Raw genomic sequence first — 72089 nt, forward strand, 5'->3', positions numbered from 1 at the left:
TGTATTACTTTAAAATTCTAAGGAAAATGATGACAAAAAAATAAGAAGCCACAGTTTTTGCTCTGAACATTTATAAACAACTTTTTTTTTTTAATTTCAAACTTTAGAATTCTTCTTATTAAAGGAAGCTGGTACCATTTTCATCAATATGCTTTCTAGGTAATTCTTTTTTATGAATCTTATATCCAAAACATGTCTAATTTTACTAGAGAAATAGTTTTACATGAAACTATTACTTAAGTGAAATGTGAAAAATATAATTCTTCGCAGGACATTTGAATTTAAAATCCTTGGTTCAATCATATACTGATCCAATGACAGTGTCCTGAGCCAATTCATTATTTAGTTAAGATTTTTTGCTGGCCAGAGCCTCTGTCAGTGTCTTTGGTAACCTGAGGTTCTTAAAATAAGCCAGACTGAGAAAGAAAACTTTGCATTAGTTTTACAGTGTAGTGATCTAACTAGGTTTTAATTGGTTACTTCCCCAAGTTTTTCTTTTCTTGATGAAACTCATCTGGTGGGCAAACAATGAGTTCATCTTCTTCTCTGTTATACTTAGTATTAAAACTGACATGTACTAGTAGTACAATAAGCTTTTGTAAAATAAACGAACTAATTTCCACCCCTACCTCATAAAGTGTAAGATAAAGGAGAAAGGTAATCTTTCTGTGAAAACGCAACAAGCATTTTTAATCACATATGTATTGGATAGGTCAGGAGGAACATATAACCAAAAAAATGCTAAGAAAACAAGCCACAAATTATTGCAAGAATGGAGGTCACTCTAACGATATCAGTAAAAAACAAAACAAATAAAAATACCCCCACAATTTCATAATTAGATTTTAAATTTACATAGCATTGGAAGGGTACATACAGACAGTTTTTAACATTGTTGATAATATTTAATTCTTAATTTGGATGGTAGGCTCATATTTAGTTTGCTATTTTTCATAATTTATATATATGCTATGTAATTTATTTTGTATGTGCCAAATAGTACAGATACTAAACTGTTTAAAAGTTATAAAATATTCTATTTTTATGCATTAAAAGAATTAATTATACCAAAATCATATAAGCAATATATATCCATTTAGGCTTGGAATTTTTCTCATTAGGGATAAAATCATTGTCAGAAGGTGGCAGTATAGTACTTTCTGTCCTAAATGAAATAAAAGTTTTAAAAATTACCGAGGTATAGCCCTTTCCAGATGCAGGCCTCAGGGCCACATTCAGTCCTCAAACTCACTTCTCATTGCTGGGGAGGTCTCATTAGGAGATTAACTGTTTAAAATGCAATGCTAATATGAAAGTTTTAATTGGGAAATCCTGTGCATGTTAAATTAATCTTAGGTACTTTTATCTAGAATTCTTATTTCTTTTCTGTGTTTAGCATTTATGAATGTTGCATGCTCATACTCTGTAGAAAATAAATTGTATTTTATTGGAAGTCATTTTTATGGGAAAATAGTGCCTTTTAGTGTTTTACAGATATATATAAAGATACTTTCAAGTTTCTTTTGTAAACACTTAATGCATAGCTTCAGCATAAACAAGAAGTATATTTTTAGCCACTTATTATAAAACGATGTTAGACAAACATAAAAGCAGAATTGACTATGGGAAGAAAATACACATGGAAGAGAATGAAGTCAAATTTGGTTCTTTATTATTAATATGTAGGGGATAGGTGATATCTGGTGGTCACATTTATCAGAAAGAAAAATGACTTATACCTTTAGCTTAAGAATCAATATCACAAAGATATTAATGAAAAATAATCAGGAAAAAAGCAAGATTTTATAATGAGTAATATCATCTCATAATAATTATTAAAATGATTAATTTTTTTGAAAATATGTATGGGCACATAGACAAAAGTAGGGATTGCAATTTCTAACTTTTAATTAACATATCATCATTTTAATGTATTTAATTATCATGTATGTATTCACATTTGAATAACTCACTATCACTCTTTAATCAATATGCACATTAATTTTTAAAACTGCAAAAGCACATTTTGTTTTAAGATTTGGTCTCAAGGATATATAATTCATAATTAATAAGTTTAATTTTATTGACATTAAGAATATAAGACAGTTTGTAAAATAACTTAATGGCTCATATTTGTGTTTGTTAAAATTTGCAGTCACAGAGATTTTTATTTGAATTTTTCATAAAAGTCACAAATATTTTTTAAAATACAAATTGCATAGAGCATAAAATTGAATTTGCAAAGTATTTATACTGGTCAAAACCTTCATATTCTTGCATAATGGTTGTATAATAAATGGAAATTTATTTTTATTTATTTTGTTTATTTTGTTTTCATTTTATTTTTTATTTGAGTTCTATTAATGGGTCATTTTTATGGAGGTAGTCAGAGATGAGATATAGAACATGCCTTCTGAGAGTAATGCTTACAAAGTAAGTAGCCAACAGAATAAAACAAGTAATTATGTACCGGTCTTCATGGTACCTATAGGGCATGATAGGAGAAATAAGAGCAATAGAAAAATGAATCAGAAAAGGCACATATGTGCAGTATGAATCTTCAATTCCAACGTTAGTAAGGTCTCTCTAATTAATGCAAAATGAATCTCTTACGTAGCCACAAGTCTCCTTTACACCATTCTGAATCTGATTAATTTCTTAAACACTACTTATGCTTTGGGTTATAGTTATTCCTCTGGAGTCTGAGATCCAAAATAGTAAAATTAATTCCTGGGATCAATGATAGCATTTGAACTAGAGAAGACCAGCACCTCTGCTTTCATCTCTGCTCTGCTAGAGTCTCTTGTCTGATATGGAGCTCTGCATTTTCTCTAGCTAGCAGGACACACTGCATCAAACATAGTGACATTGATATGCCAGGTATAGCCTCGCATCTCGTGATATATGCCATAAAAGACAGCAGAGTCTGTCTTCCAAGAGGTTTTCTAAATTGGCCCATGAGATTCGCAAGTTTGAGATAGCCTTGTCTACGATAAACCAAAAAAACCTACAAAAAGCTGCTTCTAGTTTCTCAGTTACACACACCACCTGCCACCTGCCAGTAATTATTCAAGAGTTCTATAACTTATTTTTTCCACTCATTCAGATTTGTAAAATCATTTTACAGAAACACATGTAACTGCATCGCAGAACAATGGACAGTTTAAAAGCATATGCAGTGCCTATTTTCAGCAGCAATGTGATATGTAGTTTGTTTTATTTCCTTGAAATTTGGAATATTGGTATAAAGAAAATAGGAAGAAAATGTTCTCTTAGCAAACGTGAGCAATGTCAGAGGAAGATTTCATCTTTTGGTGATGAAAATATTATATTAATGCCTAATGTCATCTGTTCATGGGCTTACTGACTCAGAGCATTCCAAAGGCAATCATATATCTATAAAATGATGTAGAGCGCTAGACTTTGTCAACTATTTCAGTTGCCAGCTTTGAGGAAGCAGGGAGTCCTATGCTGCCTCTCCGAGAGCACAGCTGCAGCCACTGAGGAGCATAAATTGGTCCAGGTAAGGTCAATATTACTTAATCTCAAAATTTAGCATACAGCTGTATCTTAAGAATCATATTGATAATAAATGTTATGGACTGCATTTTAGTATCCTCCCCAATTCATACATTGAAATTTTAACTCCCCATGTAATGGTATCAGATGGTGAAGCCTTTGAGAGATAATTAGGTCATGAGGATGGGATCCTCATGAATGGGATTAGTGCCCTTATAAAAGGGATACCAGAGAGCTTTCTTACTCTCTTTTTGCCAAGTGTGCCTACAATGAGATGTCAGCAGTCTGCAAATGGATGAGAGCCCCTCACCAGAACCTGACTGTGTTGGCACCCTGACCTTATACTCCCAACTTCAAGAAAAGTGAGAAATAAATTTCTGTTGTTTATAATCCTCCTAATCTGTGGTGCTTTGTTATAGCAGCCCACACTAAGACAATAAAGTTTCCTCATAAATTTCGAGTTATAGGTCTAATATTATGCATAGATACATTGCTCAGAAATCATAAGAAAATTTTTAGTAATTGTGCAACATATTTGTGTTGTAATGTGGTTCAATCATATGTGATTTATATTCTTTTTTTTTGAGACAGAGTCTCACTCTGTTGCCCAGGGTAGAGTGCTGTGGCGTCAGCCTAGCTCACAGCAACCTCAAACTCCTGGACTCAAGCAATCCTCCTGCCTCAGCCTCCCAAGTAGCTGGGATTACAGGCATGTGCCACCATGCCCAGCTAATTTTTTTTCTATATATACATTTTTTTAGTTGTCCAGACAATTTCTTTCTATTTTTTTAGTAGAGACAGGGTCTCGCTCTTGCTCAGGCTGGATATGTGATTTATATGCTTTTATCTTCAAATGATTTTGAATTGTGAGCACAGAATTGGGTCACAATGAATTTTTAAAAAGCATTATCATACTTTTATTTTTGGAGGTGGGTTTTGGTTTATAGAAGCTAGCATGATGATGCTTTTCACCAATTGTCTTATTAGAATGGTTCATATAAGAGCCTCCATTTAAAGAGATTGTATTCATTAATGTTTGTTTTAAATAAACTCTCTTTGAAAGAGGTACAATTGACCCTTGAACAACACAGGTTTGAACTGTGTGGGTTCACTGATACCTGGATTTTTTTCAATAAATATATTGGAATTTTTTTTGAGATTTGCAACAAGTTGAAAAACTCACAGATGAACTACAGAGCCTAGAAATATTGAAAAAATTAAAGTTATGTATGTCAGAAATGCATAGAATACGTGTAGATACTAGTTTATTTATGTGTTAAACAACAGTATATATTGTCAGTAAGGTTTCCAGCCAGCAGTAGGCTATTAATAATTATGTTTTTGGCAAGGAAAAAGTTACACATGAATTTTTGACTGCACCGGAGTTTGGTGCCCCAAATGTCTGTGTTGTTGAATAGTCAACTGTACATTGTTACTTATTTAATAGGCATCCAAAGATGAAATTCAACCTTATATAATAAGTGACCTAGTATTATATGCACACATGAACTTTTCCTCTCTCAAGTACTAATTTTTTCATTGTTATACATAGAATAGAAAGGCTTCTAAGACATTAAAAGAAAAAGTAAAACCTACATCCTTTTTGAACATATTTTAGGTACATGATAATGTTTGTGTAAATACTCTTTAATTGCCATGATTTTTCAAAATTGCTTTAATATTAGGAAACATTTTTGCACTATTTGGAAATACATTCAAATCTTCTGAGAATTTTGGAATACTAACTTTGATTAAATTATTGTTCAGATCATTTTATGATCATGAAGTATCTTAATCCAAATTTTAAATTATGGAATGATATTTGGTTTTAGTTTTGTGTAAGGTTTCAATCTTATACAATATCAAGAGCACCAAGAAAGAAAGATGGAATTATTCTAAAATCAAGCAGAGTTATGAGTTCCAAACCAAGGCTTAATGATCCCTGTGGTAGGCTGGATAATGACCTTGTGAAGATCTCCAAGTCCTAACCCTCAGAGCCTGTGAATATGTTACTTGACATGGCAAAAGGGACTTTGATGTGATTAAACTAAAAACCTTGAGATGAGGAAATAATCCTGGATTATTCAGATAGGCTCAATGTATTTACAAGGATCCTTATAAGAGAGAGGCAAGAGGATCAGAGTCAGGGGGTGAGATGTAATGAGGGAAACAAAATTTTACGGTGATGCTACTAGAAACCAAAGAATGGAAGTGGCCTCTAGCAGTTAGGAAAGTTAAGGAAATGCATGCTTCCTAGGGCATCCAGAAGGAACACAACACTGCTTTTACCTTGATTTTAGCTCAATGAGATTCATCCCAGCCTTCAGACCCCTGTAACCATAAGATAGCAAGTTTGTGTTGCTTTAAGCCACTATATCTATGAGTTGTTATAGCAGCAATAGGAAAGTAATACAATCATCTTAAAATTCAATTTGCAAACAGTTCATAAATGATATTTAACCACATACTTATCTTTCCTCTTTTCTCTTCTGTACATATTTAATTCTAATACGAAGACCGAAGAACAGATTATTCTGCCATTGATATGCTTGACAGAGTCCTGAACATGGAACCATTCTAGCATGTTGCTTGTCCATAAGCCACAAAGGGATAGATTAATTAAAATGTCAATAGTCACTAATAACCATGTAAATATAATGTGATTTTACTTATAGTACATTTATAGGTGAAATTCCTCTATTTGTCCTTGGCATATTAAAGACACTGCATATTAACAGAACAGGGGCTGTGGCTAATTTTTTTAATCTGTAAAAATATTAATACATTAAGCCTTCCAAAAGGTAATGAGGTATAAACAAATCACCTAGTACTCTTAACTCTGTCTCTAAAAGGAAAGATCAGTAAGCTCTTCAAAGCTTGAAAACCTCTTCAAACATACAAAGTTAAGTACTAAGCCTCAGGCAATATTCCCTCACCTAGACTTCCTCCACATTTTGATTGTTTCAGTTGCTTCCCTTCATATGGAAGGTCCCTTTCTCTCTCTGTATCATGACTACAGAGGTTCTAGACTGCTTCTCTTATAAAGGCAGTCCACCAAAGTAAATTATAAATTAAGTAAAATAGTAAGGATTATCATGCAATTTATCTTGAGAGAACATATAACAGAAGTTACATAAATTAATTGAATAATATTGAGAATGAGGACATGTATTTAAAGTAAACTATTTATAAGATTGTCATTTTCAAAGGCATTCCCTAATATTTTGTAGTTTGTACATTTTGTTAATTTTTATTTTTATTTTCTTCCCATTTCTAACTTAGACATACAAAAATATTTTAGGAACATCATAAAATAAGATTAAACTAATTCACATATTGCTTAATTTGCCCTTTTGATAATTCCTACTCCAAACTTCATAGTTATAAATACTAAACAATATTGTAGGACTCAGCCTGGGGCTCTTCTGTCTCTATGAAAATGCCCCCAACCCCTGGAACGACAACAAAAAAATATATAAAATATACAAGTAAAAAGACAAATCTACTTTACATTTTCTGTGGTATATTTAAGTTCTTGAATTTATCCATGGGTGTATACCTACATGATGAGTGCGATGCGCACTGTCTGGGGAATGGACACGCTTGAAGCTCTGACTCGGGGGGATGGGCGGGACATGGGCAATATATATAACCTGAACTTTTGTACCCCCATAATAAGCTGAAATAAATAATATAAAAAAAATTTCTAAATCTATAGGTACCCCCATAATGTTCTACCCATAGTCTTCTATTCTCAATTGTCTTTGGGATAACATTACTATCATATTTTACTGTTTATTAAAATCAATAATTAAAAAAATACATGATCTGTTAGTTCACCTGAAAATTCTATCTTTGTTTCCAAATGATTGGTCTTATGTTCTCTATTTTTGTTAATAACATTTTATATTTTTACATTTGTCTTTACTGCGTACTAAAATCCACCTTATCCCTGAATATGCATGATTAATTACTTTTCTGCTCTTCACCAAAGTACTTTTGATATCTTCCCTCTTTCCTTATGTGTGCCCTACATAGTTTTATGAAGTCCCATAGCTTTACGTAAATTCTATATGCCGATGATACCTACATTTTATCTCAAGACCCTACTGTTCTGGTGGAATCATGTATCCAACTACTTGCTTGCCATTTCTTTTCTTTTCTTTTTCTTTTTTTCTGTTTTTGGAAAAGTAAACTCTACTTTTTTCTTCCATCACAACCTGGTTTCATTTATTATGGTAATAGGAAAACAAATAGTAAGAATAGGTTAAACAAAACTTTCTTCTTTTCAATTTTTTTTTCTTTTTAATCAAGGTTCCTTTTGGATTTTTGTTGAATATCCTAAAGTAAATATGATAAAAGAGAGAATTTGATTTTCCTCTCAAACCTGCTTCCTTCTTACTCCTCAACATCTTGGTAAATGTCACCATTATTCACTTGATTACTCAGGTCAAAATACTAAAATTTATTATTGAATCATCCCTTTTACAAACTCTACATCCTATATATGAGCAAGTCTTCTTGACTGAACCAAGTAACCTGGTTACTTCTCATCACCTCCCCACCATCCCCCTGGTTCAAGCCATTGTGGTCCCTCATCTAGACTATAATAACCTCCCCTCCTTTGCTCCCTTTTCCACATTGCTTCCTTACAATTACTAATGAACACAGCTGTCAGCATGATCTTTTACAAATTTAAATCTTATTATATCATATCCATGCTTATAAGTCTTCAATAAATTTTTATCATTCAAAATCAAATTCAAAATACCTAACCTGACCTAATGGGCCTATATGATTCGGCTCTGTGTACTTGTCCCACATCATTTCCTACTGGACTCTCTTTCACTTAGGTCTACTCTATCACATTCTATTCCTCATTTTCTCTTTAAGGCATTTGCTATTACTAACTCTTTTGCCAGGATCCCTCTTTCTCCTGAAGGTTGCATGACATTCCCTCCTACCTTTAGTTCTTTCGCTAATGAACATCTCATCAGAGAAGCCTTTCTCTACCACCCAATCTAAAAATATCTCCTTCACTTTTGCATAACTTACAGTGCATTGATCTAGCTTCACTGTAAGAATGTAAACACTATACACGCAGGAATTTTACATAGTTCACCTCTGCATTTCAGCACCTAGGACAGTGCATTTCTGTCCCAGGAAGGCATACAGTAATTAAAGATATACAACTGTTAGTTACCCATAATAATTAAAAACAAAAAATAAAAAGGCATATGTAATTAAATCATTAAGTAAATAATCAAATTTGTGTAATAATCCAAATAATATTGAGTTACAGTCTACCTTTATTCTAAGTTTCTTTCTGACTCAGAATGAGTCCTTTGAGTAGAATTGTGCAATAGAAGGTAGTGCCATGAACAGCACTACTCATTTGCTATGCTGGAAATATATCCCACTTTTCATAAATGCATTGATAGAAGAATTAGTATCATAAGAGCATGATGATTCGTAAGTGAACTGAAAAAATTGAAGGTCTAGAATTGCAAAGTTGATTATTAGACATAAATTTGCTATTAAGGGTCCAACCTGAACAGTAAATCATCTTTCCAACACTAGAGACATGAAATAAGAGAAAAGTACATACTCACACAAATGGATGTTATGTATTTTGGTAAATATGTATAACATTATAAGTTTAATGACTGTCTTAGATTAAGTCACAACACGATAAGCCTGACCATAGAAAAAATACCCATTTTTAATCATCAATATAAAAGATCTAGCAGATATTCTCTACTGTGGAAATAAAAACTTGTTTTACAGAAAACAGTTGGATTAGAAGGTCTTATTAGAGCTTGCATTTTTTTGAGTTATTTTTTGGCTTAGCTCTAATTCAGTTGAACTTCAAATTCTCAACTATTTATATTGATATTTTCAGTCACTTAATTAAAATAACAAGAGCAGAAAATTGCAATTAATGTCTCAAATCAATGAATGTTAAATGCTCCCAAAGTGAAAATATTCATAAATTCAAAACCTAGTTGGTTTTTGAATAATAAACCAACTTTATACAAAGAAGTTGGACATTAAAATTTTCATGACCATTGAAAATAGACTTGGCATATATATATTGTGACTATATAAAATGAATTCTTATTTATTTCTCAGCTATATTACTATGGCATATTAGGAAGATCTAAGGTTAAATCAGGCAAACATGTTTTACCATAAATTATTTATAGGTAGTTAGGGTAATTTCTGATTTAGATTATCCTTTTTGACAAGGAGTAGCCTGTAGTTCAGTCCAGAATAAATATCCATTTGATTTCTATGACTTTTTTCATGCCACTCATACCACTGTCTGTCATTCATGTATATTATCTTCCTACAAAATAACTAGTTTTGGAGTCATTTAATGATTTACATAAGCAAACCCTCTATGTAACAAGATGCATTTTATTGGGTATCAGGGTGGGGCACTTGGGGAAATGTATGTGAAAAAGCAAAACAAGATATTCTATATAAAAGGCAGAATGGGTTCTTAGAATCTCCAAAATTTGTCACAGATAGATATAGGAACATAATTGGTTCACAACACACACACACACACACACACACACACAGACACACACACACACACACACACAAATGTATGTATTTTTTTTTTTTTTACGAAACAAGTTCTCACTCTTCTTGCTCTGTCTCTGTTTCCCAGGCTGGAGTACAGTGGCACTATCATAGCTTACTGCAGCCTCAGTCTTGAACTCCTGGACTCAAGGAGTCCTCCCAACTCAGCCTCCCAATTAGCTGGGATTACAAGTGTGAGCTACCTCTCCTGATACAGCACATGCTTTCAAATGAATCAACATCTCTACCTTTTGCTGCACTGTATGAAAGGCAGTATATTATATTGATTAAAAGCCCTGAGTTTAAAGTCAGAACACCAGAGGTCAAATCCTGACTCTACCTAATAATATATAGGGCTAATTGATCCCTAATTGTTTCAGTTTCCTCATCAATAAAATGAGGATACTAACCATACCCACCTTATGAAGTCATTGTTGTTTAAATTACACTTTAAGTTAGTATATAAATATGTTAGAAAAATGCCTACTCTATAGTAGGCTCTTAATAGTTATCTGCACACTGTTTATATTTCTTCCAGTATATTAAAATAAATATTTTCACTCTAAAAAATGATCATAAAGTTTGCTATTACCATGTTTTTTTCTTGTCTATATTTTCCCTATTTTATACTCTAAATTATCATCCCGAAACTAGAGCTGCATAAGGAATCCCAGATTAAACTTCCAAGGCTGTTACTCAGAGGAATAGGATTTTCACTGAAATCTTTCTTGAGGGATCTTTCACAAGGAAGGAGACATAATAACAAAAATCACCACACAGTATTTACTAAGTGTTGAACTGGATATGTGACTGTGCTAACACTTGCATATGGTCCTCTCCAAAGACGTCCATTTCTCAAAGCCTAAGTGTTTGCAACTCAAGACACATGTACGTAGACCACACATGTTGGATCAAGGGAAGTACAGAGAAAAAGACTCTAATTTAAAATATAAATATTATTTTCCCAGCAATATGAAATAAGGTACAAAATAGGACTTGATTAAATTCAGAGAAGTATAAGATATATTGTAAAGTTTATAGTCTGAAGTCAAATATTATCTGCTTTAATCCTCCTTGAAAATATTATATTCCAAATACCAGTTAGCTTCCTTACCAGTTCTTTCCAAAGTTTCACATCAATTATTTCTAGTTAGTTTCTGATTATTCATTTTTCCCATGATTTACAAATGCATATTTGCTGAAACATCAAATGCATATTTTTCTGAAACATCAAATGCATATTTTCTGAAACATATCTGGATTATTCTAGACTTTGGTCTATATCTCAAGGTGGAAATGTAGATATTCTTTTACATTTTCCCCTTTTTTATGTGACCATATTATTATATAAAATCCTCCAGTAGTTTTAAATGACTCAGCATTGCTGCATTGTTATTTTGTATTGAGTCAAATTAATCATACTTGAACAACTTTTAAAAACTATGTCTCAAGAGGTGTCAAACTATTAAATATTTTTCTATTATAAGGACTGAGAATTGTTCACTGCAAAGAATAAAGTACCACTTTTGCATATATTATACAAACATTTTATGCTTCATGAAACCACAATAAATTTTCTTGCTGATTACTTGTGTAATCTAAGGATTTCCTGCTGTTTTATGGAGAGTCTTATTAATTTCATTCGAGTAGTAAAATTAGCACCTGTAGAGAACTCTTTATGATTTCTTAACTTTTATCATATTAGTAATAACCTACTTCATTTATCATGCAACAGCTGCTTTTCTCTTTTTATCTATTTAGCTTTGGCGTTCTTTGCATTTAATTTTTTACTAAAAAACACGATTGAATTTAGCAAGAAACCTTAGCCTTCAACTACATCAGATATAAATAAACCAGGCTGTGATGTAAACTCTGATTCCAGCCTTAAAAAGAAGGAATTCTACCTTTCTTTTGATGGATAGCAGACTTGGATACAGTTTGATACAATTATGGGATAATTTATGTAATAGTGTACTGTTGGCCTGAACAAGTTAAGAAACCCTCTTTCTGCCATTATGTAAAAGAAACTGAGGCAATAAAAACATTATTGAGTGTCTCTATTTCACATTCAATGTATTTATATTTGTTAGGCTACACACATTTTTGAAATGAGCCAAAATATTCTTTAAACATCTTTGTTCCTTCTGTGCTACATTTCAACCAAGGAATGGCAGCAGCAGAGGCAGCAGGATGTACTCAGTGCCGCAGCCTTAGTCTAGGGGGTCATCAAAGGAAGGTTCGGGCATAACTGAATTTGGGTAGAGATGGTTTACAGAGTAAAGCAAAAAACACATTCTTACTAAATTTCTATTGCCAGATCTTATGCTGGATGATTTCTATGAGATTGTTCATTCATCCTTATCCTGAGTATCATGGAGTTTAAGAGACATTCCTTAGTTTGCTCAGTAGTCATCTTCAAAGGCAGGATTAAAATCCAAGGTAGACTGAAGCCTAAGCTCATGGTTTCTCATACAACTGCATATTGTTTCTAGAGAAGGAAAAAAATCATCTCAGAAAAAGCTAATAGGGAATTGCATTTTATGTAATCTCCCAAACAAAAATTAGGCTTGTTTGTCTTTTCCCTCCCTTTCTTTCCTTTCTTTTTACCTTTATTTATTTATTTATTTATTTTTTTGAGTTTTCAATTGATTTCAAACTGCCTCATTTCTTTTTATTGGAATGATAAAGTGGCATGCATTAATATATACCATATGCCTAAAAGTTTTGTTAAAGAAAAAATTATTCTGACGCTTGTTAAAATGGTGCAAGAGACTTTATTCAAGACTATTGTGATAGATGTCAAATCTATTGCAACATGGGAGTGAGTTTAGGCTCAATTCCAAATACAGCAAGGACAAGTGGAGAGCTATAAAAAAGAAGCAGAGTGTGTGGTATGGGGGGATTGGTAGATGGAAAATTACTAGGAAGAGACATGAAGGGCAGAGAGATTCTTGCTAAACCTGTTTACCAGGATTCTTGCTAAAGACAGGCCAGAGTGATCATTTATCAAGCGTGAGGAATGAGGAGTTTGATCCAATATAGAGAGTGATCAGGTATCAAGGGCAGAGAAGTCTCTCTAACTTAGCAGGATTCTTGTTAGAACTGTGCTGTGCAGGCCAAGCAATGACAGAGGCCAAGGTCAAGACTAGTTGAAAAGAGGACTCAGGAGTCTGACTAAAGTTTGGTCAGGATGTCTTTTGTTCCTTTGGGTAGACACCCAGTAATGGGATTGCTGGGTCAAATGGTAGTTCTACTTTTAGCTCTTTGAGGTATCTCCATATTACGTTTCACAGAGGTTGTACTAGTTTGCAGTCCCACTAGAAGTGTATGAGTGTTCCTATCTCTGCACATCCACACCAAGATTATTGCTTTGGGAATTTTTTATGCCGAATTAAAAAAAATAACAATTAAAAAAAATCTGGTCAGGGAGAGAGTCTTTGTCAACGTCTCCTTTTGTTCAAAGAAAGTAGAGACACTCCATTTTTCATTTGATTGCCTTTTGTTCGTTAAGGGTCAGCTGAACCTACTGAGCCAGCTGGGAAGATTGCTAGATGATGGGCTAAAAGAATCCTGAGTAGCCCCCACAGCGGTAGTTCTAGGCAAGAAGTTGCCTATTATTCATCTTCATCTTGCAGGGCTTCTTTACATCTGTGTGGAAGGTCAGTTACAGACAAGCTGGCATCCCAGTAAGGATCTGGACAGTCAGGTTTTAGTTCTCAGTGACACCATATCGGGAAAGTGGGGAAACATTTGAAAATATTAATTTGGAGAGTTGCAGCAAGATATTGGAGAAAGTTAGAAGAGTTCAGAATTTGGTAAGAACTGACAAAACATGCAAGATGGCAGGATCCGGTCCAATTTACAGATAGATAACAAAACCTCAAAGACAATGAATAGCACCAAAATCTAATAACCCACGAGTGTGCTACAGTTTTCCATTGAAACATAAAATCTGTCTCTATAGTCGCCCCTGCTTTTTGATAATATCATTTACAAAATAAGTATGATCTTGTTAGATGTGGTCTGATTATTTACATAAGTGCAGCAAAAAGGGTGATTGAGCACATAAGCCATTTTAAGTTTGCTTTGCTTGAACTTTTCATAAGGAACCTTAGCTTTCGCTGTTTTCAAATATTTGTTGGTCATTTTTATTTCTTTTATTTTAGATATTAACTCTTACCAAATATATAATTTGCAAATCTTTTCTTCCAATCCATAGGCTGTTTCTTCATTCTATTGATTGTTTTCTTTGCTGTGTGGAGCTTTTTAGTTTGATGCAGTTCCATTTGTCCATTTTTGCTTTTGTTATCTGAGCGTTTGTTGTGCAGATATACTCATACTTTCAAATGAAGCTGCAAAGTCAAGCAATATGAAACTGAAGAAATTCATTATGCTTACTGACATAATGTCTGTGGAAATCTTGGCATCTATTATTGTTTGTCTCTATGTTGCGGCGTAAGCTGCCACTGAGAATGTGGGAGGAGTTCAAAATTGGGGTATAGGTAAAGGAACTGTCCTAAGATAGGAAGAGTGACATCTTCCACTGAAACTAGAGAAATGGAATAAAACAGATGAATCTACACTAGAACTGGTTTCATGGCTTCTGTTTACACTGAGGCGTGAAAAAGAGTTGAAAAAAGAACATTTGAGGAGAGTAGTGAATGTTTGAAATTCCAGTTGAGAAAGGAAGATTATGATTGAGGTAACAATAGAACTGACTCAGTGATTGTTAGTTGAGCTTAATAGTGGTGACAAAAGATCAAAGGACCTTCCTAAGAAAAGGAAGATCAAGAGCCTATATTCAGGAAACAACCTACCTAAGGTTAGTCAGGTTGAGAGGAAGGTTAAGGCCTTCTTGGTCAGTACAGGGAGGAGCTTTGTTCTTTCACACTAGGTATTGGCTTCAGCTGGAAAGACATGAAAGCTAGAGGTGATTCTTTGGCTATGGACTGGGATGATGAACAGGCAGCCTCATGGCATGAGAGTAGGTTGATGCTGATTGCCAGCTGGAACCTCAGTTGGGATGTCAGCTGGAACATTTCATCTACATGTAGGCTAATTTGGGTTTCCTTACAACACAGTGGGTGTATTCCAAGTGAAATTTCAATAGAAAACAGCCAGATAAGTTGACATTCTGATTCTCCAAGATTGAATAATAAACTAAAAGGAAGAGGGGAGTTGTAACTGGCTCCCCACTGAACAAATTTCAATCACCCCTATTTAATACTCTCCCTTAACTACCTACCTGGCCTCTGAGTTGTTTCCCAAAAATGATAGATTTTCTGCAAGACAGAGGAGTTGAGACTCTGAAGGCCACTAGGCATACTTCCTGACTCCAGGACTCTCCATCCCCATCAATCTGCTCCAAGACATATCATATATATAGTATAGAAGTAAATAAACAGCCCATGATTACCATTAGTTGGAGACAGGGATTTGAGACAACTTCTCCTGTTCTCCCAACAAGATGTTTGTCATATTAAAAAATTCCTTTCTTCCTTGGCAATTCTTGTTGTCTTAATAATTGAATCTTTATGTGAGGAAGAACTAGACCTAGACTGAGGAGCTCTTGTGGTTTCAACAACATGAGTGGGAGCGTCCATAGAAGTAAGATAGATGGGTCTGGCATTAATATGATCTAATCAAGGAAAACATGCAGAGTCATTTTCACCATGTTTTATTGGTTCAGACAATTTCAAGCTCTGCTTAGGTTCAAGGGGGGAGTCACAGACCCTAATACTCAATAGAAAGAATTTCAAAGTTATTGTAAGATGATCATGTGAGAAGGAAGATTTTGTTGTGGCTATCTATGGAAGCACATTCTGCCACCGCCGTACTGTATAACGACGTGTACTGTATAACGAAATTTCATCCTAACGTGGAATGTGCCTTTCGGTTCCATCCACATATGCTATATCACAGGTGAAATTGAAGTCTATGCAGCTTATAAAGTGTCCCCATTAAAAATAAAAGCAAATGTCTGTTCATCTGAACTATCCAGAAAATGGAGGAAAAACATTTTGTTTGTGCATTATGTAGAATTTTGTGTCTCTTTTCCGTATCAGAAGGTATTTGCAAATGTGGCAGTGCTAATTTCCATCTGTATTCAAGAATATAAAAACATTATCAGGATACTAAGTTAGAATACAAAATAAAATGCACATACACAGGCAAGAAAAGATTACATAAAAATAATTAGTAACTTTATATTTAAATCTTTGAATATGAACTTTTTTGCATTATTTCCATTTTAATTATTCTGCATTACATTTGAGGTTTCATGAATTAGGTAATTTATATTCATTTGGAGGAGAGGTACTGGTTGTTTCTGCTTTTAATATAGTGGACAATTTATGCCTCAATGAAAAATGTAAACATAATTTAATACATTTATGGACTTTAACCTTTGGGTGAGCAAACTTATTCCACAAAGTAAATTACCCCTCTAGTTTACAGAATAATATGGATAGAGAGTAAATTAAAGCCTCCATAAAATGCCTTACTTGTGGTCCTCTTTGCTGCTATGATAAGAGCTTCTATTTTGTCAAAGTAGAGATTTAGGTCATCTCCTTTGCACACTGGCTAACATCCCACTAATGAACAATAATCCAAGACATCAATTGGATACTGATTTTACTGCTCTCTAAAGAAAATGGCAGTCTGTTTTGATTATGTTATTATGCCTAAATAAGGGAAATTGCACAGGTCTTTTAGTTTTACCAATTAATATCCTCCTCAGTGGCAAAAATGATACTAATACATTGAGTTGGGATGTTATGCTAAAAGAACCTAAACATTTATAAATACTAATTTATTTGTTGAATTAAATACACAAAGCACATCATTAAAATAAAGATATTAAGCATTTTAGTTTATAATTCTGGATATTAGCATAAATAAAATGTTATTTCTTTGAAAACATTGAAGCAAGTCAGAATTACCAACAAAGTTTTCAAGATATCACCCTCTTCTAATGGATTTATTAATGGATTTTCTTATCCTTTAAAGTAGTGAAAACTGTATAATACTAGCCCATAAAAATAAAATTCATTCGTAGCTACACTGACACTGAGTGCTTCCTCTGTTGTACTTAAATATGACACTAACTGTTTTGTTCAAAGTAGTAATAAAATGATATATAGAAACAAAGTTTATTTTCTTAATTAATACTTAGGACATATGTAAGAATATTAATTGCATCAGATTTCTAAGAGATCACAGAAAATATATGAATGTGGGTACATAAAATAATATGATACAATGAACAAACCTGTTCATAACTATCAGTGCCCTAATTTGTTATCATGGTAAAAACAATGTAATGTAGGAAATTTTATTAATTGAAAACACTTGCCCTTTGGATCTCAGCTGGTGCCTAGACTTCCCTAGCAGTAACTCTATTTTCAGTCACAATAGGAAAGAATTCTTCACCCCAGTGATATTGTTCATATTCTTCCATAGAATAGTGGTCACCCACTCTGTGTCTGACTGAAAAGGGTTGGTGGGCCAGCCTTTGCCAAAGTGTCTGTGATTTGGTTAGACTTCTAATTGGGAAAGTTCCTTTTCTTGCTCGAAAAAAAAGTTATCAAAATAAATAAATACTTTACAGACTTATTTGAGAAATAAATAGCCACTTTTGTAAAAGTTTTAGGTGAATAATAGAATCTAGACAAGGGTCTGGGGTTAATATTTCAGTCAACGTTTAGGAATCTGAGTTAGGTTTTGATGTTTAGTGGCTGTGGCACAGAAACATCCACATCTTCTCTGGGAAATTCACATTTCTTACAGGGCTCTTGCGGAAGATATAGGCAAGAATAAGAAAAGTCATGGGAAACAAGGTACTGCTTTATTATCTTTAAGAAATCATGCGTTTTGTGGGAAGAATTTGATGTGGGACTTTATAAAGCTGAGTTGGGCATGAGCCTTAGACCAAAGGCTGAAGCAGGGACTTAACCACAAAAGCCACAATCCAATTTAAACGTCAGCAGTCGAGACACATTTTTAATTTTATTTCTCCTGCCCAGCTTTACTTCCTGCCTTTATTGGTGTTTTAGATTAATTGTATTAATGCTTCCAATTTTCCATTACCCCTCTATCTATGCCCTTTGCACTGTGAGTTTGCAGTTCCTCCCATTAAGAGGAAAAGGCTATTTCTCCACCCCTGAATTTAGGCTAGTCTGGTCAATAGAATAGAGTGGATATGTTAAGTAAATTCTGAACCTAGACCTACAGAGGTTTGTGTGCTTTCCACTTTCTGCTTTGAAGCCCTTCCTCTGCTGTTAGAACGACTCCAGGTTCTACTGTTAGAGAATGAGATACAATGTGGAGCAGAGCCAAGTAGTAGCAGCCAAGGCCATCTTACATGGTCCAGCCCCTCTCACCTAACAGAAAGCTGGAGACATAAGTATGGGCACAGTTAAGATCAACTGAATCCAGCTATTGGTAGAATCACCTGGATGTCCATACACTTATAAGAAATAACAAATGTTTATTATTTTAAGCCACTACATTTTAGAGTGTTTCATTATACCAAAATAGTTAACTGATACAATTTGATGCTTTACTCATCATTCCTTTGTGCTTCTACATCATGTAATATGTGTAAGGCTGCATTGCATGACCTCTATTGAAATGGTGAAATAAAACCTAGGCATTGTCAACCAAAGTAGTCCAAGTCCCAATCTATTTGTTTCAGATAGTGAACAAAATTGAGCCAGGATTTTACCAAAGATTTTTAAACCACAATTTTTAGAATTTTTGATGGATTGATAAAGAAAATTGAGAATGACAAGCTAAGAGAAAAAGAGACAGCCTACCCAAGACGGAATCATCAGAACATCATTGAGATTTTAATTTTGCTGTACCTAAGACCAGTATTTTTTAGTACATAGTCAATAAATTGGCAAAAAAAAAAAAAAAATTAAATGAAAGAACAAACACAACAACAGAAAGACAAAAGAGAAAAAAAAAAACAGAAGAAAGGAGGAAAGGAGAAAAATTATGGTGATAACACAGACACTCTTCTTCAGCTGTATGAGTATAAGGGCTATCTGGAAAGTATCCAGCCGTTGTTATCATAACGAGAATGGTTATATGGCTGCATGTTTTGCGGACAGCCCTCGTATGTTCCCTGAAAATAAATTATTACTTGCTGGATTAAAATTACACTGAGATAGTACTTCGATTTTCTTCAACATGTGCTCTTTTTTGTTGTTTTCAAGTTGGCACCTGTTTCTTTTTGGCATATTAAATGTGGAAATGTTTGATTATAATAATATGATGTTGCCTAATTGTTTAGCACTTTAACATTTCCAAAATATCCGTTTGTAGCTTATTTCTTTTATTCTAACATAATGGTAATTTTATGTACTATGAATTTTTCAGTAGATTTTACAGAAACAGAATGATGGTTCTGAGAAATCTAATGATAAGAGGTGGGACAGAAACATTATTCTTTCACTGGTGCAGCACCTGTTGTATCTCATGGCCTTCCTCGCATTGTCTAGCTAAAATTCTCACTGAGTTTGGTGGAATTTTAAGAAATTTTGACCGATGAATGTTCAAATCAAGTTATTCAACAGTTATTAAAATATTCTCAAACAAAATTCTGAGTCAAAAGCAATGGACTGTAATGCTTTCTTCTCTAGTTTATGAATTCTATCCAAAATCATCATAGAAGTATGGATAAACAGTACACAGAATAGTGTTGAGTTACAGTTGCCTCAGTCATCATAAAGCTTTATAAGCTTTAGTGATAAGGAATAGAATTTACCTAAGGATAGTGGTTTCCATGTGCTGTATATATTACAGCCTGTGCATATGCTTGCACTGACAAGTGTATGTGTCTGCGGGCATGTAGTAAATCACAATTGTTCCTGTCAATGAGTAGAACTGTTTCTGAAAATGTGTTTGTTTCATACATCCTTTTACTATCAAGACATTGATTACATACTAAAGTTGGGTATAAGAATTGAAACCAAGATACAAAAAAATAAAGTTAAGCCAGAAAAATACTCTTTTAAATAATGATTTAAACATAATTTGTTATAGAAAGTTGCTAGCACAAAGGTTTTAATTTTCAATCATTAAAATTCATTCCTGATATAAATCATTTTCTAAAATTAATATATTAATTACAACAGTTAAGTATAATTATTCTACCTATTTAAGATTTTTATTATTACATTTTAACACCAAGATAAATTCAGTGGAGAATAATTACCATAACAATAATTCAGCACACATTTTTAATCTGCTTGGTAGTACAATGTGTTTTCCACAGAGTCCTCACTTCCACATTAATCAGTCATTCAAGAACTTACCTCCTTGTTCAGTGAGCACTTCTAGAAGCAATTTAAAGGGTAATTTTTTTTTTTTTTCCAAGAGGAACTGGCAGAGGAGAGGTCTTTGTCTTGATTTCTATTTTGGTTTTAATAAAGACATTACATAAATTAAGGAAACAAAGAAGCATAAGAAAAAAGTTTAACACATAAATCTGGGTACCAAACACACACACACACACACACACACACACACTAAAAACCAAACATTTGTATTAGAAAAGACAACACTAAGAAATCATGCATCTACCCGAGAAGGAAGCCTCAAGTCAAAGGCACACTTTTTCTCACCACCGTCAGTGCACCTCTAAGAACATCCTGTTCAATTAACATTGCACTGGGCATCATGATATCACATTCAGTGATCCATTAAACAAGAACTAGGAAAGCACAATGTACTTACGCCTGCTTTTTTGCTAGAGGTTTTATCTACTCCAATTACATATCTGAGTTTGTAGAAAGTCTAGTGGAGCACTTCAAAATCATTCTTGTATTTTTACTCTTCTGCTCTAATTGTATTTCTAATAAAAAACATCATATTGCACGAGCTTTGTTTTAGAGGAAGTGTAAGTTAATGTATACTCATATTACATAAATGTAATTCTAGAGACAAATTCTTTTTTTTTTTTTTTTTTTTTGTTGAGACAGAGTCTCACTCTGTTGCCCAGGCTAGAGTGAGTGCCGTGGCGTCAGCCTAGCTCATAGCAACCTCAAACTCCTAGGCTCAAGCGATCCTCCTGTCTCAGCCTCCCGAGTACCTGGGACTACAGGCATGCACCACCATGCCCGGCTAATTTTTTCTATATATATATATTTTTTAGCTGTCCATATAATTTCTTTCTATTTTTAGTAGAGATGGGGTCTCGCTCTTGCTCAGGCTGGTCTCGAACTCCTGAGCTCAAACGATCCGCCCACCTCGGCCTCCCAGAGTGCTAGGATTACAGGCGTGAGCCACCGCGCCCGGCCTAGAGACAAATTTTTTAAACATTAAGGATAGTTATAACTGTCCATGAATCTGATGAAGCCATGAGCACTAGCCCCACTAAAGTGTTAATGTCCATTGTTTGCCTCTTCTCCGTTTAAAAATTTTTAAATGTATTATTAATATTATTTTTGATGGAAAATTATAATTATATAAATTCATGGGGTAAAATGTGATATTTTGTTATATTAATATGTATACAGTGTGGCATGATTAACTCAAACTTGTTAATAAATCCATCACCTCTATTAACTTTCATTTTTATGGTGAGATATTTGTAATTTACTCTGACTTATTTTGAAATATACAATAGATTGTTATTGACTATATTCACCCTGATGTGCACTAGATCTAATTCCCTAGACCTATTTCTCTCATCTGTCTGAATCTTTGCACCATTTGATCAACAAACTCGCCATTCCTTTCCTCCCCATCTCCTCAGGCTCTGACAACCACTATTCTACTCTCTACTTCTATCAGTTCAAGTTTATTGCCTTCCTCATGTAAGTGAGATCATGCAATATTTGTCTTTTTATGCCTGGATTATTTCACTTAGCATAATGTCCTGAAGACAAAACAATTCTAAATATTTGTGTACCTACCTCAGGTGCACCCAGATTCATAATGCAAATCCTACTAGATCTAAACAAAATGATGAACAGCAGCACAATAATAGCTGGGAAATTCAACATCCCTCTGACAGAACAGGACAGATCCTCCAAACAGAAAACAAACAAAGAAACAATGGACTTAAACAGAATTCTAGAACAAATGGGCCTGACAGACACTTACAAAACATTCTACCCCAAAACCACTGAATATATGTTTTTATCATCAGCTCATAGGTCATTCTATAAGATTGACCATATCCTAGGCCACAAAGTATGTCTCAACAAATTAAAAAAAATAGAAATTATACCATGCATCTCCCCAGACCACAGTGGAATAAAATTAAGAGTCAACTACAACAGACACACTCATCTCTACACAAACTCATGGAAACTGAACAAGCTACTGCTGAATGATAGTCACCTTAATGAGAAAATTAAGATGGAAATCAAATTATTCTTTGAACTAAATGATAAAGGGGACACAAGTTATCAAAATCTCTGGGACACAGCTAATGAAGTCCTGAGAGGAAAATTTATAGCCATAAATGCGTACATCAAAAAGACAGAAAGATCACAAATCAACAATCTAATGAATTCTCTCAAAGAACTGGAAGAGGATGAGCAAACCGATTCCAAACCCAGCAGAAGAAAAGAAATAGCAAGATCCAAGCAGAACTAAATGAAATTGATAACAAAAACCTATATGGAATATTAATAAAATAAAAAGTTGGTTGTTTGAAAAGATAAACAAAATAGACACACTTCTTGCTAGATTAACCAGACGCAGAAAAGAAAGGACTCTATTAACCTCAATCAGCAATGAAAAAGGAGAAATTACAACTGATATCATGAAAATACAAAGTGTCATTTATGAATACTATAAAAATCTCTACACACATAAACTTGAAAACATGGAGGAAATGGACAAATTCTTAGAAAACACACAGCCTCCCAAGGCACAATCAGGAAGAAATATAATTCTTGAACAGAACAATATCAAGTACCAAAATTGAAGCAGCAATAAAAAATACTTTCCTAAAAAAAAATCCCAGACCAGATAGTTTCACAACCAAATTTTACCAGACCTACAAAGAAGAACTGGTGCCTACCCTGCAGAAATTATTCCACAATATTGGGAAGGAAGGAATCTTCCCCAACATATTTTATGAAGCCAACATCACCCTGATACCAAAGCCAGTAAAGGATTCAATAAAAAAAGAAAATTACAGACCAATATCTATTATGAATATAGATGCAAAAATTCTCAATAAAATTCTGGCAAACCGAATTCAGGTGCTCATCAAAAAAATAATCCATCATGACCAAGGGGACTTCAACCCAGACATGCAGGGATGGTTCAACATATGCAAATCTATAAATGTAATTCACCATATAAATGGAAGTAAAAACAAAGACCATATGATTCTCTCAATAGATGCAGAAAAAGCATTCAACAAAATTCAGCACCCTTTTATAATAAGAACACTTAACAAAACAGGCATAGATGGGATGTACCTCAAAATGATAAAAGCCATATAAAACAAACCCACAGCCAATATCATACTGAGTGGGGAAATATTGAAAGCATTCTTCCTTAGAACTGGAACCAGACAAGAGTTGCCCTCTATCATCACTTCTATTCAACATAGTGCTGGAAGTCCTAGCCAGAGCAATCAGACAAAAGAAGAAAATCAAGGACATGCAAATGGGGGCAGAAGAGGTCAAAGTATTGTTCTTTGTTGATGATATGATCTTATATCTAGAAAACCCCAAAGATTCTGCCATGAGAGTACTGGAATAAATAAATTAATTCAGCAAAGTCTCAGGTTACAAAATCAATGTACACAAATCAGTAGTATACCTATAAACCAACAACAGTCAAGGTGAGAACCAAATCAAAGACTCAATACCTTTCACAATAGCACAAAGAAAATAAAATACTTAGGAATATATTTTACTAAGAAGGTGAAAAACCTCTGTAGGGAGAATTACAAAACACTGAAGAAGAAAATAGCAGAGGACATAAACAGATGAAAAATCATACCATACTCATGGGTTGGCAGAATCAACATTTTTAAAACATCTATACTACCCAAAGTGATCTACAGATTCAATGTAATTCCTATTAAAATACCAACCATTTTTCACAGATCTAGAAAATATAATTCTACACTTTGTATGGAATCAGAGAAGTCCCCGTATAATAAAAGGAACCTTAAACAAAAAGCAAAAGTTGAGAGGCATCATCTACCAGTCTTCAAGCTATACCACAAGGTTATAGTAACCAAAACAGCATGGTACTGGCATAAGAACAGAGACATAGACAAATGGCGCAGAACTGAGAACCCAGATATAAAACCATCCTCATATTGCCATCTGATCTTTTACAAAGCAGACAAAAACATAAAACATACACTGGGGAAAAGAATCTTTATTCAATAAATGGTACTGGGAAAATTAGATAACCACATTTAGAAGACTAAAACAGGGTCCGCACCTCTCACCTCTCACAAAAGTCAACTCACAATGGATAACAGACTTAAACCTAAGGCATGAAACCATAAGAATTCTAGAAGAAAATGTTGGAAAAACTCTTATAGACATTTGCCTAGGCAAAGAATTTATGAAGAGGACCCCAAAAGCAATCACAGCAACAACAAAAATAAATAAATGGGACCTGATCAAATTAAAAACCTTCTGTACAGCCAAGGAAATTATCACAAAGGCAAATAGACAACCTATACAATGGGAGAAAATATTTGCATGTTAAATGTTTGATAGAATTCAGCAGTGAAGCCATCTGATCCTGGACATTTTTTTTTTTTTTTGATGAACTACTATTTTATTACTGATTCAATTCTGACATTATTACTCTGTTTATATTTTCTATTTCTTTATGATTCAGTCTTAGTAGGATATATATATATGTATATATATATATATGAATTTATCCATTTCTTCTAGATTACTTAATTTGTCAGAATGTAATTTTTATAGTAGTTAATTATGATCCTTTGTATTTCGGAGGTATTTGTTATAAGGTATTCTCTTTCATTTCTGATCTCATTTATTTATTTATTTGAGTAGTCTGCCTATTTTTCCTAGTTAGTCTAACTAAGAATTTGTTGATTTTGTTTATCTTTTCAAAAAAACAAACTTAGTTTCAGTGATTTTTTTCTGTTGTTTTTCTAGCCTCTATTTTATTTATTTCAGCTCTGATCTTTGTTATTTCCTTTCTTCTGCTAACTTTGGAGTAGTTTGTGTTTTGGATTGTTTGTTTGTTTGTTTTTAGTTCCTTGAGGTAAGACATTATATTGTTTATTTGTGATCTTTCTTCTTTTTAATATAATAGTTTTATCGCTACAAATTTTCTTCTCAAAACTGCTTTTGCTGCATCCTATAAGTTCTGGTATATTGTATTTCCATTTCCTTTTATCTCAAGGTATTGTTTTATTTTCTTTTTGATTTCTTCTGTGGTGCTTTTTCTCAAATTATAGCAAATACTTTTTACTTTCATCATCATAGAAGAAATTTTCTAATTAAATATTTTTTGTTTATTTGTTAGTTTACTTCTTTTCATTTATTGAGTTTGGTTCTTCCTTATCTTCTGGATTTGAAAACTTAGTTCACAAATATTAGTATATTCGTATATTAATAAAAGTGTTGAAACAAATGATTTTTTCTGAACTTAAGTCACAACTAAATATTTACATGTTACTTTCATTAGACTTATTTGATATGCTCTAGAACCTCTGAAATTGGAAATAGTAACAATTAAAACAGCCACCTAGGAATCAGGGAGGAAAGCTACATATTGAGAAAAATGAGGCTTCTCTGCTTTCTTCTGTTGCTTACTTTTAGAATGTTACATAAGAGAGAAATAGATGTATCTGGTTTAAGCTCCTATATTTGGGGGTCTCTTTGTTACCCAAAATCATGCAAGCTTGATATATTATTTTATCTCTTCAGATTTCTCTCTACTACCAGTATATGAAAGCACTGAATATATAAAACTGATTTAATAGTCATTCTCTCTTCATCTTCTAGGATAATATATTATATAAAGAAGTTATAATATGGTCATTTATATTGACAGAATATATATTCATATTATTTCATAGAGATGAAACAAATCTACTCTTTCAAACTTAGATATTAGTCTTTAGACATGGACATAAACATGTATAGATTTGATATTAAAGGATAAGTTAGATATTTTGAGAGCTGCTTAAATTATTTTTGAAAATAGAGAAACAGAAAATATGTTGGCAATGATATAAAATAGTTATTTTTGTAAACTATATTTAGGATTACAAAATTGAAACAAATGCACCTTTGCAAATATAATTGAAAAAGCTGATATATTCAACACTATGGGTAAATATACAAATAAAATTTGTTAGAAGCTCACAGGTGAAATAAAATTACTATATCATATAGAAATCAGGGATATATTTGTAAATCCCAATGAAAAATTCTAATCATGATTGAGATAAGTTTCCTAATGAGAATATATACATTTCTCAAGATTTTTATGCATAGCTCTGTGGACTTGCTAGCTTTTACATTGTCCTATACATTTCAACCTAATGAGACATCTGTGTAAGTTGCTAAATAAAAGAAAGAAAAATAGGATTAAATCATATTAGTTTACATTCTAAAAGTATATACTAACTTTATTTTCATAATAGTCAACCCCAGGATATATGTTAATTATAATGCACTAATCATTTTACCCAAGGAAGTGAAGCTGTTAAAATATTCAAAATGACAAAAAAAAAAAAAAAAAAAAAAAAAAAAAAAAAGAGTTTCAGTTTGCACTAGGTTTTTACCAGGAGAAATTTAACAGAAGAACATGTTCTGGGCAATCAATCATGGTTGCCTACAATGGTATTAATCACCTCGTGGGCCAGGTCGTTTGTCTTCTCATCATCTTTGAGGCTTAGATATTTAAAAATGTTCTGCCAAAATGTTCTCCATGTAAATGAACCATATGTTAGAAGTTTACAATGTTGCCAAGGTGTTCTTAAGACTTCTTGAAGGCCGGGCGCGGTGGCTCACGCCTGTAATCCTAGCACTCTGGGAGGCCGAGGTGGGCGGATCGTTTGAGCTCAGGAGTTCGAGACCAGCCTGAGCAAGAGCGAGACCCCATCTCTACTAAAAATAGAAAGAAATTATATGGACAGCTAAAAATATATATAGAAAAAAAAATTAGCCGGGCATGGTGGTGCATGCCTGTAGTCCCAGCTACTCGGGAGGCTGAGGCAGGAGGATCGCTTGAGCCCAGGAGTTTGAGGTTGCTGTGAGCTAGGCTGACGCCACGGCACTCACTCTAGCCTGGGCAACAGAGTGAGACTCTGTCTCAAAAAAAAAAAAAAAAAAAGACTTCTTGAAGTAGAAAGTATTGCTCATTATGCTTATATTTATTACTGAAGAAAAAGTTACTGTAAGTAAGTCCTTTGTAGCACAATCCAAACCCTCAAAGTTTGGAAAGTGAAAATAGCATTGATACTGTGTTACTGCAGCTTCTTATATATGCTTTGTCAAAGCATGGATATGTAAAATAATGATTTTATTGAGAGTATTTTCTAGTTCTCAGAGGTAGCAGATATATCAAATGCATACTGTTTTAATTATATTTTCCTTCTGAGCAAATCCGATACCCATTCAGTATTTGTCAAGTCAATTTGATATTATTTTTATTATTAAGTGATTGTTTTATCCATAAACTATTTTTAAATGTTTAATTTTTAATTTAAACATTATTCTTTTCTTAGAAAATGGCTTTGTGCCAATTTTTTGTTCTTGTAACAGTAGGCAATATGGCATGCTAAAATATCCAAAAGAGAACTTATGACTGAAAATCAGTAATTACTCATTTATTCTTCATATTTAGAAATGAAGAAATGTATTAGATGATGCAAAATTGATAACATACAAATATGTTCAATTCGTGATAAATGAAGTCAGTACAACTTAGAGCTGAATTATAAATAAATAATTATGAAGCAAAATGAACTTATTGAATATCACTTCTAAAAAAGAATATACATATAAACCATTACAAGAAGATATTTCATATAAAAGCACAGGTTTCTTTCAAATTTTACTTTTATTTTTAAGAAAGCATGCTTACATTTGTCTTTTATTGCTACATATGTAAACACATATAATATGAACCAATGGAGAATGAAAGATGTTCTAATAACATATTCTCAATGTTTTCGTACAAACGTGTTTCTCTGCCAAACTCTTCCATTCATTGAAAGAAAATAATTTACGATGCATCTTTAAAAAAGCATGCTTACATTTACCCTTTATTGCTGGATTTCTCTACTGAGCCTATTAGGCCCCAATGGATAAGAAATATGTTCTTATAACATACTGTAATATTAGCTTAGAAAGTTGTTTCCTTGTCAAACTCTTCTATTCACTAAGAGAAAATAGCTCATGATGTATTTTAAAACAGTGATGTTCTAAATGAGAAAATGGAGATAGGTATATAGATAGATCCATATATCAATAGATAGAAATTATATCTATATTACCTGTTTGTGTCTGTGTTAAAGAGGTATATTTGTCTATAAATGGTTCTTTTCCCTTTAATGTCCTTCTTGTCTGGTTTTGGAATCAAAATAATGCTGGATTCACATACTGAGAAGTATCTGTTTCCATCCTAAATTCTGAAAGAGTTTGTACAGGATTGACATAATTTTCAACCTAAATTTTTGATGGAACTAAACAATAAGCACATGTGAGGCTGAAATTTTCTTTGTGGAAATATTTTTTAATCACAAATATAATTTTTCTAATAAATATGACATAATTCAGATCTATTTATTCTTTTGTCAATTTTTATATTTGCATCTACTAAGCAATTTACATTCCTCATCAAGCTAGTAGTATTTATGGGCACAGCATTTTTCAACATATCTTCATATTAATTTTTTGACATCTGTGGAATCAGCAGTTATATGCCCTTTTTCATTTCTAATTTTGGTAACTGATGATGTCTCTCTCATTCTCTCTCTTTCTTGACAAGGTCTCACTTTGTTGCCCAAACTAGAGTGTATGGCACCATCATAGCTCAATGCAACCTCAGACTCCTGGGCTCAAACAATCCTCTTGTCTCAGCCTACTTAGTAGCTGGGACTATAGGTGCATGCCATCACACTCAGATAATTTTTCTATTTTTTGTAGAGATGGGTGCTGCTCAGGCTAGTCTAAAACTCTTGACCTCAAGCAATCTTCCCGCCTGGGCCTCCTAAAATGCTAGGATTATAGGAATAAGCAACTGCACCAGCCTGATGTCTCTCTTTTATCTTCCTTAGTCTACTCAGATGTTTATCAATTTTAGATCTTATTAAGAACTTTTATTTCACTGATTTTCTCTATGATTATTAGTCTGCTCTTTATTTTGCTTTCTATGGCTCTTTATTGTTTCCATCATTTTACTTGATAGATAAAATCTTATACAATTTGGTAAGTTTTGGGCCATTACTTATCTAAATATTTTATGTTCCTCCCTCTTCTAGGATTTGCAATACTTGATGTCTGGAGAATGGGTTAGCAGAATCAATTAAAAAAAAAAAACTCCTCCTAGTTTTCTGACAATCATAACTTAGAAAAGATGAATCAGGATGCTCTGAGAGTGATTTCAGGGTGAATATTCAGGGGTTTCTGATATTGAGGGAATTTTAGTAGGAACAAAGCACTATGGTGAGTTAGAATGAGAACATAATAATGGATATGAAGATTTTTGTGTATGCAATTGTGTAGCTTTTGTTGTTATTATGTAATTTTTTTTGAGAGAGAGAAACAGTGAAGTTTTGACTTTATATTTTTTTAGTGAATTTCTCAGGAAGTGAAGTGTATATTTGGGAACTAAAATAATATTTAAAGGTGATGGTGAAGTGGATCAAACAAAGGATTCCTGAACTGTCTGAGTCTGGCTGGCTGATGAACTTTAATCACAATAGTCTCCTTATTTCCTGACTATTAACTCATATTAGTCTCTCTTAATATTTGCTGGAAATCAGTTTGGATGTCATCCTAAGAATTATATAAAAATTTTCAAGAATAAAAAATACCTTGCACATATGATGTTTGGATAGCCAAATCATAAGATGTGCTTTATGGAAATATAAATATAAAATCTATTCTATTACATAATTATGGCAAAGAAGAAAGAGGTAATATTAACCTAAGGAAGATAAACATATACACTATAAATCTCATGCTAAAACCTTACAAAGAAGTTCATCTTGGAAACATTTCCCTCTCTGACTCTTTCTTTGTTGCTTTTACTCTGTGTTTTTGTCATGTTCTATCTTTATCTCTGTCTCTTTCTGTTTCCCTTATATACTCAACCACCCTTTTTAGCTTGAATAGGTTTGTGAAGAATTTGTTTGTTTCCAATGAGTTTATTGCTTGGAGAAAAGTTGAGATTTTGAAAATAAAATGTAAACTTTTTCAGTTCAATTTGACAGGTCTATTATATTTCAAATTTAGAATAAGTTTGAAATATAATAAGAAATGATTCATAAGTTTCCTCAGATTCTCAAAACTAGACTACAGCATCAGCTAAACAGCTTCAAGGCATCAATTTGGTACTGGAAATTTTCTCAGTGCAACTAACATAGATTTTCTGTATTGTAAAATTTTAAGTTGGGAAAACAATAGGCATGACCTACTACTATCACTACTGCTACTGCCACCTAATATTAACATAACATGTACAGAGAGCTTATTGCATACTAAGCAATGTTATAACCACTTCTCATGTATTAACTCATATAATTGTCACCTAAACAATATGAAGTATATAACATACACATACTTATTTTATACATGAAGAAAGTGAGGTGCCTCAGGTGTAAGTAGCTTGCCAAAGATAACACAGAAATTGGCAGTGTCTAAGTTTCAATTCGATTTCTTGAGCTCTAAAGCTCACTCTGTAAAGAAACATGATCAATTTTATTCTCCAATGAATGAGTACCATGATTAAAGGCTTAGTGGCTTCCTGAATTAATTGTGGCAGTGATTCTATAGATAGCATTGGCTTTTTCAGATTACCACTATATAATATGTATAGATTTCAAGGCATAAAAAGTAGAAATACTTATTAATATCAATGATGGTACTCAAAAATTTCAATCTGTGTTTCTGATTATTAATCTAAATGAAGTAAAATATTAAGATTCACATGGGTTATTTGAACCCATGATGTCTGATTTCTTGTATAACTTTTATGTAATTTCTTGCTTGACCTCTTGAATAACTTCTTGTATAATTTGTATAAAATTTTATAACTGACTTGTATAACTTGTCTTATAACTGAACATTAAGGAGTCTATTTATGATTTAATTTGCTGCTGATATACATTTTCTCAGAAAGCATTTTCTCATTTGCTTTTCTCATTTGTTTAAATAACTGATATTTTGTAGTTTTTTAGTAAACAATTAACTTCAAACACAATCCATTTGTTTTATCCATTAAATGGTTGCAATAAGCCAGTTGAACATAATATTTTTACATTACATCTTCATTGTATTAAACTTTGATATCTGGATAAAAGCTGAATCATGTGTTAAGTAGGGGGCATAAAATCAAACATTTACCTCTTTTAAGAAAGTTATGTGGGCACACTCTTATAAATTACATGTACTCAGAAGAAAAACAGATTTGAGAAGTGCAATGTTTTATAAGAAATCCTTGATTGTTTCCAATATAAGCATGGTGAAATAAATTGTGATTTCTTCTAGGAAGACAAGAAAAGCTGTTGACAAAATAAAAAAAATCTTATCCTTTGATCTCAATTTTTAGGGAATTTGGGAAATAGGTATTATCTGCAGACAACAAAATAAATGTATTCATTTCCCTGTTGACATGTAATATGACTGATGAAACATTCTATGTTATTCTTACATCACCGGGGTTAGAAGCTTCTTAACTACATTTCCTAGAATACCTTTTTATCTCTGTTTCAGTTTAAACTCCTCTAATGAGAGCCCTGCAAGTGAAATATGGAATGCAGAACAGAATTGTTCCAGACAGAGAAAGGAAGAAATGTGTGTAGACTTCATCATATTGTGGCTTTTCAATAGCTCCTGAGACCTCATCTAGAAATTTCATGAGTCAAAGCTAAAGGCGGAGGTGACTGTTGGTCAAAATTCCCTGCAATATTGGAACTAGTAGCAAAAACAGAAAATGAGTTTAAACATTTTCTGACCATTTCTTTTTTTAATTCTTTCAGTGTTGTATAAGCACCTAATTCCCCATGTTTAATATTTTTCCAGATTGAAATATAGACGGGTTTCTGCTTACTAGGGATAGAATCCTCTCTTATTAGTATGTACAGAGTGTGTAAAGAGTAGGTTCTGTTTTAGATTGCAGCATAGAATAGCATTTTATTATATAGTATATCAAGTTACAGTATAGTATGGTATGGTTTAGTTCAGTATAGAAGAGTATTATAAAGTGAGTTTCTATCAGTTAACTTATTGAGGCCATATATCTTTAAGGTCATAAAATATAGCTATACAAATATACTGCTCAGCTAATGAAGTGAGCAGAGGGTGAAATTTAACCCATGATTCTTTTACAATACTTAGCTTTGTAATGTGGCTTAATGATGTTTCTGATTTATTCAAAGACACTTTGTTACAAAAAGTCTTACAGACTACTGCTATATAAATTTTAAGAAATTTTTGCCATGCTGATATTTTTTGTTGATTACTTGCCAAAGTGTAAGGTAGCACAAGGTGGTTTCAGAATAATAACAGATATGGATTTTGGATTTATATCTTAGTAGTTTTTATATATTCGGTTGGTTGATTGGTTTTAGTTTAGGATATATATTTTTTGTTATAATTCCTATGTTTATACATATATATATTCTTCACCCAATCTTAGACTCATTCACTAGAATCACATGAGAAGCTTATTTGAAATGCATATTAACTTATTCCCTGCTAACTTTCTGATTCAGTTGATTTAGATGTAAGATCCAGAATTCTATAACTATTCTAAGATAAGATTGATGCAAAGAAGTCATGTACCTTTTAAGAAACAGTACAACTGAGTTTTGAAGTGAATGAAGCATTATACCTTCTTTGGCCCACTGTTGTCAGTTTCTACTCATTATTACTAACTACTTGAAGCAACACTAACAATAAACTGCTTCTGGAAGATTATATAGTCTATTCTCTGATGGAATTTTTAAAACTGTGACCATAAATGCCATCTTAAACAAAGATTCCCTTGTGACTAAGTATTTTTCCATGAAAGTTAGGTTTATGTTTTTATTTATATGGTGCATAAATTCTTAGTGTTCACTCTATATATACTATTGATTACCAGCGAGTAAAGCTTGGAATCTAATTGAGCTACTGAATGGGGATGAAGTAATCATGTAACTGAGGAACTATGACTTGTATTAATTAGACTGGCTTTAAGGTGTGCATGAAAATACAATCTAGAGAAATCCTACAAAATCAAATTAATAAAACTATAAACCTTGTGAGAGATTTTCCCTGTTAATTTCAGAAACATATGTATAAATCACCACCCTCATTTTCTTTTTAATAATTTAGGAATAAAAAATGGAAGAATGACTAAAATGTGATCTAAAAAATTACTTTCAAATAGTATGCAAAATATTTTGTATTTTATTATTTCTTAGGATATTACTTCCACAGAAATCAGTCTATATGCCATGGATATTCTCTTGGGTAAGCAAAGCATTGTGTCTGTAATCAAGAGATTGTTTTATTAGAAGCACAAAGATAGTTTGCCCAATTTCAATATGAAAGCAGTTCGAAAGTTTTCCATTGAGACATTCAATTTCAATTGAATTTTTTCTTGATGTTTTTTCTGGTATCCCAATGATATTCTGTAAGCAACCAATTTAATAGGGAGAACAGGGTGACTGAATGTATACAACATTTGTTGTCTTCTAAGTTATTGATAGCAGATTCTGTTACTCATTTACTCTTCTGAATGGGCAATAAAATCAAATATGCTGTGATAGCCTATGATATCATGAGGAGATTCTCAATGACTAATCTTCACTTTGTAACCTGATTATCACAACATGGCTCATGTTGCATATGCCTGTGGTGCTTTCTCACAAATTCCAATTAGGCAGAAAAAGAAGTATATAATTTATTATTTTGATTATATGAGCAATGTGGAATTATATTAAATAATATGCAATATCCAACATAGAATTCTTTAGATAATACATAATTGTTAGAAGATATTTTCTTCAATTTTCATAGTACATGTTAAAATATTAGCCCTTTTTGTTTTATTTATTAATTCATGAAACTTAAAAGAAATCTTAGAATTTTAGATACAATAATTTGTTAGCTGTATAGTCATTTAATTATAAATATTTTCATAATGTATTCAAAACAAAATTATGGATATTTTTAAACCTATGTGGGTATAAAATATCTACTTATATGTTTATGTCATGCATATATTATAGTACTTTATGCTGTGTTTATTTTTGTTATTGTAATATAATAATATAAATATTCTTGTTATCATAATATAAGATATGAAAGTATCTTAGATTTTTTTTAATGACTACTCTGAATATTAGAAGCTGCTATTTATGTATAAGGGAAGAAAGTTTAAATGAAAACAGTAAATAAGTAATGATTGTCATTGGCACAATATTACTTTAGAAAATAAAATCTAGGTTATATACCATTATAAAAACATAAATAAGTGGGCAAATTAATTTTACCATGGGAAATCAAATGCTGTTTTATGAAAGACAATACAATAGATCTACTGGATTATTTCACTAATTTATTCAACAAACATGTATTAATGTGTTCTTTGTGTGCAGGCTGAGGTAGGTGCTGGGGATACAATGACATGTAAACATGTCTTTACAGAGCTTTCAATCTAACAGAGAAAATGCAAAACGAATAAGCAATTGAAATTAGCAAAATAAGAACAATAGGATACAGTCAGGGTGCTACAGGAGGGTATTTAACATTAGAAGATTCTCTTCAATGAATATGTAGAGAGAAGTTGAAGCATAATTATCAACATCATGGAAAATAGGCTGGCACTTCTCATAGCAGTGTGAAATATTTAGAAATTTTTAAACACATGTATAATAAGAATATACTTTCATTCAAAAAGATCACTGAGTATGAAGTATTTGCTATGGACTGGACTAGTAGCTGAGAAACCATAATTCATTCAATACATATATACAGTATGTGCCTTCTTTGTGTTTAACATTGTGCTAAGTGTTGAGTATAGAGTTGAAAACAGAATGGATGTGGTATTTTCCATCAAGAAGCTCACACTATGTAAGCACAGCAAACTTGAAGCAAAAATGAAAACATAAATATATATTGCTAGGTTATATCGCTAAATATCAAACCAACATTAACCGAATATTATCTTTGATTTTCCCCCAGTTCTCACACTTGTAACAATATTCTCCCTTCATCTGTTCACACCAAACAAGGTAAGAACTAACTGCAAAGTTTCAGAACTAGAAACTGTCTTTTGTTTGTTTGCTTTTGTCTTCGAGAGACCTGCCAAACCAAGGCCTAGAGAAAAAGAAGAGAAGCAAATAAAAACAAAAGCAAAGGTAGAACAGGCTGATGATATTTATGTATTTAGGTACATAATGTATTTATAATTTTATTAGGGATTTAAGTACATAGTCAAAACAATAGTGAAAAGCACCCTAAGGAAAAAGAACAAAATACTTGGAAGCATAATATCTGCATGGAGGCAGATTATTCATGTGTATTGGGGAGTCAAGAATGGTAGTTGAGTACAAGAAGAAGAATATTCAGGTGACACTTAGAATGAAGAGATTTTTAAGGCAGAAGGCATATTATGATGAAATTCTCTGCCACTGTAAAACATTTAGAAGGATTAAGAAACAGAAATAAAGTTGATGGGGCTGGTAAGTAGTGAGCCAGTGGAAGAGACAAATGAAGATTTGAGAATTTTATGAGGGTTAAATTCAAGAATTGTAATTTTACTGTAAGTGAAATAATCAATAATTGTGAAGGGTCTGAGATTTTATCCTTCTTTTGAGCTAGCAAATGAGCCCACTGCAGCTTCATGGAAGCTGGCAGAAGGTAAGAACCTGTTGGATCTCAGACAAAAGACCGTTACATCACAGAAGGCAGCAGCTGCTTCATGCTTACATAGATTTTTCTTGCCTCCCAAGTCCCACCGGGGCAATGCAGAAGGAGGCCCAGGTGGATGCTGCCCGCACCGTGGGTTTGTGTCACAGCTAAAAAATTTCAAATTTAGGAAACTTCTATTTTGTAAAGGAAGCTGCTAACAAACCTGGCTTACCTTTGCTACAGACATTATCTTTTTTTTTTTTTTTTAATCCTAGACTGAAAAATAAATCTGCCCTCTTCCTCAGAGAAAGACATGGCTATTTGTTATACATACATCCTTGAAAAGATAATCGAGAGCAAAAGGTGATATAAAACCTGCATAAATATAACGGAGAATTGTCTCTCGACACATTGCAAGCTGTTTTAACTAGCAGAGATATGAGACAACATATATTTCTATAAGTTACTACTGTGTGTTCTGTGTGGAGGGGTTAGGAGACAAAATTGTGATGGAGAAATTAGTTTGGAGGCTGTTGAACTCCACATGAATAGTGATTACGAATGTTGTAGTTTAATCTAGGGAGAAGATGATGGTGGTTTACCAAAGAAAATAACAGAGTGGAGCTTAAAGTTTCTGATTTGGAAAAACTGGAAAAGATAGTAAAATTGACTAAGAAAGAGATCACAGGAACAAAGGCAAAATTGAAAGTGTGAGGGTGTGGGGAGTGAAGATTCATGAGTTTAACTTTAATCACAAAATAATTTAAAAGTTTTACCTGCATATACTTTTTCTAAATGTCACTGAGCTTATGAAAATATAGAGTCATTCTGTTTTCAGATAATTTTTACTTAAAAATCATCCCGTTTGACTGAGAATTATAATCTGATTAAAATTCCCAAATATTCGAATACTCTTTTCAAACTTTCTTTTTAATGTCTATGATATTTATAATAGGAAATTTTTAAAACTGAGTAGGTGATTTAAAATTAAAAACAGGGATGTAGAACTATGTAAAAATAACTCAAATGAAGAATAATTATTATTTGCTGTTGAAAGTGTAGAGACTGTTGGGTTATAATTTCCAAAAATCTCGGTTCTTATTCTATTAAGATACTGTATTAGTAGAACTTAGGGAAGATAATGATTTTTTAATTTTTTACTCAAAGATATTCCAGTAGATATGTTTACATATATAAGGAACAGTCAATGTTTATCTATATAAAGAAAATTTTTTCCATACTTCTAATTACCAAATTAAATACTTTAATTAAATTTATTTTAATTAAATTATTTGATTAAATACTTTAATTTTAATTTAAGGCCAAGTAAATCCCCATATTCCTAAAAGTATAAAATTAAACCACGTCAAAAGCTTTAAGAGAATTTTTATGCATAGACTAGTGAGCTTGTCACATCCTATTCATAATGTAGCAAGATTAAATTGTATATTATCATCTAATGGGAAAAAAGGAGGAAAAAAGAAAAAGTTTAAAATAGAATAGTCTGTCATTATTCATGTGTTTCCTTGACTCTTGTTCCTCTAGGACATCTGAAGATATTTAGTTTCATTGTTCTCTGAGTAGCTCATGAATATTTCAGTTCCAAATGGTTGAATCTTCCTTTTACTAGTCCATTTAAATTGCAGCACAAATATGTTTTTTATATGTGTTGCTGGAAAACTTGGTGATTTAGGGATTTTGCTTTTAGGTTTATTTTGCAATGAAATAATAGACTGCCTAGTGCTTATTTAAGATTGCAGTAGAATGGGTATATCACATGTTTTCTTTAATAATGAAATAGCTATTTTATTTTAATAATCATATGGAATAATGGTTCTCAAACATTCAAAGCATTAGTGCACATGAAAAGAGGTTTAAATTAGACCATTCTTTACTTCCTTCAATAAGAGATTTCCTTTGTGTCTCTTCACACAAGTCTTTTAAAAGGGTTGAAAGAGCATATAGAATGTTCTCTCATAATTGCACTCACTTGTACTTTTATGTGAAATATATCATACATACAGAAGGCCTCAAAGCTCTGGTTCTATGAACATGATAAAATTTGATCTAACTGAAAATAATATAAATATTTATAGCAAATTTTTATACACAGAGACACTGAGTCTCATATCTTTCTATACAGTTGAGATAATTCTGAGTGAATAAGAGGAAGCAGATACTATAATTCCATGTCAATATGTCCAGAACATTGTGAAATTAAAGCAAATCCTCTAAGGATTTTTAAACACCAACCATCTTAATCTACATTTCAAGCCCAGGTCCAAATGGAAAGCCAAATGCATCGTATTTTGAAGCATGACTTATTTTTAAATATGAAGCAAAGAAAATTAAACGCTGACAAAAATCACATTAAAATTTGGAATTGTTAACTAAATGAAAGAAGCAAAACATTGCAAGAAATCAAAATAAATTGAAATATCTAGAAATGAGAAAAAAATATAATAACGTAGCCTGGCTGCTATCAGGGTTTTCTCTGAGCATAGTATACTACTTTTGGGTAAGTCACCACATGATTATCAACATGATATCCCTATCAGTTACGTAGGGATCAGGGAAATAGTATTATCTTTTACTATTAATATTTAAAGAAAACTGTATAATACTTCCAGCTTTAGGTTCTATGATTGAAAGGAAATAACTTTATAGCAGATACAAAAGCAGTTTAGGGTTTAAAAATGTCAATTCTTTTTTTTTTTTTTTTTTATTGTCCTACAAATCAGTCTTTTTTTTTTTTTTCTTGTTAGATACAGTATGTCCTCATAATGTATACATTATTTCTTGTACAATGATATAAAATAATATGGGAAATATTCATGATAAATTATTAAGTGAACAGTGCAAGTTAAAAACAACAGTTTCATATTTTTTTTCCCCACCCCCCCTTTCCCGAGTCAGCACCTTCAAGTGTTACCACTCCCCAAATGGTGCGCAATGCACTCATTGTGTAGGCATACCCCCATCCCCTCCCCCACCCCCCACCTCAGTCTGATGTCCAATTGGTGTCGTTCCCAGATTTGTATTTAGGTGATGATCAGGGAAACCAATTTTCTGGTGAGTACATGTGATGCTTGTTTTAAAAATGTCAATTCTTTTAAAAATTCAAAGAATATAAATTGGTGATATAGTTTTATAATTTTCTAATTGTATGTATTTACTGTGTAAAGCATGATGTTTTGAAGTGTATATGCACTGTGGAAGAACTAAATTTAGCTAATTAATATACGCATTACCTCACGTAGTTATCATTTTAGTGATGAGATACTTTACATGCACTCTCTTAGCATTTTTTAAGAATACAGTACATTTTTAACTATAGTCACCATGTTGTACAATAGATCTCTTGAACTTAATCCTCATAATTGAAATTTTATATACATTGATAAAAGTCATGTATGGCCTTTATTGTGTTGTGGTGAATTTCTTCTATCCATAATTCTTGCATTTTAACATGAAAAACATTGACTTTTTCAAAAAAATTGCATCTGTTAAGATTATATGTTTTTTCCTTCATTTGGTTAATGTGGTATATCACATTTATTGATTTGTGTCTTTTGAACCATTTTTGCATCCTAGGGATAAATCTCACATGATCATGGTAAATGATCTTTTTAATGTGCTGGTGAATTTGGTTTGCAGGATTCTGTTCAGGATTTTTGCATCTATGTTTATCAGAAATACTGATCTGTAGCTTTCTTTTTCTATATTATCCTTGTTTGTCTATGGTGTCAGGGCAATGTTTGCCCCATAAAATGAGTCTGAAAGCATTCCCTGCTCTTGAATGTTTTGAAAGATTTTGAGAAAGACTGATAATAGTTCTTTAAATGCTTTATAAATTTCAGCAGGAAAGTCATCAGGTCCTAGACTTTTTCTTGATGGGAAACTTTTTATTACAGATTCAATCTCCTTACTCATTACTGGTCTGTTCATATTTTTTTGTTTCTTCATAAGTCAATCTTGGTAGGCTGCATGTGTCAAGGAATTTATTCATTTCTTACAGATTATCCAATTTGTTGGCATATAATTGTTCATAATCTTTTATGATCCTTTGTATTTCTGTGGTGTCAGTTGTAATGTCTCCTTTTTCAATTTTGATTTTATTTATTGAGTCTTCTTTTTTTCTTAGTGTAGCTAAAAGTTGATTGATTTTGTTTATCTTTTCAAAAAAAAACTCAGTGTCATTGATTTTTTCCATTGTTTTTCTAGTTTCTATTCTATTTATTTATGCTCTTTTATGATTTCCTTCCTTCTCTTAACCTTGGGCTTAGTTTGTCCTTGTTTTTCCAATTCCTTGAGATATATCATTAGGTTGTTTATTTGACATCTTTTGTCTTTTTTGATGTTGGTGTTTTTTGCTATAAACTTCTCTCTTAGAACTGCTTTTACTATATCTCATAAGTTTTGTGATGTTGTGCTTCCATTTTTCTTTGTCTGAAAGAATTTTTAAATTATCTTTTTTAATTTCTTCTTTGACTCATTTGTTGTTCAGAAGCATGTTGCTTATGCCCATATATTTGTAAATCTTCCAAAGTTTCTCCTGCTATTGATTTCTAGCTTTATACCATTGTGGTCAGAAAAGATACTTGATATGATTTCAATCTCCTTGAATTTGTTAAGACTTGTTTTTATGGACTAAATATAATCTATCAAGGTGAATATTTCATGTTCAGTTGAGATGAATGTGTATTCTGCAGCTGTTGGATGGAATGTTTTATATCTGTTAGTCCCATTTGATCCAGGGTGTAAAGTGTGATGTTTCCTTATTGATCTTTTGTCTAGAAGATCTGTCCATTATAGAAAGTAGAGTCTTGAAGTCCCCTACCATTATCATCTTGCAGTCTATCTCTCCTTTCAGATCTATCGATATTTGTGTTCTATGTTTAGGTTCTCTGATATTGAATGTATACATATTTATAATTTTATGTCCTCTTGCTGAATTACCCCTTTATACTTATATAATTACTTTCTTTGTGTTTTATTACAGTTTTTGACTTTAGGTTGATTTTATCTCATATATAAATATAGCTACTCTGCTCTCTTTTGGTTTCCACGTGCATTGGAATATCTTTTTCTATCCTTTCACTGTTAGTTTATGTGTGGCCTTACAGTTAAAGTGAGTTTCTTATAGGTAGCATTTGGTTTGGTTTTGTTTTTATATCCATTCAGCCACATTATATCTGTTGATTAGAAATTTTAATCCATTTACATTCAAGGCAATCATTGACAGTTAAAGACTCACTACTACCATTTTTAGATTGTTTCCAGTTGTTTTGTAGACCCTTTGTTCCTTTCTTCCTTTCCTGTTGTCTTCTTTGTGGTTAAGTGATTTTACTCTAGTGGTATGCTTAGATGTTATAATAGGTTATTTTAAACCTATAACAACTACAATTGAAAAAAACCAAGAAACAAAGAAAAAGTTCTCTACACTTATAGTCCACTCACTCCATTTTGAATTTTTGATGTCAAAAATTTACATCTTTTTGTATTATATATTCTGTAATGAATTATTGTAGCTATTATTATTTTTAATTTTGTCTTTTAAAATTCATACTAAAGATATAAGTTATTTGCATACCACCATTAGGAATTACAGATTCTGAATTTGACTGTGTACTTACTTTTATCAGTGAGTTTTATACGTTCAAATGTTTTCATGTTGCTCATTAACATCCATTTTTTCAGTTAGAACTCCCGTTAACACTTCTTGTAGTATAGGTAAGGTAGTGATGAATTCTCTCAACATTTGTTTGTCTAGGAAATTCTTTATTTATCATTCATTTCTGAAGGGAAGTTTTGCTGTTTACAATATTCTTTGTTGGTAGTTTCCCCGCTCCCCTACCTTGAGCACTTTGACTATATCATCCCACTCTCTCCTGGCCTATTAGGTTTCTGCTAAGAAGTCTGTTCCTAGCCTTATTTTAACTTCCTTATATGTTATTTGCGTCTTTTCTCTTTCTGCTTTCAGGATCCTCTCCTTGTCTTTGATTTTTGACAGTTTAACTGTAATATGTGTTTTTGTAATGCTGTTGGGATTGAATCTGATTGGAGACCTTTGACCTTCCTGTATATGGATATTTACATCATTTTCCATGTTTGGAAAGTGTTGTGCTACAATTTGTTTAAATAAGCTTTCTAATGCTTTATTTTTTCTCCTTCCTACATTTCTGTGACTTGAACATTTGCTCTTTTGCAAATGCTCTTTTCATTTTTCTCCTTTTTTCCTCTGACTGTATATTTTCAAATAACATGGACTTGAGTTCACAGATTTTTTTCTTTGGCTTATTAATTCTGTTGCTGATGCTCTCTACTGCATTTTTAAAATTTAGTTTATTGTATTTTTCAGCTCTAGGGTTTATGGAGATTTTTAAAAAATATTTCAATATCTTTATTAAATTTTTCATTCTGGTCACTAATTGTTCCTTTTTTATTTTGTTTTATTATTTCTGTGTATTTCCTTAAAGCTTGCTGAGCTTCCTTAAAACATTTATTTTTAATTTTTTGGCACATAATTTATACATCTCCATTTCTTTAGCATCAGTCATTGACACTTTATTCTGTTCCCTTAGTAATGTCATGTTTCCTTGATTGTTCTTGATTCTTGTGGCCATGGATCAATGTCTGCATATTTGAAGAAGTTGGTACTTACTTCAATCTTCACAGATTGGTTTTGTCTGAGAAAACCCTTTTGCCTCTATAGAGGTTCTTAGAAGGCTCTATGATGTAGTTTCTAAGCCTGAGGCCCACTTGGGTCAATGTAGCACTGGGGTGTGCTTTATGTTCAGGGTTACTGTGGCCTGCCTACCATTAAGGGCTGTCTGGAGCTGGAGGCCACTGACACTGGCCCAGTGATGATGTAGCTGGAGATCAAATTTGCCATATATGCCTAAAGCCTGAGGCTGCATGGTCCCACTTAATAGATGAATGAATCTAGAGGCTTTGTCTGCAGATATTGGCCTTCAGTCTGGGACCATGGGAAAAATTCGGTGTGGAATTTTACTGTGACACCCAGTGTTAGGGTCTGAGGCAACATCTTGTACTCACTTTTGTCCCTTTGCCCCAAGTAGACAATAACTCTCTCTGCATTGTGCTACCCTGAATTGAGGGAGAAGTGACATAATAATAAAATACTGTCCTTCCTACTCTCTTCAATGTGTATTTTCTTATTATCACACCACAACCACATACTGTAATGTGTCACCTTTTTTTTTTGGCTCTTGCAAAGGTATTTTTGTTTAAGTTGTTCAAATTGATGTTTCTGTAGGAGGATGATCCCTGGAGAGACCTATTATGCCATCTTGCTCTGCCATTTCTTACTTTTATATAATTTATTAGTTTTCAAAAGAACAATCACTCTAAAACAAAAAAATTAGGGAAAAATAGAAAAACAAACTTGTTGGCTATATGAGGTGACTTTGGGTCAATGTTCTTAACTTGATCAATGTTCTTGGGGCACAGAACTCCTGTTGGTAGAGATTCAGTACCTCCTTTTGATACAACATATGCATCAAGTTTATTTTTGTGAATAAACTATAATATGAATACAAGTTTCTCCTCTTTCATGTCCTAAGGGATATTTGTCTCAAATAAAACACTTTCTTCTAATAACAATGCTTGAGAGGTATTAGAGAGAAAACATTTTAACATCTTTTGTATAATTTGTTAGATTTAATAATTGGTCCTTCTGGAACTTTTCATGTATAAATTTTAAATCTATGTAAATGCTAGAAAAAAGTCAATATTATAAATTTTAATACCTAATTAATTTTGGCTACCATTTTTTACAAACCCAAAACATTACAGAGGGTAAGAAAAAAGCAATAGGACCAACTGACTAAAGACAACAAGCAACAACATACCCTCTGTGAGAAAAGGAGGACACACAAATATATATCCAAAAATATTTACACAAAATAAGATATTTTTTGAATAACTCAGAAATCCAAATATAGAAATAGATTGATATAAAATAAGGTGTTAAGATTGCAATGATTAAATGAAAGAATTGCAATAAAGGAATAGCTTCTAAAAGAAGTACAAAGTAAAGATGATCTACCTGCATGAGAAAAATATGAGGATCCACTTAAAATTTGCATAAGTAGAGAAGGATAATATAATAATTTCCCATAATAAGCACTTATCACATGAGTCTCTTTTATGATTCCTGATTTACAAAACAATCTCTCCCCCCCCCCGCCACATGGTAACTTCTTTAATGATAAAAATAAGTTGCCTGGAAGAATTCAAGTAAGTCTTATGTTATTAGACCAGTTTTCCAAGCCATTATTTTTTAGATGACTTTCTACGTTTCAGTGACCCAAAATTCATCTTGATATTGAGAAGAATGCAAAATTTATAAATTATCATTTACATTTTCAAAGCAGACATACATATATTCCCACTTATTCAAGAATAATATTATCTTACCCCACCTAAAAGAGTTGGCCTAAAAATCAAGAAATAATTTGTATTACCTCTGTTCAACAGAATACAGGACCATGCAGTTTTAATATATGCATGCATAAGCTGATTCTTTCAGGGAAGATTAAAAAAATGTAAAGTCTTAGCCATAGACGTGTAAAAGAGCATCAGTGTAAGATTATTACTGGTAATTACATGGGGTGTCTCTGAAGAGTGTCCAGGCACGTGTATAGAAATTAATATTATTCTGTCCTCAAGTCCTTTGCTAGCATCAACAGCAGGCTGCTGATGTACAGATAATTATGAAGTGCATGACAAGCAAACAGGCATATTTTTTGACAGGAAATGAGATGATGGTGCCAACATAATCTGAAGATTCTATAATGTGATGTGACTACTTTCAGGAACACAAACTGCTGAAATTAAATATACTGACTACCAACAAAACTGGCAAAGTAAAGAAATGTAGATATGAGGCATAGAAGGGTTTTCTGAAATGTCTGATTTTGTGTATGAATTCATTTCTCTAAGGATGTGTTGAATTGTGTTAACCTATGTGTCCTAAGCAAATAACACACATCTTATCATAAGAAGGACACCTAATAGTTTGTTTTATAAGTGGTTTTATAGAATAAATAACATTTGATCTTTATAATAACACCATGTTATAGCTGTTGTTATCATTATTTCACAAAGGAAAAAGCAGAAGAAACAGAATTAAAGTGACAATAAGGTGACTTTATGTGGAAGATCCAGGGCCAGAACTCAAATCTTTGTCAGCTCAAGTACTTTAAAGTTTCTTCCAGTGCAGCTTTGAATGTAAATTAGAATAATTTTGTTTACTAATATTTAGAAGTATTTACAAAGTGTAAATTATTTTAAAAATTCCCTGCAGTATATGCAAAAGTAGAATTATGGAAGCCAATATTTTAATTGTGAAGGCAATAGTAAATACTAAGAATAAATAATAACAACTATTATTAAATGTTGTATTAAATGTTAAGTAGAAGAATATTTTTTGAGAAGAAAATTAAGACTATAGATAAAAGCCAGGCATGGTGGCATGTGCCTGCAGTCCCAGCTACTCAAGAGCTGAGGCAGGAGGATAGCTTGAGGACAGGAGTTGAAAGCTTCAGTGAGCTATGATTGCATTACTGTACTCAAGCCTGGGTAACAGAGAAAAACTACATTGCAACAACAATAACAAAGAAGATTATAAATAAGCTATACCCATAAAATAAAACCATCAGAAAACAGAAGAGATTATAAATACATTATTGGTAGATAAGGTGAATGAAAAGATGACTTAAAAATTAACTTAAGTAAGGTAATTAATAAATACATAACCTCTGTATGGGAAAGAGAAGGGGAGAGAGAGAGAGAGAGGAGAAGGGAGCGGGGGAGATCAGAAAATCAGAGAATCAGTTTATTTCCTGGTATCCTTAAGATATGTATCCATTTATTAGGCTATAGAGAAAAGCTCAATAAGATTTAAAGTTATCTGACAAAAAGGCCATAAATAAAATGGAAGGGGAATAGGTTAAAGGAGAAGACCATTTATGAGTTAAATTACTTATATTTATTTATGTGAGTTCTAGATAATGCTTCCATTTATATTATAAATTAAGCAACAAATACATAAACAGAGCTAATACTCAGGAGACAAATATTTGCATAACTTCAGGACTAGTGAGCATTCATTCAGATGGGGATGTGCTTTTGCTACAATAGTTGTTAAGGATATTGAATATTACCCCTGGGTATAAAAGTATTGTTTGAGTTATAAAGAACATACTAGAATAGTTAAATATAAACAAGTCTCAAGTGGCTACCTCTAAGGAATATTAATTATAAGAATAATGGGAAAAATAAATATGTTAAAGCACAAGTTTAAAGAAGGCTGTGTGGAAAGTATAGAAGGGGAATTGTTGCACAAATTTGGTTATTAGATCAATGACTTCTTAAAAAGTTGTCACAGCAATGTATCTGCAAGTTTATAAAAACCAAAGCACCATGGGAAAGTACCATATGGAAAGTATGGGGAAAAAAAGTAATATTTCTTAAAAGTAACCACTTGGTCTTCATATCTATTTAGCTATTCTAGTAATAGTCTGTTCTTTATAACTCTAAATAATATATTTATACCTTAGGGATCTGTGGAATTATAACAAAAGATGTAGCATTCATATCATTGGATTTCTAAAAGAAGAGGAGAAAAAGGACACGGATTAAAAAGTTACTTAAAGAAAAAATGGCTGAAATTTTTCCGAATTTGACAAAAGAGATAAAATGTCAGAGTGAAGAAGCTGAGTAACTCCCCTTCCCCCCCAAAATATCAAAGAAATCTATACCAGAGCATATCATTGTCAAACTTCTGGAAAATAAAGAAAATAAAAATATTATGAGAGCATCAAGATTCTAACCTATAGGGAAAGAAACAAGCAAACAATTCCAATGACAGATTTCTTTTCACAAACCATGGATACCAGAATGAAGTGGAATACCATTTTTAAAGCTCAGAAATAAAAGAATTATCAACACAATATTCTATATCCAGTGAAAATATTCCTTCAAAATCTAGGGCAAATCAAACATTCTTAGATGGAGAAAAACCAAGAGAAATTGTCACCAGAAGGCCAATGCTGAAAAAATAGCTAAAGGAAGATCTCCAAAAAGAAAGGGAATGATATAAATGCATCTTGTAGTATCAAGAAAAAAGAACAATGGAAAGAGCAATAATATGGGAAAATATAATAGATTTCCTTCTTTTCTTGAACTTTTAAAATTATGGTTGAGAATTGAAGCAAAATTAGAGCACTGACTGATTTGGTTCAAATAGGTAGAAGAACTATTTTAGACAAATATAATATAAATGGAAAAGGTTAAAGGAACTTAAAGAAAGATAAGTTTTCACTGGTAAAATGAAAATGGTAAAATGATGATACCAGGAGATTATAAGTGTTGTGTACATAATGTAATACTTAAACCACTAAAATAGCAATACAAAACTATATGCTCAAAAATGTTATGGATAAATCAAAATGGAATGCCAAAAAAATTCAAGAAACCTATAAGAATACAGTAAAGAGAAAACAGAAATATTAAAAAAGTAGAGAAAAAATGAAGAAATAAAACAGCAAATTTAAGCCATAACATTATCACATTAAATATAAATGTTCTCAAAACACTACTTTTTAAAAATTGGAAGAATTTATTAGAAAACATGGTCTGACTGTGTGCTACTCACAAGAAATTCATTTCAAATATATAAATGCAGTTAGGTTGAAAATAAAGGGATAGAACTTATATTTAATGCAAACAATCAGAAGAAAGCAGCAATATTAATATTAGAAAAAATGGAAATAAAAAGAAAGAAAAAAATTCAAGAAAGAAAGAAACTTAATATGATAAAAGGTTCAGTACACCAAGAGCAGATAGAAATCCTAATGTATATGCACTAAACAACACATCTACAAAACATAGGAAGCAAAAACCTGTAGAACTGAAAGGAAAATTGAAAAATTCTCAATTGTACTTCAATTAGCCTTTGTCACCCTCTGTCAATAATTGATAGGACAACTAGACAGAAAATCAGCAAGGAAAGAGAAGAATTCAACAGCATCATCAACCAAGATGTTACAAGTGACACATATAGAACATTTCACTCAACAACAAAATACATATTCTTTTCACGTACCCATAGAATACCAAGACTGACGATATTCTGTGTCAGAAGAAGAAGCCTCAAAAAAATTAAAAAAGTTGAAATAATACAGAATTTGTTCTCTGAAAACAGAGAAGCCAAACTAGAAATCATAACAAAGGTAACAGGAGAATCTCTAAACACTTGGAAACTAAATAACATATTTTTAAATAATCTGAGTCAAAGAAGAAGCTTTAAGAAAAAGCCAAATTTGCATTAAACTAGTTAAATAAAAATACAATATATCAAAATTTGTCAAAATTTATTTATCAATTTTGTCAATTTTGACAAATTTTGACACAGCTAAAACAAGATTAGGACGAAAATTGATAGCACTAAATGTTTATATTACAAAAGAAGAAAAGTCTCAAATCAATAATATAACCTCCAACCTCAATAAATTATTAAAAGAAAGACAAACCTACACTAAGCAGAGAGAAGAAAATAATGTAAAAGTAGAAATCAAAGGAATTGAAAACAGATTAGAGAAAATCTATAATGCAATGAACTGGTTCTATGAAAAGATCAATAAAATGTATAAATCTATAGCAATACTGGAAAAGGACAAAGGAAAAAGACACAAATTTTCAGTACTGGGAATACGGGCTATCTACACTAAAGACCCAGCAGACATCAAATGCATAATAAAGAAATACTATGAATAACTATACACACATATATTTGACAACTTAGATGAAATGGACCAATTCCTTGAAAGGCACAAAATACAACACCATACCCAATATAAAATAGATAATAAAATAGTCCTATAATTTTAAGGAAATTCAATGCATAATTTTAAACTTGCAAAAAATTTATATTCATACCTAGACAGTTTCACTGAAGAATACTGCCAAATATGTAAAGAAAAATTAACACCAATCCTGAAGAATCCTTTATAGAATAGAGATGAAGGAATATTATTAACTTAATTTATGAAGCTAATATTACCTTGATACTAAAACCAGGCAAAGACAATGCAAAAAATAAAATAAAAAGAAAAATATAGACCAATATCTATCATGTGTATAGAAACAAAAATCTTTCACAGGAATTTAGTAATATACAAAAAGAATTATACACCCTGATCAAGTGAGGTTTATTCCAGGCAAGAAGGCTTGTTCAATATTCAAAATCCATCTATTGAATCTACCATATCAGTAAGCTAAAGAAGGAAAATTACATGATCATATCAGTTGGTGAAGAAAAAGCATTTGATAAAATTCAACACCAATTCAGGGCAGAAAAAAACTTAGAAAATTAGGGATAAAGGAAAGTTAATAAGTTCAAAATGGATCATCAGCTTAAATGTAGAACATAAAAGTATAGTCCTTTTGGAAGAAAACATAGGACAAAATCTTTGGGTTGTAAACAAGACCTCTTAGACCTGATGCCAAAACCACTAGCCATAAAAGGAAAAATTGATATTGGACTTCATTAAAGTTAAAAACTTTTCTTTTCACATGAAAGACCCTATAAAATGGATGAAAAGACAAGTTATAGACTAAATGAAAATATTTGCAAGCCACATGTCCAACAAAGGACTGGTATCTTAGAGTATGTGAAGCTCAAAAAAATAGCGAAAAATAAAGAATCCAGTTAGAGTATGGCAAAAGACATAAAGAGACATTTCACTAAAAGGGAGTACACAAATAATAAATATATAAAAGGTATTCAACATCATTAGCCACGTGGAAACTACAAATTAAAACCGTGATGAGATACCACTACATGCCTCTCAGTCTAAAATAAAAAATAAGGATAACACCAAATGTTGGCAAGGATGGCAAGAAACTGGATCACTCATTCATTGATGGTGAGGATATAAAATAGTAAAACCACTTTAGAGGACATTCTGCTAGGTTTTGTTTTTTTTTTTTGGTTGTTTTTTTAAATAACTAAACTAAACTTGCAACTACCATACAGTTCAACAATTTTACTCCTGATCATTTAACCCAAAAAATAAAAACTTACATTTACACAAACATCTGTACATGAATGTTTACATCAGCTATAGTCGCAACAGCCAAAACTGGCAACAATTTAGATCAATTCAAAAGATAAATGGTTAAATAAACTCTAGTACATCGTGTCATGTTATACTACTCAACAATGAAACAGAGTGGATGAATGATTTATGCAAACAACCTGCATGAATCTCCAGCAAATTATACTAAGTCAAAAAAGCCATTTCCAAGAGATTACATAATCATTCCATTTATATAACATTCTTGAAATGATATAATTATAAAATGGAGAACAGATTAGTGGTTGCCAAGAGTTAGGGAAGGGTAGAGGTGGGAAGTGGGTGTAGATATAACAGGGCAACATAAAGGATTCCTGTGATGAAAATGTTACGTATACTTAATTATATCATGTCAATACTCTGTTTGTGATATTGTACTACAGTTTTGCAAGAGATTACCATTGTGGAAATCTAGGTGTATTAAATCTGCACAGCAGGTGGGCAGGCTGGAATCTCAGGTATGAGATACTGCAGTCTTGAGCAATTTTTAAGTGGGCTTTACATGTATTAATGTGATTACGTTTCTCACAAAACTTTGATGTAGGATCTGTTATTACCCACATTAGAAATCATAAATCAAGTTAAAAATTGGCAATATAATTTGCTCCTGGTTCAAAGTCAGCAATTTTCCAAACTTGAACTCAAATCTGCTCCAGGATATGAATTTTTAACCAGAGTGCTGTACTCTCATTGATAGCACATGTTTAGATATTTTATTTATAACTCATTCTAAAAGTCTTTTTCTTTTCATTAGCCCATTTATATTTACTGATATGGCAGATATATTTGGTTTTAGTCAGCATATTTTATATTTCTTTTTGTTATTTTCTTTTGTTATTTCTTAATCAGTGATTATATAGTCTATATTCCATTGTTTGGCTTATTTATATTTTTATTACTGCATTAGTCTGGAGAAGGTAGAAAAGGATCTGAATTTAGGAATTCCTAACCATGGCACTCACAAGAAAAATCAATTAGGAGATACATGGTTCTTTTCAATTTGCATGGCTTAAGTTAATTAACTAGTTCTTTTTATCATATTATAGTGAAAAAGATTCGGAACTTCAAGAGACAGATATAATTATTTTTTTAAAAAGATTTTCAACATAATTCCTGACTTTTACTTCAGAAACTATAAGTAATAATCAGAATAATCAGGCATTACCTGCGCTTGTTTCTTAGCTCTTGTTGCTGATGCATGTATTACAAAAATCTATAATTTCTCCAGTCAGAGAGCAAGATATAAAATCATGCAGGACATTTCTGTTGTCCACACCTCCTTTGTTCCTACTTACAAGCAAGATCTCTTTGAAATGAAACAAACAAGTACTTATGGCTCTCTACTAGTGGAACATCAGGGACATTCTGTTATGTTCACTCTTCTCCAATAAAATCCGATCTTTATCTAGAGCTACAGTTATTATTCTAGGTTCAATTTTACAAATAGAGAACAAATCATCTCTCATTAAAAGTTAAACTACATTTTTAACTTTTAGCTTGCTGGGATTTTTGTTTTAAATTCATAAATAGAAATCTTAGAAATAGATTGAATTTTCCCAGATAATTTAAATCCTTTTCAAAAAGGTATAGATAAGGAATTTTATTAAGAATAAGTATGATACGTCAGTGGAGTGGATGACCCTCATTGTGCATGAACACAATTTTTTTATTCTTTTTAATTGGCTGACGTAATCCATTGTTAATATGCTGTGACAGTGCTGTTACCAAAAATGCAAACTGCCAAATGTCACTTGTCAGAGAAGCACATTCACATTTTGCTTTCTAGTGACCATGGTCATAAGTAACATGTTTTGACAGCCTACTACATGCACAATAGAACCATAGTTTCTATAGTGAATACAGAAAAAAATTAGGATATATTTTTTTGTTTGTTCTCAGGATGCTTAAAATGTTGTTTTCATATAATACCAACAGATCTCAAAATAAAGGAGAAAAATACAGTAAAAATACAGTTTATTTTTTCACCTACTGGTTTCTAGTTTTTATACATCACTGTCAAAAAATATTTATCATACACATTTGTGTACTTATTTATAAGATCTATATATGTGCGATTGTATTAATATATTATGGGTTTCATAAAAGACATTCAACTTAAAAATTGAAAAGATAATTTAAAATATAATAAATTAATCATAAAAATATTTATATGTATCTTATTAATTCACTTCATGAAGCAAATCCTCATTGCATATAATCCTGACTATTTTGAATTTATAGACCATAATTCAGGAAGACTTGATAATTTTTTGTTGGTTTCTTATTTGTATTATCTATAACATCATGTATTTAAACTACATATTAACTACAATATATTTCAGTGAACTGAAAGAAAATAAGAGTTCAGAGGGCCCACTGCCAACCTCTGCATATGGCAGAACTCCCATTTTTTTCATGGGATTTATTGTGTGCCACATAAGATGCACAGGAACTGAACATATGACATCCAGAATCTTTGACAGCACAAGAAAATATACAAAATTTGCTATCTTTTTATTTTTAATAAGAAAGGCATATATAAATTAAATTCTAATATTTTTCCTTCTGTACTCAAGTAAGTTACCTGTGTAACTACTGTGACATATAGTCCTCATTTTGAAGACCAATGACATAGACTACAGATGAAACAGGAATAGACAGAAAGGAGAGATAAATTCTTGAATAACTGGGAAAATTTTTATAAAGGATGAGACAATAGTACTAAACATAAGTAGGTTGGTATAACTGAAAATTGTGGGGAACGGACACGCCTGGAGCTTTGACTTGGAGGGACAGGCGGTACATGGGCAACATATGTAACCTGAAATTCTGTATCCCCCATAATAAGATGAAATTAAAAAAAATTGTGAGAAATGAAACAGTATTTGAAGGTTTAATAATAAGCACCACAGGTATGAGTTAACAACATGAAAAAAAATGACCTGAGCAGAGAAAGGGATCCTGTTAATCAAGATAACAAGTTATCAGGCTCAGTAGCTTTTCATGACAAAACTTACTTCTAAATTACAAAAACAATTCATTCCATGATCAAATGACCCTCCAATGTACCTGCCTTCCATGCAATAACTCCACATTTAGTTTCATTTTTGTATAACTTCAAAATTAACAAACATCATGATAATAAGTACTTTGAAAGAAAAGAACATAAATAATGAAACAGTTATTTTTAAAATCTATTTCTGAAAATTATGTTTAAATTAAAGTTACTTGGTCATGCTTATCTCCAAAAGGGAGGGGAGTGTAAGAACCTATGTCTTCTAATGAGGAGAAAACCCAGATATGTTGGTGAGAAACGGTAATGTCTGAACTAAATATTTATATAAATAATAATAAATTCAATATTAGGACTTCATAAAAATAGAATGGGAATGAATAATAATGACAATGAAGCAGAGATCTATAATCCCGTCTCCCACCAATGAACAGAAACATTGCAATTCACATGGCAATGAGAGAAATTTAGGGACTTTTTATAGGAATGGAAAAGTATGACTATCTCAACCATTTGTAAATGTTAGCTTTCTTAATTATAAAGATTATTTTACATTTTTTCAAGAATATTATTTCATTCGAATGCAACTATGGGACTGAACTGAGAAAGCTTAGATTCCAGAGAAAAATATATAAATAATTGACCGTAAGCAAGGCTACTTAAAGTTAGGACAGTCAAGTTAACTGGAAACGGTTTGAAATTAGTTTATGATTAACTAATATAAGTCTGAAAGTTATTCTTTACATTAGAATTTTATATTGTCATGAAGCAATAATTATAGTAAATCTTATGTAAGAAAATCCCTCCATATTTATTAATGGTAATATTAATACTACTTATAAGCATAAAGGGAATGTTAGATATTATTTGCAGCTGTTAGGCCTGAAGATGAACACTGATGATAAATTTTCACAAACTGAAGATGAATCCAATCAGGTTTTTAAGAGGTTTAATATCTGTCCATCAAAATAACAAATTGCTTAAAGAGATTCAATGTAAAAAAATGACATCAGCTGACAGCTGAGAACATAACACTAAGAAGTAGTAAAAAGATTCAACACCTACAGATGTATTTAACAGAAGCTATTTCAACCTGGAGAACTTCTGAGTGCATACTGTGCAGCTAGACAGGACTATTATTTTCTGTGAGAAGTATTATGCTTCAAATAAATTGAAGAGCTCATAAGCATCATAGGAGCATAATATTCAGAAACTATACCTGTTATTTAGTAGCAACAGTAACAGCTGTGAAAATATGACATGCTGATTTCTATTTTCATGTTATAAATTGGCTCAACAGAACCTATACCCTTTTTTGGAACTTTAAAGCCTTAAAGTGTTTGTTCCTAAAATCAATAAACACTGATCAAACATTTCTGATATATGCCTCATGTTGTGTAATATATAACAACTATGACCATATTAAACAGGAACTTGTCCCTCAAAGGGCTAAAAGTCACATGCATAACTATATATACATGTACACACACACACACACATATATATATACACACACACATACACATGCACATGCACACACATTAGTTTAGTAAGTAGAGCTGTATCATCATATATTTTGTTTTCTGTTGAAAACATTTAATTATCTGTTATACATTTTTATTTGAATGAAATTTAAATAACAAATATAATGACAAAAGACTATTTCATACATAATTGATCTATAAGTACAGATACTAGGTATTCAAGGCCATCAGTTAGGTCAGGTGGCTTGAATTTGAAGCACCTTACTATGGAAAGTGTTAGCACGGGCGGTTAGTTACTCAGATTGGCCTGCAGGATGATTTCAGGTCTCAGCATAGTTTTTTCTATATTCCATTTTAGCTACTAGTAGCTGGATAATTCTCCAACTGAGAATTTAGAAAGAGAGCATTAGTGAATGTAGATGAATAAGTGAAGAAAACAAATTGAAAAGCAGAAATACAGGATTTCAAAATGAAGCTTTAGAAGAGTTGAAGTATCTGAGGGAAAGGTTATTGGCCTCAGGATGTGTGAATGGTGAAAAGACTTATGTTAGGTGTTTATTATTTAGGAATGCATTGGTTCAGTGAATCACTCTGAGATTCAGTGAAATCTGGAAGGCATAGACTAGTTACAAAGTAAAATATATATCGAATACTTAGAAGTAGAATAATATACCAGAAGAAAATGATATGAATATCAGGTAAAATAAAATAAAATAAATTACAAAATATTTCATTTCTACAAGAAGCAGAAAAAGACTTTACCAAATTTCGAAAAGAATACAGAAGTTTAGATGTCAGAGAAATTCTCAACACCTAAAAAGTTGATTTACTAATTAGAAAAAATAGAAAAAAGAAAACAAACCTTTGACTTCAACTTCCAGGCATGATAAAGTAACAGGGACTAAGTTTACCATTTCCTCTACCATATCCAACTAATAAACTAGACACTATGTACGAAGTCAGTGGCTTTCACTGGAAAACAGATTAGAAATGACATACCTCAAAGAGCTACAAGCAGAATTACCATTTGATCCAGCAATCCCATTACTGGGCATCTACCCAAAGGAACAAAAGACATTCTATAAAAAAAGACATCTACACTAGAATGTTTATAGAAGCACAATTCACAATTACAAAGATGTGGAAACAATCCAAGTGCCCATCAATACATGAGTGGATTAATAAAATGTGGTATATGTACACCATGCAGTGCTACTCAATCACAAGAAACAATGGTGAACTAACACCTCTTGTATTATCCTGGATGGACCTGGAGCCCATTCTTCTGAGGGAAGTATCACAAGAATGGAAAAACAAACACCACATGTACTCACTATTAAATTGATATTGATTTATCAACACTTATATGCACATATGGAAGTAACATTCATCGGATGTTGGGCAGATGGGAGGGGTGAGGAGGGGATGGGAATATTCACACCTAATGGGTGCTGTGCACACTGTCTGGAGGATGGGCACGCTTGTAGCTCTGACTTGAGTGGTGCAAAGGCAATATATGTAACCAAAGTGTTTGTACCCCCATAATATACTAAAATAAATAATAATATAATAAAAAATAAATGTCTCAGAATAAAAACAAAAAAGGGAAAATAAATTATTTTCTGGTTAACATGGTACATTATTAGTTTCCTACTGCTGTCCCAACAAATTACCTTAAATTTAGTGACTTATATTAATAACGACAGAAATTTATCACATTATACTTCGGTAGTTTATAAATCTGATACAGGTCTTACTAGGCTAAAATCAAGGTGTCAGCCAGGCTGTATTCCTTTTTGCTGGCTCTAGGGGAAGAATCCATTTTCTTGCCTTTTCTACCTTCTAGAGGCCGTTTGCATCCTTTGGCTCATGGCTTCTTCTTCCATCTTAGAAGTCACTGAGGACTCAACCAGGATGTGGTGCTTGAGTCCTTATAATATCAGTCTGACCTCCTCTTTTATCTCTGTCTTCCCTTTTTAATGATTCTTGAAATTAACTGGACCTACCTGGATAATGCAGGAAAGTCTCCTTATCTTAAAATCAGCTGATTAATTTAATTTAATCTATAACAGTAATTCCCCTTTGACATGCAATACAATATATAATATATTCACAAGTTCCAGGGGTTAGGATATGACATCTTTGGGGAACAATTATTATGCCCACCACACATAGAAAACTGACATTCAGTACTTTGTTAATTTTGCTAAAGATAAATAAAAAAAATCAATAAAGACATGGCAATTGAAGCACACTCTGAGCAATTTTATGGCACTAAAATTAATGTGAAAATAGTACAGAAAATCCAAAGAGAAGTCTATGACCAGTCACAGAAAGATGAACACTATCCAATAACAACTTTGCAACAAGGAGAAATCATGAGAATCTTAAAATGAACAGACAGGATCTTAGTTCGTTGTCTAGTCACACATATACAGGTTCTCACAATATATTTAATTATGAAGAAATGAAAATTGATAACAGGAAAAGGGATCTAACGGAACCTATATAACTTGTTTTCTGTTCAAATGTCTCTATGTTACAGAAGGTTTCCCTGGTTACACTATATAAAACAGAAGCCCATTTGCCGCAGGTGTCTCTAATCTGGACACTTCTCAATATTTTTAGAAAGCTTTTCACACTTTATATATTTTTACATTTATTTGTTTACTAAATTTCTATATTCTCTAAAGCTGCCTGTCCCCAACCCCTGGGCCACTGACCAGCACCAGTTCATGTGGTTCATGGCCTGTTAGGAACTGCACCACAGAGCTCTGCCTCTCCCCTACTAGCATCCCATCTGTGGAAACTTAGGAACCGGGCTGCACAACGGGAGGAGAGCAGCAGGTGAGTGAGCAAAGCTTCATCTGTATTTACAGCTGCTCCCCATCGCTTGCATCACTATCTGAACTCCACTCCCCACCACCCCACCTCCCAGCATCCATGGAAAAATTATCTTCCATGAAACCAGTTCCAGGTGCCAAAATAGTTGGGGACTGCTGCTCTATTGTCTAAATAATATGAGGGCAGGGGTTACATTTTTCCTCCACCTTATTCCTAGAATATAGGAAATACCAGTTATGCAATAGGAGCTTAATAAGAAGGTGTTGTATGAATGAATGTTATATATTAGTTTACATAACATCATTGATAATATATTCCTGGAAGAAATATACCTCTTGGATCCACCCAAGTCTCAGAGAAGTGGCCATAGAAGTGTGTCACTTAGATCTCCTTCAAACGAACTTGCTGTGGGATGCATAACGACACAACTCTAGGTCTTGCTCCACTGGATTCACCATTGCAACTGCACCAAAGCAGCACCTCCCCAAGGCTGCTTTTGGCCCATGAATGGACATGAAGGAGCATCATTGCTGGTCTATTTCTACTCATCACACAACTATTCCAACTGGCAACCTTTGCTAGGGGACTTGCCATCAGCCTGGCAAAAACTACCTCAAAACAAAACAAAACAAAACAAACAACAAAAAACTTTGCAGTTTGAGAATGTTTCTGCCCAAATCATGCTTCATTTGCTCCTTTGCAATTGTGAGACTGACATTACTGTCTGAATATTTTTCCTAATTATTTTTGCTCCCTTCCAGTTTGTGCCTCACAAGAATTTCTTCCAATACATCTCTTGCATGTCTGATCACATGTTAACATCTGCTCCTTGGAGGACCCCAAATGGCATAACTGGTATTGAGAGGGAATTCTGAGAAAACAAGCAATAAGTTGGGGTTTTAGGACTATCACCATTCAGCTTAGAAGACTCTCCTGGAATATGGGGCATGGTTAGTCCCTGGCATAAGATGGTAGCTACAATGCTGAAAATTTTACCTGTGTTGGCCTAGGACAACATCCATGGAGGGGACTGTTCTTGCTGGTATAATGATCCACTCATTTAAAAGAAGGAAATAGTGCTTACAAAGACATCAAAGTTTGCTGATTATTTCTAAGTCGAATTGACACCAAAGATAGATAATGATAAACTGTGGGCTGTTAAATAGTTAAGGATAGGTGGGAAAGGAAGAGGAATCATTGATAGGTTACAAGGAGGCTGGTCCTGCAGTGGAAATCAAAGCTCATTGGCAGATAGAGGGTTGATAGAATTGCAGAGCTCCAAATATGTTACATGCTGAGTCAAGGTAGTTATATTATGCTAATTAAGGTTAGAACTCTGATGAGGAAAACTCTGAAATATGAGATAAGGACATCGATGCAGATGTCCCTAAAAATTTTGGCTCTGCAGACCCCATGAATACTCAGAACTTACAGAGGTGGTCCATTTTTCCCATATAGGAAGACACTACCAAGCCTTCACACATACAATGCAAAAGGTGCCCTCATCAGGAGCAAAGCCATGCCATTGGCAGCAGTGAATTTATGCCTTTTGATAGACACCTTCAGACATGTAAGTAGACTCTGATGGTAATGCAACACTTAACTGGGGTGCACCATGTGACCATGCATCCAGAACTGTCCATTGTAAGCTGAATCTGTTATACCCATCAAGTCAGAAAGTTTGGAGGGCTTTTTTTTAATCCTCTGAAAAGCTTATTATTATAATAGTATTAAGATAAGCTATTAAGAAATCCTTATTTATCAGAGATGCATACCAAAGTATGTAAAGACAAAACATGATTTTTTATTATTTTATAAACTGTTTCAACAAAATAATAAAGGGAGCCAATGTTACAGAAAATTCAAGGCAGTTATTAAATTTGGGGTATAAATGTTTGAAATTTTTCATAACAGAAAGTCAGGAAAGTATTACGTTACTAGTGTATAATCATTTTGCCAAAGTAGGAGCATAATTATCAAATCATTAGTACTTAGAATCTGTTGATGAGCAAACATCTTAAAAATACCGTCTAGAGGCTGATTTCTATCTACGTGCTAAGAACATAGATATTTTATAATATGAATAAAATACATAAACTCAGGATAAAATGGATATTAGAGTCTATTCACTTCAAATATTTTATGAACCTATGGAATTTTATTTATGGCCATACAGTTATTACATAGTTATAATAACAAATGTGTTTAATGTTTCAGCAAGAGCATATGCAGTATAGGGATGCTAGGTAATTTAGATAAATAACCTAAATTTATTCCCTTGACTTCTGTATGTTTTATCAGTAGGCATCAGCATATTAGAGTGAGTATCTTAAGCCACAATTTCTGAAAATACTTAACATATTTTTAACATTAAAATAATCTATGTTTAATGGTGAGGCAACCAATATTAATATGACTTCTTGACTTATATGGGGTTTGAGAAATGTTAGCTATAGAAACTACTAAATAAACTAAAATGTTCTAAAGTTACATTTGATTTTAACATCCTGACTTAATGACAACTTTTAAAAGTTTAGAAAATTTTATAGTTAATGGAAAATGTTTAACTCTTCTAGCTTCTGAATCTATGAGATACTTAAAAACACTGTAACAAAACTGTTATTTGGAAATGTGTGTGAAGTGCAAGCGGGAATCAAGTGTCACCTATTTTGTTGCACAAAACATTCTAGAGCCCAAGTATGGCCATGAACCTACACGCACTACAGTGCAACTGTGAAGCATCTAGCCACTGCAAATAAAGAAACTTCAGGCTGAAGCTAATTACTGGATAGGCTTCTTGTCATCTCCAATTTAATCATGCAGGAAGAGAAGAATGTCAGAACCAGAAGGGCAATTTTACACATATATGTTTCTTGTATACAATTTAGTTTTTGAAAATCTATCTCGTGTCAGATACTATGATGATTTCTTGATAAGGAGTCAAAAGAATCCCAAACAAGTATGATACAGGAAAAGAAACAGAAATGATGAAAGTCTGACATAAAAGAAACCCTAATATGATCACTGTATATGGAGAGGTGATATTTCCTTTTGTTTTTTAATATACTTTGTGTACATTGGGGTTAAATATAAACAACATAATTAAAAAGTTGCTAATCATCATAAAGTCTAAATGTAATTAAGAATATTAAGTACATAAATATGCTTTTAGGCTATCAGAAAATCCTTTAAAACTTTCACAGAAGCCAGTAAGAAAGTCAATTTGGCAGAAGTTGAACCTTTGAATGTTTCCCCTGGTTTTCAAACCACAAATCCTAGTCTACATTATGTCCTTTAACAGATCTGCCTTTGGGTTCACATGATTTATTTGAGTCTATCTCTTTATCATTATCATCTATTTAAAATACAATATCTGAAATCTTTTTTTTTCTTACATCTACATAGTCGGTGGTATAACAGCACACATACACAACACATACATATATAAATATACGTAAATGTATATATATATCCCAAACAAAAAAAAAACAGCAAACTAAAAAATCCACAATATTTGGGAAAGATAGATAAAAGAATACATACATTGAAAAAGTATATTATAGCAAAAATCTAAGCACAAAAGGGTTTTTAACTGTCATGGCAAAATAGATATATGTGAAAAATAAGCCAATAAATCATACAGCTGGAGGGGAGCTTTGGGTTCACATATTTTACAATTTCATTTTACAAATGATGAGACTGAGACTGAGGTATTTTTTTTTTTTTCTGAGCTATTCATGCAACTAGTTGGTGATAGACTTGGAGCTCTAGTAATAAGCTTTTAGTTTGGATTTTTTTGGATACTTTTCTACTCAGAGATCAATTAGGATCTAGCTTGTAATTTCTTATTTTAGACATTATAACATAAAATTATTTTATCCTTTAAATTGGTGGTTTTATACAATGATAAAAAGTGATAATATTGAGGAAACAATTTTTTTCTGCCCCATTTGATAGGCTAAGGAAGATCTTAGGATTCCATGACACAAACATTATCTGAGTTACTTCAGAAATAAAGTACATTTTAAAAAAAGTACTAAGTCCTAATCAGGCTAGACCAGCAAATAGGAGAACACAACTTGTTTTATATAAATTCTGTTAACATATAATAATACCAGCAATCACAAAAGAAAAAAAAATCACCAACAAATACTGGTGACTATATGTATTATATTTCCATTATGAACTTCTGAGAACTGAGCATCTCGTGCATGGACAATGGTAGGATAAAGCTTATATTTCAGAAAATCACTCTGATAATATGTTAAAAGGAGGCAACCTAAATGACAGATAATTGGTCAATAGGTTTCTGAAATAACATAGGAAAGAAATGGAATGAATCTGAGGTAATGCAATAGCAGTGGGAATGAAAACAGGAGTAATATAGTAATGGTGTAGAACTGAGTAATGATGTAGGCATTGAATATTTAGAACTAGTGCTCAGGAGAGAGTCCCAACTAAAAGTTGCAGGCTTGTCAACGATACATATGGATACAGAAGTGCATAGGGGTGAAGGATTTCCTAGAGGCAGGTATAAAGAGTAGATTTATACAAGACAAAAATAGGCAGTACCATAAGAAGAAGAAAAAATAGTGAGGACAATCGGAAGGAAGAGGCTTCACAGAAGCCATCAGGGTAAAGAGGTGTAAGAAGGAAGGCGATAACATTGTCAACTTCTGATGCTACTATGAGGCACTATCCCTTCAGCTTGCCACCTTCTACTGCCAAAATATGTCACATAATTCCTCAGTTTAAAATCCTCTGAAATCTTCTTCCATGCAACCCATCTTAAACTCCTTAGGTTTTATCTCAGATATTCTATTGCTGTGTTATTTTTGCCTAATTTTAATAACTCCTCTAATCTCTATTTTTATTCTCTGTAAATGTAATTATTTATAATGAACAAATGCAAATATTTATTGTCAGATTTTTTCAAGATTACCTGACATAATGCATGTAACATGTTCTATGCAGTGTCTAGTACATGGTAAGCCCTGAAGAATCAGTAACTCTTTAATCATTATTAATATTTATATGATATTAACTTGGCATTTAAGGCCATCTAGGACTTGGTTTCTTGTGCTTATTTAGTCATCTCTGGCTGCACTAACTGCTATGCTATGTTCCAGCAACTTTAATCTACTATTATCCCCCAGACGTATTATAAATTGAAATCTGATATCAGTGGTGACTTTTCCAACATGGTTTCACCAGATCACATGATCACTCTTCAGTAGATTGAAGAGGGAGGAGGCATCTTTTTTTAGAAATATCACCATCTTTACTTGTCTTCTCTTTAATTTCATTCATTATGGTATGCTGGCAAATTATCACAGTAACTAAACTGTTACTAGGACATGGGGAAGAGGAGGTAAGAGATCACTATTCTAACTGCCTTAGTTACTCAGTTCTTTAAATGGAAAGGAAACTAATCATACTAAAAACTGCTCATTATGTTTTGCAACCATAACTCATGAATAAAAACGTAATTTTTCTTGTACATAAAAAAAATTCAATGGGAATTGGTGTTAGACTTAATGCCATTAAAATGCTCTTAATCATGGGAGAAATAAAGTAAGGGAAATACTAATGAAATTTCCAAAGATGTTTAATACAGAAATATTGCCACATAGAAAGGAGGTAAATGACCCTCATGATATCAGAATGGTAAGTTGTTAAAAAACAAATTAGCTCTTTAACTTGCACAGCTCAAAGAAATGATCTTGAAGAGAATAATACAACAACATTACTTTCTGTGCACAAAGATATAAAAATATACTACATTTGATATAATAAATAACGAGACTCCCTGTTCAATACTTCAGTGGAGGAAGTAACTACAGATGTGGTAAAAACAGCAAAAGAACTAGGATTAGAAATGGAGCCTGAAGATGGGTCTAAATTGATGCAATTTTATGATAACACTTGGATGGATGTAAAGTTTTTTCTTGTAGATGAGCAAAGAAAGTGGTTTCTTGAGATGGAAACTACTCCTAGTGAAGATGATATAAACATTGTTGAAATGACAACAAAGGATTTAGAATATTTCATAAACTTAGTTGATAAAGCATCAGAATGGTTTGAGAGGACTGACTCCAATTTTGAAAGCAGTTCTCCTGTGAGTAAAATGCTATCAAACAGCATCACATTCTATAGAGAAATATTTTATGAAAGGAAAAATCATTTGATGCCACAGACTTCATTTTTGTCTTATTTTAAAAAATTGCCACAGCCAACCCAACCTTGAGCAATTACCAACCTAATCAGTTGGCAGTCATCAATATGAAGGCAAGATTATGATTCACTAATGGTGCAATCATTAGTATTTTTAGAAATAAATTATTTTTAATTAAACTATGTTATTTTTATAGACATAATGCTGTTATACACTTAATAGACTGTGTATAGTGTTATCATATCTTTTCTATGCGCTGGGAAACCAAAAAATTTGTGTGACTCACATTATTGTGATATTTATTTTATTTTGGTGGCCTGTATTTGAATGCACAATATCTCTGAGGTACTTTGTGAGGCATAAATGTTTGTGAAGTAGCCGGGCAGCCATAGAATAGAGCACAGGCATATGCAGAGTTAGACTGGCTCCACAGTTGGGCAGGACCCAATTCCCTATGACAGCTAATTCAGTGGGAGGGCTTGGCCCCAGGGCTTGAATTATGAACTTGCTTGTTACAGTGATAGCTCTGGTATCCGAGCTATGGGCAGGCCCAGTGCAGTCACACAGCCCTGATCTGGAGAGCGGGTACTCGTGGAGAGGCTGCAGTTCCAGGGTTGGGTCATACTTAGGGCTGGGAAAGGTCCTTTTCCAAAGTGTCACAACAGTGGTTACTTGTTGGGTGGAGAAGAAGTGTGCAGCACATTTCCCTCTCTGGAGTTCCCCAGTGGGAATGGCTGTTGGTCACCTCAGTGTCAAAAGATGCTGGTGTTATCTGAGAAGTAGGACTCTGGGAACAAAAATGGTTCCAGAGCCATTGAAGGTACTAATAACCTCTGCCTTTCTTCTTTTGCTCATAGCTGTCTCTATTTTTTGTTTGTTTTGAGAGTTTTTTGTTTGTTTGTTTTGACCCATTGTGTTGCTGCAGATTCTTTACTCAACACTTGAACCCTCTATGGTGTTTTTTGTTTGTGAATAGCTGGATCTCCGAGGATTCTACTTTATATATATATATTTTAAAGTTATCTTCTACTTCTTAGTTTTCTCTGATTACATCAGGGTTAGTTTCACCCTCTCAGTCTTTGTCTTTTATTTTGCTTGTGATTCAAACCAATGTGATGAATCCTACCGTTGACTCGTTTTCTGGAATGCATCACGAGGTAGAATTTCATAAATCAATCAAAGGGAGTTTCCTATTCTGCAGTATTCATAGAACGGTTTTCCCAAAACTTCTCCCTGCTGGGTGGGAACTGTGTGAGAACAGAAACTGGGTGTGATAGCCCACCTGTTTTATTTGAATGTATGCAGACAGGGAGCTAACTGTTTTACTATACCTCACCCCCAAATCTACGAATTCTGAGAGCAAGGTAGAGATAAGATCATTTGTATAACAGCTGTTGTGTAGAGAAACCTTTTATTAGCCTTTCTTTTTTCAGTCACATAGCTAATTCTTCACTTCCATATTTAACTTCAACTTGAGCATTTTATAGGACTTCATTTGGCAAAGAGCATTCCCTGCTGCTTCCATTGCTTCCATTGCCACCTCACCCTCACTCCTGGCTGTCATCCATCTTCCTGATGCACGAATCCCTGCCCCTGCCTCAACACTGTTTCTATTTTTTTCATTATAGAGATTCTATTCCTTTTATACCTTATATCGCATTTCCAGTGTCTGTGTTCGTCCCAGTATCTTGACCCAAAAACTTAAGAATGATTAAAAAATATTCTTTGTATCTTAAAATTGTAAAGTTCTCACATGAAAATAAAAAGAAAGAAAAAGAAGTGGCAACAAAATATTGCTGAGTTGGCAGAGGTGCTGTGGGATTTCACAGATTTTTGTTTATATGTGACATTAAGATATAAACTATTGAAACAAAGAATGACATAAAGCCTATATCTGGCAGTAGATTTCACACTTAAAGCAAATATAACTAAAGTCAAAAATTATTTAAAATACTGCTGAGAAAACAGAAGTAAATATGGTTTCTTAAATCATGTTTGAAAATTTATTTTGAAGTAGAGAATTATAAAAATTGTCAAGCCTATACTAAAGGCATTTGCTGGATAATGTGTATTAATCCTCATACATAGTTAAATATTAGTAAATCATGTTATTATAATTACTTTTTGGAAGTAATATTGGAAACTTCTAAACTGGCCATAGATTTTTTTTTTATTGTATTTTGATTTTGACACTAAACACATCTACCTCAAGTTAAATTTATTAATAGATACTATTATATTTTTACCCGTTGCAACATCAGCATTTTTCCTGGTAGCAAGAGAGAAGTTAGTAATAGTACTTATTACTTTGTGAATACCACTTTGGGTCCTACTTTACTTTTGTTGTGAATTTTACTTCATCTTTAATGTGAATTTCTCCTATTTTTGTGTAAAGGAGTATTAAATATGGGAGAAGAAATGACTAAATAAGAGAGAGGAACTGTAAAAAAAAAAAAAACTGCTGTAGAACTACTGGAAGTAAGAATATTATGGCTGTAGCCTAAAACACTTTTAACCAATGTAGCCACAATTGCAAAAAAATTCTAATTTAGAATGAGAGGAATTCAGATGATGAGCAGTCCCCCTCCACCACACACATATTCAAATCTTGGGAAATTATCCTTCACTTTACTCAAACTACCAGTAAGCATTATGTTACTATACCAGTTTTGTCAGGTATATAAGTAACTAGTCTCCAGATCAGTCAGATTGGAGTGGGAACAGAAAAAATAAAACCACTTCACAATGGGAAAGAAATTCCTATGCCTGACAGAATCTTTATTCCACAATAGTGATATGTTCCACATGTTCATATTTCCATAGGAGACCCTCGGGTTATGATTCATACTAAAATAATGAAAGAATGCTAGGTTATCTTCTCTTATTTTTCTATATTATTTTAAAATAAACTGTGTTTGTTATTGTGCTTTAGTCAATCACATAAACTTTTCATCATAGAAGGCATGCACATGAAACAACTATTGAATGCTGTTGATTAGAAACACTTTCTCTGACTCAGGTGGGGCAAAGGCAATGTTTGTAACCTAAACATTTGTACCCTGTAACATGCTGAAAGAAAGAAAGGAAGGAAGGGAGAGAGAGAGAGAAAGAAGAAAGAAGAAAGAAAGAAAGAGAGAGAGAGAGAAGGAAAGAAAGAACTTTTGTTATTTTGATATCAATATATCAATTATTACTGATTGTAGAACCTGGTATACTATTGTCTTTAAGAAGATAGTTATTTAAAGGCATTGATTCTATATTAATCCTGCAGCATCAAATTTTTCTACATTTTGAGTAAAATTATGCATGTTATGGTAGGCAGAATGCTAGCCACCCAAAAATGTCAATGTCCTAATTCCTGGAACATATGAATATGTTATGTAATAAGAAAAAGGATAATTAAGATTACAAGTAGAACTAAATTTGCTAATTAGCTAATATTAAGATGGTGAGATTATCTTAGATTATCAAGGCAGCTCCAACATAATCACAAAGATCCTTCAATGCAGCAGAGGGAGTCAGAAGAGGGCATTGGAGTAATGCGATGTGGAAAGAACTAAATCCATCCATACTGGCTTTGAAGATGGAGGAAGGGTGCCTTGAGCCAAGTAATGTGGGAAGCCTCTAAAAGCTGGAACATGATACTTCACTGTAGCCTCCAGAAAGAAACACAACTCTGCCAACATGTTGAATTTTGCCCAGTGAGACCCATGCCAGACTTCTGCTCCCCAGAACTTTAAGATAATAAATTTGTTGGTTTAAACCATTAAGAATATAGTAAAGTGTTACAGGAACAACAGAAAAGAAATACTCAGGGTAATGTTTAGATCTTATAGAGTCTCCATGAGCATCCTAACAAAAGTATTTCTTTCCACTAATTTCTTGTTAATTATTTATGAAAAGTGACCCAAATTCCATTTCTTTTTATGGTAATTTGTTTTTTTTAAGCAAAGACATTGTAACTTTGGAGTTAGACATTTGTGTTTCAATTCTAGCTTTGACATTTACTAATCATATAACATTAAGCAAGCTACATTAAATGTCTAAAATTTGGTTTTTCCAGTTGGGAAATGGTGATAATTATTTGGACCTCAAAACATTTTGATGGTGACTAAATAAGATTGCATTCAAAGTGCTTAATATTATATGTGGTCAGATATATTAGATTAATGTTGTTATTATTACCATTATTTTTACATGATTAGTTTATTTTTCCTTAGACAGTGTTCAACTGTATTCCAAATTTCTGGTGTTTAATTTGGCATTAACATTTATATTTCCCATTTCTTCAAACATCTTGCCTTTCTCTTAGAAGTATGACACTTTATATGTCTATTAAATAATTATAGGCAAAATAGGTCCAAATTGTTGCACTTTATGTGCATTCCTGGCACAGAGCCAGGAGAGGATCAAAACCCCTTTACAAAAATTTCCCACGATAAAAAATGTATATATTTGAAAGGAATAGTTGTGAGAATGCAGTCACTCTAAATAGTCATTCAGTGCAAACATACTGGCTCTCAACTGGGTAGACCAAAATGACTAAATTCTCCAACCTGAATGAATGAAACTGCTCCTGTTTTTAAATATAGAGATTCTTAAAGTGAAAAAAACAAATATAAGCATGACACTATCATTTTATTTAGTGCTCTCCTTATGCCAAAAAATGTAAAGAAAAAAATAAACTTACGGATATATGTAAAGAATACCAAGCTGATATAAAAATATCTTAAATAAAAACTAATGTGTTTCATATTGTATTGTCTTACAACCATAAGTATTTGTACATCAAACATAAGGCCATTTTACTAGGCAGGAATATCACCAGTGGAGAAAGCTGATACAAAAGAAACCAGGGAAGTCGTGAAACACATTTGACTATTTCTATTTTTTCTGATTTATCATCAAATACCAATATAACTGAAAGATGAATGTTCCAAATACAATAATGTGCCACATAATGATGTTTCAGTTGATGGTTGCTTGGATTAGGGTAGTGATGGCGATTGTGATGAGAAGATATGTGATGAGGAGGAGTGGCATGAACTTTAGATAGAAATGCGAGAATCCAGAGCATATAGATAGTATTTGAGGTCATGAAACTAGACGAGATTACAAAAGAAGAAAAGAGAGAGAAGTCATAAGTGATGAGGGCAGAATTCTGAGGCACTTAAATGATTAGCAGTTTTTATATTGGAAGGAACCAACAAAGGAAACAGAGAAGTAGGCAGAGAGGGAGCAGGGAAACAGAATGTGAGCCATCCTGAAAGTGAAGTGGAAAGTGTATTTTATGGAGGATAGAGTGATCAGCTGTGTCAAAGTTATTGCTAGTAAAAACAGAATAAAGACTATATGATTGCTGGATTGATCCACTGGATGTAATAAATGATCATTGTATTCTGCAAGGAAAAGGTTATTGGTGACCTCAACTTAGCAGTTTTGGTGCAGTGGTAGTGTTGAAAGTCAGATTGAAATGGGTTCAAGAGGGAATAAGAGGGAAAGAAGTGGAGCATCATCAATGTTTGCTATCAAGAGGAGAGGAGCAGAAGCAATGGGGCAGTAGCTTGATTGCATGCTGAGGAGAACGATTCAACAGAGAAGGAAAAATTGATTACATAGGAGAGAAGGGAGGGGTGGCTTTTATAGGAGCCAGCATAGGAAGTAGTGCTCTAGCCTGTGGTTCCCAACCCCCAGGGCATGGACGGGTACCAGTTCATGGCATGTTAGGAAGCAGGCTGCACAGAAGAAGGTGAGTGGCAAGGGAGCAAATGAAGCTTCATCTGTATTTACAGCTGTTCCCCATCCCTTGAATCACTGCATAAGCTCCATCTCCTTTCAGATCAATGGCAGCATTCTCACAGGAGCACGAACCTAACTGTAAACTGCGCAAGCAAGGAATCTAGGTTGGACTCCTTATGAGAATCTAATGCTTGCTGATCCAAAGCGGAGCTGAGGCAGTGAAGCTAGCACAGGGGAGTGGCTACAAATACAGATTATCATTAGCAGAGAGGTTTCACTGCATAATAAATCTAATGAGCTTCATTCATCCTGAAACCTTTCCAGCCACTCACACCCTCCTGGTCTGTGTAAAAATTATGTTCCATGAAACTGGTCCCTGGTGCCAAAAAGGTTGGGGACCGCTGCTCTAGTGGAAAGAATGACCTTAAATAAGATCCAATCTAGTCTATGGGGACAGCACAGCTGACACGGTGAATGGCATAAAGACAGGTAGATAAATGCAGTAGTTGAAGCATGTGGATGTTTTCTTTTAAATGCTTCTGTTTTCTCAGTGAAAAAAGAAGCATAGTCATCAGCTGAGAGGGATCATATGGGAACAGATGTGGGAAATTGGAAGAAAGAAACATGATAAGGCCCTTCCAAGAATGCCTGGTATATGGCAGATTATCACCAGATTATTATTGTTTGTGTTGTTATTACTAGGGCTACTACTTTCATTACTATATATTTTTAAACCAAATCACTCAAAAACAGTGTTTTAGCTAAAAATAATGACTTTAATAATAGTAGCTACAGATAGGATGCCAAATATTAGTGGGGAGGTATTTGTAGGACATTTGGATCTTACCACATTTCTGAAATTGTGCTTATTGGGACACACTTTTCTCTTCCTTTCCTTTGTTAGCGTAACTATCATGCTTTTCAGTTGCCCCAAAAGTACCTTGGCTGCATTAAACTGTAAATAAATCCTACATCTACATTCAAACTGCAGGCAAGATCCCCATAATTGAAAAAATATTCAAAATAAATCCAAATTGCTCTTTCTTAAAAAAGATATATGCTACTCTGAAGGAAGTTGGAAAAGCAATTACTACAACATAAATTATATTTATGTTTTCTGTTAATATCAACTCTATTTACAAAGTGTTATGTTCCCTCTAAGTAAATACTTAGAAATGTGTACTTACACATGTAAATATAACCATATTTTTATTTAATAGCTTAAAATACACTTGATTTTCCTATGCATGTGTGGAATATCAGTCACGTATTTTTTTCCTTTCTTGCCCAGAAAGGATAGAAAAAAATTTTCTTCAGCTTAAACAGTTTTTTTTTTTTTTTTCCTGGAAGTAATTTGAGATTGTGTCTAGAGAGCAGAGACTCTATAGACAATTTTGTCAGTGAATAGAATTGAGTGAATTGGGTGTTTAAAATGTCCCTGGTCATGGATTTTAGTTGTTCTGTCATTTTCCCTTACATTTAGGTTGAAGTAGGCAGAAAGTTTCTCATATCTATATCTTCATCACTCATCTTATTGCACAAATAATGTGCTGGGCCTCACTGTCTAAATTTACTGTTAAAAAACTCACCTTTGTAAGTATTAAGACAGGAATAAGTTGTTAACTAATATTTTTAAATATCCTTTGTTTTTGAATTACCATAAGAGTATACATCTTTATCTCCTACATCTCTTCCTATAAATAATTGCAGATTTTGACATTCTCTAGTTCCATCTAAAATCCATCCAGGATATATACACAGTACTCCTCAGTTTGAAGGTGGTAGTTGAGAGTTCTTACTCACAAAAATGCTTTTACAGAGCATTTTTAATTGAGTTTAACAAATTCTCATACCTAGCTATCCTTCTGCAGTATTATCAATACACAATATTCAAGTAGCTGCCACTGTAAGTTCTTCTCTCAGTAATGTGGATCTTCAGCATAGGTGAAGTAATTAGCTTTCTTCCATGGCTACAAAGAGTATTCATAGCATGCTAAAGCAACAGAAAAGGTGGAAAGGAACACAGTTTGTGGTTTCAAGAGATGATGACTGATTTTAAAAAGTGTAACAGACAGTATTGTGAAGCCAAATGCCTAGGAAATTTATGATCAAATTACAGAGGGCCAGGAAAATGTTAAATTGTTCTTATCTAGTATTGGCTAGCCCTCATATTTCAAAAAGTGATATGGCATGAAAAATGTTAAACTTTTGGATGAAACAGGTTCTGTAGCTCAGGAGACTGCAGAAAAATTTAAAAATACTTGGTATGTGTTATACAGAAAAAAGATTATGTGTAAGAGCAGGTTTTCTATGCTGATGAGACTGGATTGTTTTACAGTATTGCAAATGAATAACAGAAATGGTATTTTGGTTGGTGAATATGTTAAGACCAGAGAACCTAACCATGTGTATTTTCCTGAGAAGCAATAGTTTACTATTCATTAATTCAGTACTTGCAGTGACTTTATATAACATGACTAGTGTGAATAACAATAATCGACATTAAGA

This window comes from Eulemur rufifrons, chromosome 18 (genome assembly GCF_041146395.1).
Source record: "Eulemur rufifrons isolate Redbay chromosome 18, OSU_ERuf_1, whole genome shotgun sequence".
Lineage (NCBI taxonomy): Eukaryota > Metazoa > Chordata > Mammalia > Primates > Lemuridae > Eulemur > Eulemur rufifrons.